This window comes from Dreissena polymorpha, chromosome 8, assembly GCF_020536995.1.
Source record: "Dreissena polymorpha isolate Duluth1 chromosome 8, UMN_Dpol_1.0, whole genome shotgun sequence".
NCBI lineage: Eukaryota > Metazoa > Mollusca > Bivalvia > Myida > Dreissenidae > Dreissena > Dreissena polymorpha.
Genome location: NC_068362.1, coordinates 63,779,303 through 63,851,391, shown reverse-complemented (window position 1 = coordinate 63,851,391; position 72,089 = coordinate 63,779,303). Strand labels below are relative to the sequence as shown.

Genomic DNA, 72,089 nt, shown 5'->3' with positions numbered 1-72,089 from the left:
ATAAATTAAAACAGCATATTATACATTATTGAAAAGATTATTCCAAGCTTGATGTCATATTTCAACTTTGCATAGTGTAGTTAATTGAACATTGTATTGAACTGTATGGGCAGCTATATTTTTTAATTTATGTATGTTGTATTATACAAAATGCATTATTTCTACCACAAGTAGACCATGTAAGGCCTACTGCTACTAAATAGGCACTGGTATGAATTTGACACTGTTTTTGATGCTCATACAAAACTTAAATTATTACTTCACTTTAGTATATTAAATATTTTCAAGTTTTTGTTCAACATTTTTTGCAAAAGAGTGTCTTAATGCATTTGAAAATATACTTAAAACAAACTAAAAATGCATTTTAACATACCTTTTTCCTGGTAAAGTGTATTTGGGATGATAAAAAATACACTTGAAGAGTATTAATGCTGGAAAAATGCAGAAAAAAATACATTTGTTTCTGTTAGAAGTGTGTCTGGTCTGCATTTTTAAGTGTATTAAATGCACATCAAATGCAGATAAATACAATGCCAATACTGTTACATGTATTGTAATGGACATAAAATGCACTTGTTCTTGTAATTAAATGCTTTAGTGAATTGAAATAACCTTTTATAACATTTTAACAATTAATAATACCTTTTTATATAAATTTTCTTTTGAAATGTGACACTTAATTGATTTTTGCACCACTAGTAAGAGATATAATTTGTGCTCATAATGCTTTATCATTACACTATATAATATCATTTGTTGTATGAAAATTACCCGTAAAATTCATGTGAAAGCTCAAGAGATCAATAGCAGCGTGCTATAACCTGCTCCTTTTTACATGACTTGATGGTATTTAGTCCCCAATTCTACATGGCCAAGGGCAAATTAATGTGCAGATTTGACAAATAAGTCATAACTGGGATCCAATAGGCAGACTTTCATATTACTTGTATTTAATTTAAATCATGATCTGAATTGCTCTTTGGCAAATCTTCGTTGGTCACAGTATTCAACTGAATTTTGTTCACGTTCAATATTTATCAGACAACATCTTTCTTCAAAAGTTTAACATGATTGCTTGGTTAATTTAGAAACAAGATCAATGCATCATAACATAAAATGAAAAAATGTGTAATAGTAAAAATGGCAGCAAAAAAGCACTAGATTATCTGCCTTAAATCTCAGACGTTATGTTGATGTATTGGAATTTCTCATAAATAATGTGTTCCATAGTTGTATAATTGTATAGTCGCATGCATGAGTGTTGTCAATGGCACAATACCAATTAAAGCCTATAATTTACTAAAACAATTTGAAGTTTGATGTGTGTTTTTTTCAAGATCTGTTATATATAATATAATATATATATATATATATATTGTTGAAAAGTTAACATGCAATAAGTTTACTGTAATTAAGTGACAAATAGTTTTACTGATTTGGTTGGATGCATATATGCAGATATATCATGGTTTGTGCAGAGGACAGTAGCAAAAACAAGAGCTGTCTCCATAGGATGACATACGCCCCGATAAACGCTTTGATAGAAGTTATGAGCATTTTTCAAAACCTAAACGCCGACACTAAGTTCAAGGTCAAAGGGGTCAAAATTTGTGTGTGTATGGGAAGGCCTTGTCCATATACACATGCATACCAAATATGAATGTTACATCTGAAGCGACATAGAAGTTATGAGCATTTTTTCGAAACCTTAATGCAAAGTGTGACGGATAGACAGACGGACAGTGCGATCACTATATGCCCTCCTTTGGGAGCATAAAAATGTGTTTCACATTGTTTTGGTAAATTAGTAATGTAGTTAAAAGAACAGAATCATCAATTATAAAGTTATTGATTATAAAGTGTTGCTGGCATATTTGATGCATTCATCTAGCTGTAAGAAGGTCCCTGTTTTATCCCCACTGGCACTGAGCGAGGGTTCTCAAAATCTTTAAACAATATGAATAAGTACATATAGGGTCGAGAAAGCCTTGTTGATATGGGGGCTAAACACCTGAAATCAAAGCGCCCCAGGTTAAAGGCCGAGGCCAAATAAATAAACCAGAGGCCGCATGAGTCTGCTATACTCTGAACAAGTATTGTTTCTTCTCAGAAAACTGGCTTAAGTGTCTTACTAAGCTTTAGACTTTGAGCTTCAGTGCAATCTAAAATAAATTGGTCAAATTAATTTAAATAATTTGTATAAAATAAACATTCTGCACAAATTCAATTATTTACTTTACCTGTGTGCATGAATCATTTCAGTCTTGATGGTTAGTGAACTATGTCAAAAGCACCATAGCTATGAAACACTTGTACTTTGAATATTGCTATGTTCCACAGAAATGATGCTGATGATAATTCTACACGATGATGAATTACTAGATATATTTCTAAATTCCATTTCCACCAACAATTCGGTTATTCCACTACCAGTTCAAATGCTTCGTACACAGTTGAAAATAACAATATTCCACTCAACAACCGTGACACATGTACTCAATTTTTCAACTTTTCGCAATTAAAATTGTCTTCTACTGTTATTGTTGTTGTTGTACGTTTGAAAGTAGTTCGAAAGATGGCGACTATTAACCCAGAGATTGATTTATGAAATAAATCGTCTGCTGATCCAGAGTGCTCCCTTGCAAGGATATTTTGGATCTTCAAAAAGGAGGTTTTCACTTTTGGCGAAGGTCAATATTTCACGCTGCAGAAACAGAACAGAACTTTGAAGGTAAATTGTGAAAAACCTAAAGACTTCTAGGTAAATAAACACAGCACATGGTTGAAATTAATGAGTAATGTAGCCAAAACTAGAATTGCATTCTGTTTGAATGTACTTTGCATGCCATGCAATGGGTCAAATTTCTCATTTTTTCATTAAAAATTAGGTGGGTGGGGGAAAGGGTGTCAGACAATTTACCCCCAAGACAATTCATCCCCTGGACAATTCACTCCAGAATTTGATTTCCTTGGACAGTTCACCCCCAAGACAATTCACCCCCATATTTTTATATGAGATTGTATTGTCATTTGCTTTCATATTTTAACATAAGTTGTCATACATGCCATACGTCCGGGATTGTCCCGGAAATGAAGTACATGTCCTGCAGTCCCGGAAATCTGTCAAATGTCCCGGATTTTACAAAATCCATACATACATGTACCTTATCTGAGGCTTAACTGCACCTCGAATCTGTGTTCCCACTCAGAGCTTCAGATAAGTGTCGTATTTTCATAATTACGAATTATTTTCAAGTCCGTTACGTATTTATTTTAAAATTTTGTCGTACCATTAAGAATTACAAAATCAATATACGAATATTATTTTTACATCGGTTCGTATCGATTTTTATTGAGTTCTTTTCGCGTATTAAAGATCTTTGCGGTGCTAATATACAACGGTTATCGGGTTTGTTTAACAAAGCGCATTTTTTGCAATAAAAGCGGCGTATACAGTCTATCTGTCAAAAAACAATGGCGGCACCAAGAGAGCGTCTTAAAAAACTGCAAAGCGTCCAAACACGCTTTTAACATATTGTACGCAAAGTGAGCCGAAGTTAAATGTTTAAAACGACATTATAGAAATGATCTTATACGATGTTGTATGTTCAGTTTCCGACACAGTCGGAAAAGCTAAACAAAAACGCGACACGACGGGTCCAAATTTAAACACAAAAAAAACATTGAACGAGTGGAAGGGACAAGTCCCGTGGCTAATCGTTGAAAAGATTGAAGGGGAGACCCGTTTTAATTGTGAAATATGTAAAAATTCATCTAAGGCATGAAATCTTAGCACAGTTTGGGCATATGAAGGTATTTGAAAAATAAAATTGTATAATACTGAAAAGACACAGTTGAACTTGTATAAATAAAGTTGCTAGTATGTTTATTTTGATTTTTATACGCCCGTCTATGACGGGACGTATTATGGTATACCCCGCGTCTGTCCGTCCGTCTGTTAATGTCGTACGCTACGTCAAATATCCTTCGATGGATTTTTTTCAAATTTTAACACAATCTTAATATTGATAAACCCTGATCCCCTTTCGTTTTTGACGGAATTCTGAATTGTCGTTCCAGAGTTATGGGACTTTGTTCGTCAAAATTTCGTGATTTCATTGAATGTCCTACTGTAGCTCAAATATCCTTCGATGGATTTTTTTCAAATTTCAACACAATCTTAATATTGATAAACCCTGATCCCCTTTCGTTTTTGACGGAATTCTGAATTGTCGTTCCAGAGTTATGGGACTTTGTTCGTCAAAATTTCGTGATTTCATTGAATGTCCTACCGTAGCTCAAATATCCTTCGATGGATTTTTTTCATATTTCAACACAATCTTAATATTGATAAACCCTGATCCCCTTTCGTTTTTGACGGAATTCTGAATTGTTGTTCCAGAGTTATGGGACTTTGTTCGTCAAAATTTCGTGATTTCATTGAATGTCCTACCGTAGCTCAAATATCCTTCGATGGATTTTTTTCAAATTTCAACACAATCTTAATATTGATAAACCCTGATCCCCTTTCATTTTTGACGGAATTCTGAAATGACTACGGATCCACTATTGATTTGATATTCACAAATATTGACAACTTCCAATGTGGCACACTAGAGACATACTTCTCAGATCATAAAGCTATCTGGATTTCTCTCAGTCAATAAATCTTGAGTATACCATCTCATTTATGACAAACATTATTGACAAACATTTTTGCAGATATTACTTGTGTATTCTTCTAATTGCTCTATGGACAAACCTCAATCTAAATTGATGTTGCAAGATGATACATTATGCTCCATTGAAATAGTATCCCTGAAAAATTGAACAAGGTGAGCTTTTTTCTATTCCGATTGTACACTACCACTTACCCATCTACATTTCTCTTTTATTATTGGTCAAAATATCTATAACAGGTTTACTTCAACTCCATATCCTCTAAAGAAATGCATACATATACTCAAAAAAAGATATGGTATGAATGTCAAGGAGACGGCGCTCCATGCTCATGTACTTATAAAATAAACCATGTATTCAAATACAAATAAACTGAAGTAAAAAAATGATTCAAAGGGTTATTTATTACCTTACTACTTCATTGGCGAACGACGGGCGTATCATGCGCTCATGGCGCAGCTCCTCATTTTTGCATAAAAATAACCATTATTATTTATTTCTAGGTCATTTATAAAAAATAAGAATTATTTTCCAAAACTTAGTAGTAACGTTAAGAATAAAATTTCAGAGTTCCGAATTCTTTTTGAAAATCTGGTAGTAATTTAAGAATTTCACAAAACCTTATCTGGAGCCCTGCCCACTAATCCGCAGCGTCTGCATGGCAATACCTACCCAAATACAGGCTTTTTCCGCCCTATGCCACGGGTCCGAAATTCGGCCCCATTCCCAATGCAAATCTGGTTGTTTTTTTCCCAATTGAAAAAAAAAATTCCCAATTCCAAAAAAAAAATAAAAAAAATTGTTTTGTTTTTTTTTTTTTTTTACCCTGAAAATATATAAGTTGACCTGATCCGGTGTAGAAAATAGAAAGTATTGCAGAATTAAATTATCTGTTGCCTTGAATTTGTTTTAAAAACTGTAAAATATGTTAATGATTATTTAAGACTTTCCTTATTTTCCTCAAAATCCGGCGCTTCGCGCGATTTTTTTCACCTCAAAAAAGGCCAAGCCTGTTCCCCAAATTCAGATTTAAAAACCTGCACTTATCACACATGTTCATAATATTTTGTAAAATTTTAATAATAAGTTATCCAAATAGTCGTTATTTACCAGTTAACGGCTTCTTTTAAATATAAGAAACACTATTTACATGCGATAATTTTTCCCAATTGAGCCAGTTTTGCGATATTTTTTTTTCCCAAAATGAGGGTTTTCACGACGCAAAATTCCCAAAATTCCAGTGTGGCGATTTCCCAAAATGTAGCGGAAAAAGTCTGAAATAGGTAACTACTCTAGCCTACGTGTCAAAATCGATCAATTAACAGGGGTCCTCTTATTATATCAATAGTCTCACATTCGCAGTCAATCCGAAAAGGCGGCATTGTTTAATGTGGTTGTTAATTGGCTTGAATACTTGTATACTGATTATATGGCAGTTTGTTGGCGCACGCTTTGAATGAGCGACAACACTCGTAAGCAGTCATACCTGTACCTGCAGTAAGATCATGCAGACAAATGAGGTAATTTTCATACGCGTGTGATTTTATTGCAGTTTGTTGAATTAATTAAGCACAACTGTAAATGTTTCGTTCGATTCTCAAATGCGCATTATTCAATATGTAATCCGAAACACGCTTCCGAATTTTAATGCTTACGCGACATAAACAAATACTAGCGTCAAATGAACAGTGCTTTATCCTTTGATCAATAAAAAGCACGCGAAAATTATGCAGACAAGTAGAACGTCGCATGGAAAGTGTGGGTGTATTTTGTGTTGAATAAAAACATCAGGGGTTCCGCTGTTGATTGCCATTGGCGCCAAATGGCGCTAATTTGTTTTAAGTGGCTCCAATTTTTTTAAAGTGGCGAATTTCAAAAAAATCGGTAAAATCCTATCCGAAAATGTACTGCGAGTCGAAAAGCACGCGACCGAGCATAAGCGGCCAGCGTTTGTCAGTTGTAAATATTGATTTACGACGATGTAAGCGACCTACAGTGTATAGTGCACTGAAATCACGGAAGCGTGAAAGTGTTACAGACGGTGTTTTTACTGCTATTGTCAAGTTTTATGGGGGTTATTATCAGATTAACGATTCTTTTATGATAAAGAACACTCAATTATGTAAAACTTAGGACAAACTGGCACAAAGATCAATGATTATAACGATATATAAGGCGGCTACTCTTTAATCAATACCATGGTAAGTGTATTGTTATTTACACATTAGTTAAAGATTGTTCATATTTTTCACAGTTTATGTTGATGACTTTTATAAAGACACATATATGATTACATATTCACAAGCAATCACGGCTTTTCATGACTTTTTTAATCCTCGAAAGCGTGCTTTAGAAATTGAAACAAATGAAAGCAATGAAAATCCTTCAAAATTGCAAAAACATGATAATTCTGTAGCAAAGCGAAAATTCAATGATAGCTGGAAGTCAGAATTCCCTTTCATTTCATATGATGGGAAAACAAAGTCAATGTTTTGTGACTACTGTGTTAAAAGCCAGTTCAAAAATGCATTTACATCTGGCTGTAACGTTATGAAAAACGAGTCCTTAACTAAGCATGTAAAAACAAAGGGTATGTTTGTGTGTGGTAGCCAATTGTTTAGTTTGAAGTGCATATTCACATTGCTTCCCAGCTGTATTGTTTGTATTGAAATTTGATTATACAGTATGGAAATAATAAAAACAAAGTCTCATGGTATTATTTATTTATTCTTTTCAGAACACCAGACTGCTGCTGAGGCGATGCAGCTTGGGAAGGATATGGCGGCTGCCAGCAAATCATCAATCTCAAAGAATGAGGCAGCAGTGAAGGCAGCGCTCGCCAATGTGCTGTTCCTGGCAAAGAAGATGGTTATATGTGATTGTTTATCATGTGCAAACCAATGTTTTTATGTATAAATAAAGCTTATTAAGACTTATGAAGTTACTTATTATTATTTATGTATTTACATACTTTTAAAAGTAATAATATAGTCAATGACATTGATACTGTAAGGTTTCTTTGACGATTGTCATAATTAATAAGGTCGGAATAACTGACAGTTTCGCGCCGCGAAAACGTGGCGACAACTTTTTTGGGCGGGTGGAACCCCTGAACATGAACATCACGTCAGGCCATTAACCCGTGTTCAGTGGGGAAAAAAAACGCCTGGATTCGACGTTATTTTATCACATCTTTAAATAGTAACAAATGCGCTTTGAAGTTTTTATGCAGGCGTGGATATGCGCACGCGTTTCATGCAGATGACGTAACATGTACACAAAAGCAATTTGGCGTTCTTTTCTAACACGAAAAACACGTGGCTTGTATCTAGTAACGCATGTTTATTTTGACGTGTTATAGATGTAGTGTATTTCGGATAGGCTTTCGAACTTAGCAATTTACAATGTGAAAAAATTGCGTACCCAAAATGCATATATGTCTATATATATCGCTATATGTATACATGTCCCGGAAAATCGGAAAAGTCCCGGAAAATTGAGCTAAATGTCCCGGAATTGGTCTGAAAATTTACGGGATGTATGTAAGTTGTGAACAGATGTTTGGGGTTATAATTTTGACTTTGTAGCACAATTATGATGTGAAGATAATAAATGTAGTATGTAAATGAAAGATGACATAGTGTTTTCTATAAACTGTGTTACAACATATAAAATCAGTGATTCATTTTGATGTGCGTCCCGCGTGCCAGACGCACGTTTTTTTCTGGGGACGCATCATTCTCAAACATATGCGTACTCGGGACGCATTGTTTAAAAAGTCCGATTTTCAACATCGTCAAAGTTGTGCATGATACAGAGTTCGATTCGTGGAGATAAGCGAAACACATGTTAACACTGTTTTGAAAAGTAGAACGGAAGTAACATTACTACATTCAGATTGTAATACGCGTATTTTGATTGGTTGAAATATATCAATTATCCAATCAGTTACGGCTTTTTTAACCAGGTTTTCCGAAGGAAAAAACTGGTTATTAGATTGGCGAATGCGGGCGGGCTGGCGGGCGGGCGGAACAAGCTTGTCCGGGCCATAACTATGTCGTTCATTGTCAGATTTTAAAATCATTTGGCACATTTGTTCACCATCATTGGACGGTGTGTCGCGCGAAATAATTACGTCGATATCTCCAAGGTCAAGGTCACACTTTGAGTTCAAAGGTCAAAAATGGCCATAAATGAGCTTGTCCTGGCCATAACTATGTCATTCATTGTGAGATTTTCAAATCATTTGGCACATTTGTTCACCATCATGGGACGGTGTGTCGCACGAAAGAATCACGTCAATATCTCCAATGTCAAGGTCGCCACGACTAAAAATAGATTTAAAAAAAAAAAAACCTTACAAAGGGGGTTAATTTTGTTTGTTCATTTTAAAAGTTCAGTTTGAGTTTTCTCCCTTTATCAGATTTTTTTTTCACAATGAAAACCTGGTTTTGTGACAATTTTGTCCCTTGTATTAAAAGTTCATTGGACGTTTAATTTGTTGTCCCAGACGGTAAACAAAGAAAATGCCATCCAAAAAGGTTTTCAAAATTGATCCTCAACAATTTAAACTCGCTCAGTGTGTAGATATTTATCAATAACGCAGCCTCGATGTAAAACATGTGGTTCAATGTGAAGAATAAACGGCGAAAAACACATTTTGTGTTCGTCTGTTGTGAGCGCAGACAGTTATATTTTAAAGCGATGTTATTATAATTTTCTGGATTAATTGATCATTGTTGTTTTTTCTAAAGTGACAATTAAAAATGAGCAAGTTCTGAAATAAATAGCATCTTTTATTTGTATACGGTACATACATAATAGTGATGCAGATCGTACAGCATTCAGTCCTATGTAACGTAGAATGTAAGTACATATCACAACACACACTTCTGCTGTTCATACTGCAGGATGTGAGAAGGGTATTTATGTACAGAATAAGGTCTTGACCAAATTCAGGAACAGTTTAACTGTAGGAAACCAAGACAAACTTATGAGAGTGAAGTAGTGCAATTTTGTCAGGGATGAATTTATGGAAAAAGCTCTCCCTGTTTGAAGAAAAAACAAGGCGAGAAGGCTATACACCTTAAATACAGAATGAGTGTTGTTACACTAAATATTTATTGAAGATTTAAACCTTTTGACCAAAGAAGATATTGTCTATTGTCACACTGTTTGAAAGGGATAATTTTGACCAAAAAATTATTAACACTAGTCCTCCAATTTATTAAAACTCTAGTCAGTCCAAATTGTTAAATAAGTTAAAAGTTCTCTGTTTAAAATGATATATGTTTCACTGTTTGTTATTTAAAGTAAAACAAATAAAGATTTGACTTGCTATAAACCTATTTCTTTTTTTAGCTGTTAAATTGCATAAAAGAGCCCCTGGCTAAGGCGTATCATGTTAAGTAGATTATTTGTAACGAATTTACAAATACACAATCTGGGACCCATTGTTTTCAGTTTGGACCCATTGATTCAAAATATGCCAGTCCCAGGGACTCATTGATGTAGTTTTCAAAATGAATCACTGATAAAATTGAAACAAATTAAGTATTTTGTATTTATAATATTTGTGCATTGGATTTAAATAATATTATTAGGTTACTATTTTATTATTTAAGTACTTTGTCAAATATTGAAGTTGATTAATTAGTTTCATTTAATTCTTAGAATTTTACATTATAACAATTACTTATTTATTCATGTTAGATGGGATAATTAATTTAATAAAATATAATGGTTTGTTTGATAAGAAAACCTTAATTAAAGAAAGGAAATTTAATCTGGTTGGAAGCGTTCTATTAATGGGTATTACAATCAAGCATTCACACCCCTGACAAGGCTTTATCAAAGTGTCAAAATAGATAAACAAAGACTTCAGTTACACACATTGACAAATAATTATGTTGGGCTGGGCAATTCTAAGACCTGGTATTGTATTAAAAAATTCCATTTTTGTTCACCTGATATTTAGCCGGATTTTTTTCGAAAAAATCTCGGCTTATAGATTGATGTTGTCGGGCGGGCGGGCGGGGGGGCGGGGGGGCGGGGGGCGGGCGGGCGGCGTGCTCGAAAATGTTAAAGTTCTTATTTCATGGTATAACTTTGGTATGCTTGGACCTAGAGTCTTCAAACTTGACATGAAGGTTGGCCAGGATTAACAGATGACCACTGGTCATTTCAAGGTCATTCATTTGAAGGTCAAGGTCACTGTGACCTTCAATATAAAAAATGTTAAAGTTGTTATAACTTTGGTATGCTTGGACCTAGAGTCTTGAAACTTGACATGAAGGTTGGCCATAACTAGTTAGTAACCACTGGTCATTTCAAGGTCATTCATTTGAAGGTCAAGGTCACTGTGACCTTGAATGTAAAAATGTTAAAGTTCTTATTTCATGGTATAACTTTGGTATGCTTGGACCTAGAGTCTTCAAACTTGACATGAAGGTTGGCCAGGATTAACAGATGACCACTGGTCATTTCAAGGTCATTCATTTGAAGGTGAAGGTCACTGTGACCTTCAATATAAAAATGTTAAAGTTGTTATAACTTTGGTATGCTTGGACCTAGAGTCTTGAAACTTGACATGAAGGTTGGCCAGAACTAGTAAGTAACCACTGGACATTTCAAGGTCATTCATTTGAAGGTCAAGGTCACTGTGACCTTGAATGTAAAAATGTTAAAGTTGTTATAACTTTGGTATGCTTGGACCTAGAGTTAGAGTCTTGAAACTTGACATGAAGGTTGGCCAGAACTAGTAAGTAACCACTGGACATTTCAAGGTCATTCATTTGAAGGTCAAGGTCACTGTGACCTTGAATGTAAAAATGTTAAAGTTCTTATTTCATGTTATAACTTTGGTATGCTTGTACCTAGAGTCTTCAAACTTGAAATAAAGATTGGCCAGTACTAGAAGATGACCACTGGTCATTTCAATGTCATTCATTTGAAGGTCAAGGTCACTTGGTCAGCTGGATTTCTGTGTAGGTATGTGAAAGCAAAACAATAAATAGTATTATTTCATCTAAGTTTATTTTCTTACATTTGATAATGAAATTGATGGAAACTTCAAACAATATGTTACTAATTTGCTAATAAAAAAATTGAGATCAAACTTTCCTAATTGTCAATTTAAGTTCATATTTGTGACCTTAAATGTTATTGTTGTTCATGTATATGCATGCATTCAAAACATAACACAAGGTTTGCTCATGCCTTGAAAAGTACTTACATTTCATTTTGACCTTTGAACAATATTTCAGTAATTTAAGTATTGCATTGACAAAAACACGAAAGGTACTTTCCTGTCATTTAAATCAAAAATCCGGCTTCAATGCGGTCATCTCCGACCGCGGAACTCTTGTTTGATTATTATTTTTATTTAACTGCCTATAAACATAAGTGTTTCATTAAAAAAATAATTATTTTTATTATTATTGTAATGCCTTGGGGACGGATCCACCGCATTAAGTATAAACCAAGACCACGAAAATGTTCAAGTTTAATCTTTGTTCAATGTGGTACAGCATGGTAAAGACTGAAAAATACAAGATGGGAACAATCATGAGAAACTTTCTCTGAAAAACGTGCTAACTTAGTCAAACGAGAATAGCTTTGGTAATTTACATATGTGGAATTAAAAATACTACTCCTCAAAATGCTTTGCGACACAGTAGAATTACATAGACAATGTATAAAAGGCTACACTGCATCAAAACAAAGAAAGTGGACGCCACAAAGAAAGTGGACGCCACGTGACTTGAATGTATTTTAAGTATTAACCCAGTAAAACCTTAATTACACAAAAAATATACAGGTATATGATAAGGCAATATTAAAATGATCATTTAGAAACAATAACTTACGACGTGGTGCATCATTATAGACCGCAAAGGGAGAAAAAGTGTCTCTGAAGACGCTATGACCAAAAACGAGGGAAACGAAATCGATTAGTAGCAGAATTACGTTCAGGGGAGGTAATCCTGATATCGCAAAAAGGTTACACACCAGAGGCTAAACTCAACACACTCCCCGTCTGATATTAAAACATTAATATCACCAAAAATTTAAACATACTTAACTTTAATTTGTTAAACAAGTAAGACACAAATGGCCCTAACCTTAACCATCATCAAAAATATGGAAATCAAAATAAGCAAACAAAACAAATCAAAACAATGATACTCATATGTTTTTCATAAACAATACACTCAACCATGAAACCAAAACATAAGTATAAACATATACTAGGGCATAAATGTAGAATTTATAGAAAGTCACTGTTTTGAAATAAACATAATGTCGATAGTCATATCCCAAATATCAAAACACACGAGTCTTCACTGCTCATTTAAAATGTCACATATTTCAACACATGAATATAGTTAAATGCAGACTATAAAGCCCCACTGTCCCTCACGAGAATCACAAGGTCAACTATAGGTCGAACGCAGTCTTGAGGCTGTCCATCACCGGTGACGCGTAACTACACGGATCGTACTCTTCCCATCCTCACTCGGGAAGACTTCCAGCACTCTTCCAATTGGCCATTCGGTACGATGTTTCAGCTTTTCTTTTAACAGCACGACATCTCCCACGGAGACACTTTCACTCTCATGGGTCCACTTATGACGTTTTTGCAGAGTGGGAAGATACTCCTTTTTCCATCGGGCCCAAAATGTCTCAGATAGATGTCGCACTTGCCTCCACTGCTGCCGGTACATGTCTTTGGTATCCAAGGTCCCAGGCTCTGCTGCACAATATGTTACGGAACCTGACTTTTGTGTAAGTAGAATGGCTGGAGTGAGGATTTCAGGATTCTCCGGGTCGCTGGACACAGGTGTAATAGGGCGGGAATTCACAATCGCACATACTTCGGCCATGAATGTGACTAACACATCGTGTGTTAAATGTGGCACGTTCATGAGCATTTGCTTAAGAATTCTACTGGAAACACCAATCATGCGCTCCCAGATACCTCCGAAATGAGAGCTATGTGGTGGGTTGAAGCGCCAAATGATCTCACTATCATTCAAGAACTTGCGGAAGGCTTTTTGCTCCACACTCATTGAGTTTATCTCAAGAAGGTCTATTGCTCCTGTGAAATTGGTGCCCCGATCTGACCGGAATTCCTTGACAGGTCCACGAATAGCAATAAAGCGACGCAATGCATTCGTAAATGCTGATGATGATAATTCATCCACAACTTTAATGTGAATGGCTCTCACTGCTAAACATGTGAAAATGATGGCCCATCGTTTGCTGGATGCTTGACTAGAACGAGTTTTCCTGCTGATAACTTGCCATGGGCCAAAGGTGTCAACACCAACATAGGAAAAGGGGGGTGCAATGGTTAGACGGTCTCTAGGCAGGTCTGCCATTTTCTGGATCTCAAACGATCCACGTAGTTTACGGCATGTGATGCAATGATGAATTACTGAGGAAATAAGCCTTTTCCCTCCTACAATCCAATATCCAGCAGCACGTACAGCACCCTCAGTGAAGTGGCGTCCCTGATGACGTACCTTTCTGTGGACATGTTCAACCAGTAGGCATGCTACATGATGACTTCCGGGGAGAATGACCGGGTGCTTCTCTATATGGGGCAAATCAGCGAACTTCAGTCGCCCTCCTACTCGCATGACCTTTTGCTCATCAAGGAACGGAGATAAGTTGCCAATTGGACTGCTTGGGTGAAGTTGTCTCCCCCTCTCCAATGACGTATACTCATCTGCGTAATGTTCTTTCTGTACCTCGCTCAAGATAATCACTGCAGCTTGTCTGTGGTGAGAAACGTCCTGTGAATTGGAACACACATGCCATCCAGTACAGTCTGACTTGTTTTCACGGGAGAGGAAACTATTGGCAATGTGCTTTATGCAGGAAAGTGCTATCAAAAGACGGGTCCATGATGAAAACCTTGAGAATCTTGCAGTGCCAAGTTTAGTCTTCTCTGTAACATTTGTTGCCATAGTCGTCACCTCTGGTCTCACTTCTTTGTTTTCATCAGGGTTCACTAAGCAATATGGCACCTTATTTTCCGCACTTCCGGAGAAAAGTGGTCCCACAAGCCAGGAGCTTGACATCAGATTTTCAGCAGCAACTCCTCTAGTACCACAATCTGCTGGATTTAGATTGGTCGGCACATAGCTCCACTGGGCAGGACTTGTCGACTGTTTGATGCATTCAACTCTGTTAGCAACGTAGGTGTAAAACCGCCTGCATCTGTTGTTTATGTATCCTAGAACTACTTTGCTGTCCACAAAAAATCTGATCTTTGCAGCTATGGTTAAATGTTCTAGCACAAATTCTGCAACTTCTGTTGCCAAAACAGCTCCACAAAGCTCTAGCCTTGGGATAGAATTCCCTCTTGATGGTGCAAGTTTTGATTTACCCATTATAAAGGTTGTTTCTGGTTTACTACCTTTGTGGTGTATTAAAAGATACGCTACAGCAGCTATAGCGGCTTCCGAGGCATCGGAATACACATGAACTTCTATATCTGAGGCTTCACACAATGGTAATGCTGAGTAGGTTCTGGGGATGTTTATGTGTTTCAGCTGCAGAAGGGACTCCTTTCACCGAGTCCATTTCAAGTGCTTGTCCGGCGGAAGAGGGCTATCCCAATCTGCGTGTGACGTCATTAGGTCTCTCATACACAGCCTGCCCTCCAACACGACAGGGGCCAGGAAACCAATAGGGTCATACAGGCTATTTATGGTGGAGAGAACACCTCTTTTCGTATAAGGCTTGGCATCATTGGTACTTTCATAGGTGAATGTGTCCGTATTAAGGTCCCAAAGTAGGCCTAAACTCCTCTGGACAGGAAGTTGCTCTAACGTCAGGTCTCTGACTCCATCCGCTAATGCATTTGGTGGAAACTCCATCATCACTTTGTCACTGTTCGAGGCAATTTTGTGCATCTTGATACTTTCCATCTCAAATGCTTTTGAGGTACGGGACAACAGACTGACAGCTTGCGGCACTGTTGGTAAAGACGTTAGCCCGTCATCAACATAAAAGTCGTTGTTCACAAATGCTTTCACATCTTCTTCACAGTTTTCAACAATCTTTCTGATCCCGTATGTGGCAACAGCTGGGGATGTGCTATTCCCAAACACATGCACAGTCATCCTGTAGTCTACCAGTGGCTTCTGTGGGTCATTATCTTCAAACCACAGGAAACGGAGGTAGTCTCTATGCTCTTCTGACACACAGAAGTTGTAGAACATCTGTTCTATGTCAGCTGTAACTGCTATTCGTTCTTTCCTAAAACGGAGGAGTATACCTAACAACATATTGGTAAGATCAGGACCAGTGTTCAAAACTTGATTCAATGAGATGTTGTTGTATCTTGCGGACGAGTCAAACACACATCGGATCTTTTGCGGGGGTTTTTTGCACTCGAAACTCCAAATATAGGCAAGTACCAACATTCTTGGTGTGGGTCTAATTTAGGGGCTCTTTCTGCTTGACCATTATGCAACACCTTCCCCATGAAATCAATGAATAGATTTTGTCTTTGTTCATCATGAGCCATGGACTTCTGTAGAAGTTTCATACGTTTCAGGCTTGGTCACAGTTGTTGGGTAATCTTGGCCGATCGGGCAGAAATGGTAAAGGAGCGGTCCATTTACCACCATGGGATTTCTTGAACTGTTCATCCATCATTTTCATGAAGTACTTGTCATTCTGTGACATTGCAGGCTTCTCGTCAGCAGATGTGCGAACAAAAATGGGGTCATCACAAATCTCGCAGATTGATTGCTCTTTAACATCAAAGCGGTTTTCGCAAGGGGTGAGTATTGTTGTGCGCCCATTTGCCACAAATGTCTTGTTCACGTTTACACTTGTTGACTTATGGATTTGGCCTAGACAACATTCCCCAACGACAACCCATCCAAGTTTCAATCTTTGAGCATATGGAGTGTGAACGGGGCCAATTCGCTGCTCCAAGACGTGATGGGCGTCAATTAAATCTCTGCCAATGAGCAGCATGATCTCTGCTCTGTGATCAATGGAAGGTATCAGGTTAGCAATGTCTCCCAGATGTGGATGGTATCTTGCAACCTCTGGCGTAGGTATTTCTTCGCGGACATTAGGGACATCATTGCATTCGAGCACCCTAGGCAAATCAAACTTGTACGCACCGTCCCATGATTCAATAACACAGTCTCTTGCCACACGGCCATGGATGGTTCTAGCACCACCACATGATTTTAGATTATACTCTACGACTTCTGATTGACAGGCAAGTTTATCGAAAAACGTTGAATTTGTGAGAGTTCTGTTACTCTGATCGTCTATAATAGCATACATGTTTACACATATATTAGGACGATGGCGGTTCGACACTTTAACGAGAACTATCTTGGGGCAAGACTTTCCGCCAAAACTTTCCCCGCATATTTGCGTACACTTGTTCACAGCTGTAACCTCGTGACCTCTTTCACGTGATGGTTGTGACGCTTTCCACTCCCCGCCGTTCTGGGGTTGGGCGTGCAATTTCTTGCTTGTGTCTCTATTTAACTTGTTCACATGCATAGCGGAGGTATGATTAGTGCTGCCACAATCTGGACAAAATAGCCTTGCGGTACATGTGGAACTCTTATGTTCAGTTGTCGAGCAACACCGAAAACATAAATGGTTTTCTTTCAGAAATGTTTTTCTTTCTTCCAACGGTTTTGTCTTGAAGGCTCTACATTCATTCAAAGAATGATTTGTCTTATGAAGAGGACAAATAGGTTTGTCACCATGTCTCGGTCCTTGTACATCAGTTTTCTTAGCGTAGACTTGAGCTTTCGCATGAAAAGGCGGTATATTTGGACCATACCGATGAATATTCAAACTGGGATTGTTGCAAACCTTGCACATTTCTCTAATAAAAGAAGCCAAGAAACCAAACGGTGGAAAAGGTACTTTATGTGTCATTTTATATGTGGCTGCACGGGAAACCCACTTTTCTTGGAGGTTGTAAGGTAATTTCTAAGTGACATCACAGGCACCTAACGACGAATTAAAGTGTGAAAATAAACCTAAATATAAAGAATCGTCCTTCAAAGCTTCAATTTCAGACACAACATCGGATAAATCATACAAACGCATTGGGTCTCTGTTTATTTTTGGGATACTGTTCAGTTTATTCTTTATAGCGTCATAAATCAGTTCGGGTGCTCCATATCTGTCATCCAGTCGTTCCCATATACGCTGCAGTGCAGTGGAACTGTTCATGGCATTTGCTACACGTATGCTTGTGGCGTGTTGAGAAGAAACTGGACCTAGCCACTTAATCAGCAAATCAAGTTCTTCCATAGGAGTCACACTGAGTTCCTGAATAACCGATTTGAAACTGCTTTTCCACAACAAATAATTTTCAGGTCTTTCATCGTATTTGTAAAGTCTTGCCTGAACAAGGTCTCTTCTAAGTATGCATTGCGTAATGTTCCTTATGTCTATTCCAGGCTGTACTGGGTTCACACTTTCACGTTGTAGTGCCACTTCGGGAGTGTTCACACTAGAACTGTTCACATGGGACAAATTCACAGGCAGATTGTTCACTATGGGAGTATTCACATGTAGTGCCACTTCGGGAGTGTTCGCACTAGAACTGTTCACATGGGACGAATTCACAGGCAGATTGTTCACTATGGGAGTATTCACATGTAGTGCCACTTCGGGAGTGTTCACACTAGAACTGTTCACATGGGACGAATTCACAGGCAGATTGTTCACTATGGGAGTATTCACATGTAGTGCCACTTCGGGAGTGTTCACACTAGAACTGTTCACATGGGACGAATTCACGGGCAGATTGTTCACTATGGGAGTATTCACATGTAGTGAATTCACAATAGGTAAAGGTTGGATATTCACGGTCGGCTCATCTGATGTAATTTGTTGTATGTATTCACATACACGTTGTGCGGTACCAATCTCCTCCACATCAGGTAGTTTGCTTCTGCTGGAGTCGCTCAATTTTTCAAAAGCTTCAGCTTCCGCTTCTGCTGCAGCCGCATCCTTTTGATCTTGAAGTAGTGATATTTCTGCCTCTAGTAGCGACTTTTCTTTGATTGCCGATGCTGTTGCCAGAGCTTGTTGTTCATTTAAAATAGCTTCTTTCTTGCGTAGTTCAGCCTCACGTTGAGCGAAAGTGACTTTAACTTTTGCAGCCTCTGCTTTCGCTTGTTTTTCAGCCAAAATTGTCGATCTTGACCGCGAGGAGCTGGTGGAAAGTGTCAGAGAAGCACTGCTTCTGTTTGTAACAAAATTCTCTATAGAGTCCAGAAACTTTCTCAATTCAAGTTCATGTTTCTTTGTTTCTAATTCAAGTGAACGTAATAATGTTTCATTTTCTTGGCCGTCAGATGTACTTAATTGCTTCTTACATTTGTGTATGCTTCTCGAGTACCGTTCGCCCTGAACAATTGCACGAGTTTGAAGTAATGACAGTTCTGTTAAGAAAGCCAGTATTGTCTTTGATTAAAGAGTCTAGAATGTCCCATTCCTCCTGGGAGGATGCTAAGAGGGTGTGTATGTCTGGGTGGTTAGACATGGTTACTGTTGCCAGGAGCCGGCTGCCAGGTCCTTGATGCACGTCTTTTTACTGTAATGCCTTGGGGACGGATCCACCGCATTAAGTATAAACCAAGACCACGAAAATGTTCAAGTTTAATCTTTGTTCAATGTGGTACAGCATGGTAAAAACTGAAAAATACAAGATGGGAACAATCATGAGAAACTTTCTCTGAAAAACGTACTAACTTAGTCAAACGAGAATAGCTTTGGTAATTTACATATGTGGAATTAAAAATACTACTCCTCAAAATGCTTTGCGACACAGTAGAATTACATAGACAATGTATAAAAGGCTACACTGCATCAAAACAAAGAAAGTGGACGCCACAAAGAAAGTGGACGCCACGTGACTTGAATGTATTTTAAGTATTAACCCAGTAAAACCTTAATTACACAAAAAATATACAGGTATATGATAAGGCAATATTAAAATGATCATTTAGAAACAATAACTTACGACGTGGTGCATCATTATAGACCGCAAAGGGAGAAAAAGTGTCTCTGAAGACGCTATGACCAAAAACGAGGGAAACGAAATCGATTAGAAGCAGAATTACGTTCAGGGGAGGTAATCCTGATATCGCAAAAAGGTTACACACCAGAGGCTAAACTCAACACAATTATTATCCATTAAGTTGTTGGATTTTCTCTCATTGAAGGATTAGTGATAGAAGTTGTGTTTTGTAATGTTGTGTATTGAAACATATTTTAGTCTGCAATTATCAGTATTCATTTCAAATCCAGTAATTCACAACATTTTATGTTATAATTTTTAAAATGCTACTTATACACGAATACCTCATGATTTATTAAATCTACTTTTATACCGCTAGTATGCTCCTCTTAAAAATGTTTTGAAATGTGATGTACTTTTTACAAAAATTGTACTCAATTCAAGTCCACTTCAATCATACAGTATGTTAACTCATTCCATACTACAGCCTTATCTCTAAGCAACCCAAATCAGTAATAGCCTTCCTTATCTACCACAAGATAATCAGTACTCTCATCAGCTCTAAATGCCTGACAGATTATCTGTTTATTGATACCTTTATGGGTGTGAAAAAGGTTGTTTTTAGGTGTTGTTACTTTGTTGACTGATTATGTGACAAATATTTTATTATTATATTTCCCATTAAAAAATAAATATAGTAATTTTATGAAAATTTTGAAATATTGCATAACTTATCAAATAAAAAACATTAGATTATTTCCAAATAATGTATCCAATACCATAATTATTTATTTATACACTTTTTACAAATATAAACTGTTTTAATGAATAAAAACAATCTTAAATAAAACAAAAACACATAATTAATTATTTAATGACATAAAAACAATAATAAGATATGGTTAATAATAAGAAATTGTTAATAATAAAAACAAACATCAATAGATAAAAAGCACAGTTATGTTTCAATTGCAAGTAATTTTATGAAAAAAAGAAAGAAATTCTGAGAACATCTTAATATGCTTTTATTAGAACTTCATAAAAATAAAAAAAGAATACAAATAATTATCCTTAGAAAACAGATATTTGTAATTACTAAATCCTAAACAAACAGCAAAAGAACAAAACAAAATTGTCCAGGGAGCAGGGCTGAATTGTCTAGGGGGTGAATTGTCTCCTGGGGGTGAATTGTCTTGGGGGTAAATTGTCTCGCTTCTGGGGGAAGATCAAGGGCAATAGTTTCACAAGTGAAGCAGCCGGCCTTCTCTTTGGTTGTATTTTCAATGCATGTTGCCTTAGCGCTAATGTTATGACACTGACACAAATAGGCGTTCTTGTGTCACTTTCGCTCGATTGGTCATTGTCGGCTCAGGTACTACTTACATGTACCCCGGGTACTCTTAAGTATACTTACATGTAACCCGGGTACTCTTAAGTATACTTAATCGTACCCGGTCGATATAAGACTGTACCCAAGTATTTCCGCCCCAAATCCGATGTCGTAAAACGCGCTACCGATTATCTTAAATAAAACTTCTCTTTTTAAAAAATCTGCATCAACATGCTTTTTGAGTATGAGTTTCGATAATATAGATGCTAATTTACAGAAAATTGACATATATGTAAATATAATTAATTCCAAAAAATAGCTGACAACGACCGATTTAGCGTTAAATTTCCCGGGTACGATTAAGTATATTTACCGTACCCGGGGTACATGTAAGTATACTTAAGAGTACCCGGGGTACATGTAAGTAGTACCCGAGCCGACAATGACCAATTAAGCATCACTTTCTGTTTTGATGAAATGGATTTGACTGTTTGCGGCCTTTCGGAACTTGAAATTTGGGCAAAAATAGATCCCCTGCCCCCTTAATGAATGTTATCCACTTTTATAATCGATTTTTTTGTTGTTGGTATTGTATGTATTTACTACAACAAAAATTTTGTTGGTCAAATGTTTAAAAAAATCCATTAATTGAACAATGATAAAATTATTCACATACTTAAGTGCAATTCAGTGTCATTACAGTACTGTAGATCTCGTCTGTGTGGTTAATCAAGTGTATCTACTGTAGATTATTTTTAATTTATTGAACATTTTTTCACACCTGAGGAGGTTTATGTCTGCTGCATTTTTTAGGCTTGAAAGCCACAGGTTGTGAACAATTGTGTGCATGTGTGCATATATTTTATTTCTTAGTTCCTTCCTCACCTGAATAATTACATGACGTATCTTTATTTCTTATTCCTCTCAAATAAACTGACAGTGTGTGATGATGAATATGATTTATAATGCTTATGAACATGTGTTGACCTGGAGCTCCTGCAGTTAAGACTCAAAATGTGGGAAGAATTTTAAATATTAAGAGCTTAATTCTATGCATTAATCTCTGACTCACTGAAAAACATAAGTTGACATGGTCTTGTGCCATGTGGGTCAACCCGAGTACCTAATTTAAGCTCCATCTATATTGTATTGTCACCACCGAAACAATTTACATTGACCCTGGTCGCAGAATGGAAATTCGAATACTGGTTGCTGGTGTGACTGCACCAAATTGGCCTTTATTATCAGGCGATCAATTACTTGAAAATGAAAATCTACAGTGGAAACTTTTTCGCATTATAATTATTATTAATATTTATTATTGTTACAGTTACATGTAGGTTGTGTCAATACCATCAGTGAATTCGTAGAAACATGGGATATTACGTAACCGAATGCATTGATGGTGTGTACATCACAATTTCAGCAAGAAAGATTTTTCAGATACCAAATAGACAATTTTATGTGTTAAGTTTCTTTTTGATAAATTAATGCAGTTGTTTTTTACTAACAATATAATATCACCACTATTGAATGCCCATAATCTATGAGCTGTTAGTTTCCATTTTTAGCTCATCTATTTTTTGAAAAAAAATTATGAGCTATTGTCATCACCTTGGCGTCGGCGTCGGCGTTGGCGTTGGCGTTGGCGTTGGCGTTGGCGTCGGCGTCCGGTTAAGTTTTGCGTTTAGGTCCACTTTTCTCAGAAAGTATCAATGCTATTGCATTCAAACTTGGTACACTTACTTACTATCATGAGGGGACTAGGCAGGCAAAGTTAGATAACTCTGGCGTGCATTTTGACAGAATTATGTGCCCTTTTTATACTTAAAAAATTGACAATTTTGGTTAAGTTTTGCGTTTAGTTCCACTTTTCTCAGTAAGTATCAATGCTATTGCATTCAAACTTGGTACACTTACTTACTATCATTGAGGGGACTGGGCAGGCAAAGTTAGATAACTCTGGCATGCATTTTGACAGAATTATGTGCCCTTTTTATACTTAGAAAATTGACAATTTTGGTTAAGTTTTGTGTTTAGGTCCATTTTATTCCTTAAGCATCAAAGCTATTGCTTTCATACTTGCAACACTTACTAACTATCATAAGGGGACTGTGCAGGCAAAGTAATGTAACTCTGACTGGCATTTTGACAGAATTATGTGCCCTTTTTATACTTAGAAAATTGAAAATTTGATTAAGTTTTGTGTTTAGGTCCACTTTATTCCTACAGTATCAAAGCTATTGCTTTCATACTTGCAAGATTTATGAACTATCATAAGGGGACGGTGCAGGCAAAGTTATGTAACTCTGACTGGCATTTGGACGGAATTATGGGCCCTTTATACTTAGAAAATTGAAAATTTGGTTAAGATTTATGTTTTGGTCACTTTACCCCTAAAGTATCATAGATATTGCTTTCATACTTGGAACACTCACAAACTATCATAAGGGTACAGTAAAAGGACAAGTTGCATAACTCTGGTTGTCATTGTTACGGAATTATGGCCCTTTTTTGACTTAGTAACTTTTAATATATGGTTAAATTTTGTGTTTCGATCCACTCGAAGTATCAAGGCTATTGCTTTCAAACTTCAAATACTTACATGCTATCATGAGGTTACTGTACCTGGCAACTTGAATTTTACTTTGACCTTTGAATGACCTTGACTCTCAAGGTCAAATTATTAAATTTTGGTAAAATTGCCATAACTTCTTTATTTATGATTAGATTTGATTGATACTTTGATGAAACTACTCTTACCTGACATACCACAATAGACTTCACCCAAACCATCCCCCGTGCCCTCCCCCCCCTCCCCCCCCTCCCCCCCCCCAAATTTTTTTTTTTTTTTTTTTTTTTTTTATTAGATCATCTCACAAATGACCACCACACCCTCACACTATACCCCCACCCCACCCCCCCCACCCCCCCCCCCCCCCCCCCAAATTTTTTTTTTTATTTTTTTTTATTTTTTTTTTTTTTTTAAGATCATCTCACAAATTATCACCACACCCTCACACTATACCCCCCCCCCCCCCCGATTTTTTTATTTTTTTTTTTTTTTTCGCTTTTTTGGAAGATAATGTAATAAATGTCCACAACCCCACACTATACACCCCTCTTCACTCCACTCCTCCCTCCTTTGTGATTGAAAATGAGAGTCCCTTCACCTTTAAAAAGAAAATAGATGAGCGGTCTGCACCCGCAAGGCGGTGCTCTTGTTATTTAATGTCATTTATTAATATAAAAAAAATCCAAATAGTGCCTTATGCCCTCTTAAATACATGCATCCAGTCTTATCTTATTTTGTCACCTTAGAACCCTAGAGAGCACAGTCACCCCCGGTTTATTAGATTACAATCAGTAACACAGTAACTGATAAGCTGAAGGACACACTCCACACAAATATCTTATTATCTCCAGGTCATACTATCTTGAGATTTGAGTTTTTTTGTATTAATTTTAAATGAATACGAAATAAGTTGTTTATTTTATTGAGGAAAACAAGTATTATAATAATTGTTTTAAACAATGTGTTGGCATGGTAAATCTATCAGTTGTATTTGAGTTAATTATTGAGAATGATGGGCTAATAAATCTGCAGATTAATTTCACAAAGACAATATTATTAGTTTTAAATACATAGTTTTATTTGTTTGTAATATTACTGGCAATCTTCTTAGTTTTTTTCTACAAATCCTTACTTTTTGTTTATCCCTTTACCCCTTATATACGTATTTTGACGCATTTGTAGTCCCTTAGAAAGTTATATTTAATTCAAGAACTTTCTTACTAGATCTAAGTTTTAAAGGCTTCATTTCCAACCCTTAGATACTGGTGAGCAGCAAACAGCATAAAACCTGAACAGCCTGCGTGTTACTCAAAGGCTGTTCTGAATTTATGCTGTTTGCACATAGCCACTTCCACTTTGCTTTTGTGTGGGAAAGGGTTAAACAAGTGTTATATTTTTATGCTTCCCGAAATAAAATTTTGGCGGAGCAAAAGGGAGCATATAGTGGCCAGTTTGTCCTTCCTTCCTTCCTTCCTTACTTCTTTACGTCACACTTTTGTTACGGTTTCTCATAGCGCCTTCAATACTTTACCGATCTCTTTCATATTTGGCATGTAGGTACCTTGCATGGACCTCTACTTTTGATGACGCTTGATGTCATTTGGGGTCAAGGTCACCGAGGCTAATAATAGATTTTCTGTCACTCTTTTGTTACAGTTTTTCATAGGGCCTTCACTATTTTACGGATCTCTTTCATATTTGGCATGTAGGTACCTTGCATGGACCTCTACCTTTTGATGAGGTTTGAGGTCACTGGGTTCAAGGTCAAGGTCACCGAGGCCTAATAATAGATTTTCTGTCACGCTTTTGTTACAGTTTCTCATAGGGCCTTCACTACTTTACTGATCTCTTTCATATTTGGCATGTGGGTACCTTGCATGGACCTCTACCTTTTGATGAGGTTTGAGGTCACTGGGTTCAAGGTCAAGGTCACCGAGGCTAATAATAGATTTTCCGTCACGCTTTTGTTACAGTTTCTCATAGGGCCTTCAATACTTTACCGATCTCTTTCATATTTGGCATGTAGGTACCTTGCATGGACCTCTACTTTTTGATGAGGTTTGAGGTCACTGGGTTAAAGGTCAAGGTCACCGAGGCTAATAATATATTTTTCTGTCACACTTTTGTTACAGTTTTTCATAGCGCCTTCAATATTTTACTGATCTCTTACATATTTGGCATGTAGGTACCTTACATAGACCTCTACCTTTTGATGACGCTTGATGTCATTTGGGGTCAAGGTCACTGAGGCTAATAATAGATTTTTTTTAGGTGGTTATTAACACATAGATTGATAAAGCGCATCATCGGGGAGCATCCATCGTTTTCAACGATACTTGTTGTTAGGAGTTAACTAAGGAGTTATAATGCTAGGGTCAAAAAGTGATTGAAAAAGTACCAAACAAATAATTGTGCAAATGGGGTGTCACTGGGCCAATTGTTGTACTGCTCATTTGACACTTTACAGTAAAACTTGTTGTTCAATGTCATAAGTTGGCAGTCATTTAGTCCAGCCCAAAAAAGGGACCTTTTACACAATTCAATATTCAGACTCATAATTTAAGATTCAATGTGACAGACTTACAATTGATATAAGGGCTTCTAAATGCTCACACCTCACATCAAAGATGATAAACAGTCTCTGGAAAAACAACAATGAGATTTCAATCAGGCAACATTCATTTTAATTTGTTCCCAGCATTTCATAAGCACTTTTTATATTGATCATTAAATTGTTCATCATCATCCATAAATAAACATTTAAAATGTATTTACAATTTCTTTTGAACATTCTCTCCAAATGCTTTGTGACACTATTTCCAAAATTCTATCAGAAATTGTGTTTTTGTTTTGTCTCTTTTTAATTGACCAGTCGCCAAAGTATCGATCGCTGTGCCCACAGTTTTCGATCAGCCAATCCGATATCGATTTTTCACACACCCCTCAGCAACGCTTATCTGGCCGCCATTTTGTCCGACAAACAAAGCGTGTAGTACATATGGAATGGACGTAAATTTTAAGAGTTAACACAGATTTTATATCAAATGCATGACCATTACTGTTCGATCATTATTCAAAATTGTAGGTGCTATACATACTTTATAAAAGGTTATTATTTTATCTTTATATCTTGAACAAAGGTTATTATTTTATCTTTATTTCTTGAACATATGAACGAGTAATGAGAAAACGAACACAATAAATAGTTTAACCACAACAGTTGTGTGTTCTATAAAACGTGTTAAACTGTTTGATGCATAATATTATTAAGCAGTTTTGGCAACATAATAATTGCCACACGTGCTTATTTATCTCAGCGTAATTGTCGATGATTAATAAATGACAGTATGTTGCGTGGATCTCAGAATGAAGGAACATTAAGGCATTGTTAGGTACTGTACACAATAAAAGAAAACTATTTAATTACTTTAATGATTTCCAATTAAATAATAATTATTTATTTTCTGTGGATTATAAACAAGGGAAATCATTATAAATTGCTAACTTAAATATTGTTTTAACTAAAGATAAAACAACAAAAAGGTGATTTCAACTTGCTTAGCCAGCTTATTTAAAGCGACTTCAAGTGTAAAATGTACGACTTATAATACAACAACAATTTCTATTACAACATATATTGATACGGGGAGAAATGTGAAAATTGCAATTAACACATAAGGGCCATCTTGTTATAAATAAACAAATGCATAATATGCTAAATGTATTCAATTCGAATGTTCATTAACAGCACCGTAATACCAACATTTCATTTTTAGATAGTGAAATGTAACAGGTTCGCATTAAAAATAAATGAAATGAAATGCATATTAGACTACCTGTTAATGAAACCACGAAATTAGGCCTGTATTAAATTATGATTACAATCAAAATTTAATTTATATCTAAATAAAAAAATGGGTGTCTTTTTAAAAATTTAAACATTTTTACTAAACAAAAAAAACATCATGATATGGATGTGTCATTTGCATTTAATAAAAATATTTCAAAATTATATATGAATAGCCACCGGATTCACTGTCAGACGGTTTAATACAAGTTCAAAATCAATATGAAATAAATGCTCATTTTTACAATGGATTTTTCATGAACTCCCGATAATATGTATAAGAAACGTTTCTGATTGTCAGTCTGCCGTTAACTCATTTATTTTTATTACGCTATTTCTCTCTAAAGCATTTATAAGAGCTATCACACTGCAGTTAAGAAATAAACTGATAAGATAAGCTATTGGGAGACATCACCTACCCCAGTACACAGATTATCTCCAGAGCCAATTAAATATGCAGGTTTTGTTTTATGCTATAATTAGCACATGCTTAACAGTAACATGTATATGTTTCAATTGTAATTATGTGGAAGCTGTTCTCGGTCAGCTGCTGGAGCGTGCGCGTCGCGACCGAGGCGAGAGTCGCCCGCAGAAGATTTTCTCACCTGTACATATTTCCTTATAGAGGGGAACTTCTGCGGGTGGCTCTGCTAATCCAGCAGAGTCTGTCACCCTCGAGCCGGACGTCTTCCACACTGCTGGGATTGCTGTCTTCTCAAAGATGCAGCGGACTTGTCACCCGCTGTTTATCGTCGAGAGTTCGCCGGCCCGGACCTGCCAGAGGTCCCGTCTGAAGAGGGCCGGGGACGGCGGGACAGCAAGACCACCAGTGTGGGGGACATACGGGACGGACCTGGGTCTTGCGCTTCTGCGCCGGGGGGAACCCAAGAACATTGAGGGGGTGGCTTTAAAGAGGGACCCTGGGGCGGCGGTACCTAGTGCGCTCAACGCGCTGGGGAAACGTCTCGGGGATGAAGACGACGGCTGATGACAACAAGTGGGCCATAAAGGCGGAGCTGTGTGCTGCAGCGGTGCTGCGTTCAGACATGAATTTGTCTTTTGAGATTGTCTAACTACCAGTGCACATTAAGGTCTCATTGGCCACCGTGCACTGGTCTATTTGGATCTAAATTATTTCTTTGGCGAATACCCGGGAAGCCGGGGTAAATTTGACCTACTTTGGCTCTAAATTAATCTTTCTCCCCTGAAAGGTCACAGGGGCAGGTCGGGCTACTATAACCTCGTGAAGAGGCCAGTAGGACCTGTAAATAAACTCTGAAATACACAGTGGAAGCTGTCTAAGCCAGCTTTTCACCTTACCTGACCTTTGTAAGACAGACTGTCCAATAAAATTTCCTGCGGCTAGACACAAATAAAGACAAATCATTTATTCCATTGTCTATATATATATATATATATATATATATATATATATACATACATATATGGTATGTCAATAAAAGATTGTGTTTTCAACAATATCATGAAAAATATTATTATCCCCACGCTTTTTGAAAAAAAGGTGGAGATATTGTGGTTATCTCCGCCGTCCGTCCGTCCGTCCGTCTGTCTGTCTGTCTGTCTGTCCGTCCGTCCTGGCCACTATCTCCTCCTACACTAAAAGCACTAGAACCTTGAAACTTACACACATGGTAGCTATGAGCATATGTGCGACCCTGCACTATTTGGAATTTTGATCTGACCCCTGGGTCAAAAGTTATAGCGGTTGGGGTGGGGCCGCGTCAGAAATTATCACTCATTTTTTTAGGTTATTTTACATTTACTTCTTTATTTCTACACCGATTCACTTCAAATTGATACTGGACCTCTCTTATGACAATACGGTCAATCTCAACCATGCATGGCCCCATTCCCAACCCTGGGGCGCCCCGCCCACATAGGCCACACCCACCAAAAATTTCCATTTACTATAATTTTTTCATTTCTACACGGATTCACTTCAAATTGATACTGAACTTTTGTTATGACATTAGGGTCAATCTCAACTATGCATGGCCCCAATCCCAACCCTGGGGCGCCCGCCCACATAGGCCACACCCACCAAAAAATTCCATTTACTATAATTTTTTCATTTCTACACGGATTCACTTCAAATTAATACTGAACTTCTCTTATGACATTAGGGTCAATCTCAACTATGCATGGCCCCATAACCAACCCTGGGGCCCCGCCCACATAGACCACACCCACCCAAAATTGCCTTTACTATAATTTCTTCATTTCTACACCGATTCACTTCAAATTGATATTGAACTTCTCTTATGACAATACAGTCAATCTCAACTATGCATGGCCCCATTACCAACCCTGGGGCGCCCCGCCCACATAGACCACACCCACCCAAAATTGCCTTTTACTATAATTTCTTCATTTCTACACCGATTCACTTCAAATCTCTTATGACAATACGGTCAATCTCAACTATGCATGGCCCCATTACCAACCCTGGGGCACACCTAGGTCAAACATTCGGCGTGGGGATACGCGTCGGCCTCTGCCGCGCCATTTCTAGTTTTTGATTATTTTAACAAGAATTATTCCACCATATTGACATTGCCAAATGTGTGGGGAATGCTTGCAAAAAAATAATAATGTTATAATATATTATACATTTTGGGAAGTAATTTTAGTATTTCTTTGCATCAATAGAAAATAACACATTTGACACTGTTTGTCATTATAGGATACATAATTTGTATGGCTGACCACTTAAACATTATTAGCCCCCCCCCCCCCCCTCCCTAGCAATTGCTGTGAGGGGTAAAAAAACACCTGGACACCCAGACGGACGGACGGCGGAGATAACCACAATATCCCCACCTTTTTTTCAAAAAGCGTGGGGATAATGACCAAAGCTACAAAAGCAAAAAAGTATCATAACTTTTTTTAAAGTGGTAATTGTAAATTATTTAGTCATTTTCATTGTGATATTCCTTTGCATAAGAAAATTACAACAGATTGTCTTACCCCCTTTTGCAGGTGATTCTTTAAGCCAAAGTTTATATTTGAAGTTTAAGTCGCTACAACTATGAAGAGTCAAACAATTCAAATTCTTAATAGTTGTAGCGACTTATTATTGAACTTCAAATATAAACTATGGATTGTATCACATATGGTAGCATTCAAAGTGCCAATTGAGTTTAAAGGCTGCCCATATTTTAATTTTTATATTTCTTTAAATAATGAAAGTATGCGAGTTTTAATTTATCCTGTATTTCAGATATTTGCATTCATCCGTTTTGATTTTCCGCAAAAATCTTGCATATTTTGAGTGACCAAAGTTTTAGAAGGGTGCATTACGTCATATAAACATGTACCGGTAATAACTGATATATTTCTAAAGTGCTCATTGTACTTCATTTAGCTCCACAGTTTCATAGTGATATTCATTTGCTTAAGAAAATGTCACAATATTTATACAGCCCATTTTGCAGGTACATGTTTAAAGCCAAAAAAAGCTTTCATCTAAACTCTTCATAGTTGTACTGACTAAAACTGAAAACATATACAATGGCTTGTATCATTACTGGTATTATTTTAAAGTGCAAATTGAGTTTTATGGCTGCCCTTATTTACATTGTGATATTCATTTAAATTATGAAATTATGCAAGTTTTAACTTTTCCAGTTTTTCAGATATTTGCATTCAGCCATTTTTATTTTCTCCAAAAAAAAGCATATTTTGAGTGACTAAAGCTAAAAAAGGATGAATTGCATCAATGATGCAATGCATCCTTTTTAGCTCCACTGGCCAGAGACCAGCGGGGCTTATGTCATGATCCTGTGTCTGTCGTGCGTGCGTGCCTGCGTTAACTTTTTCTTTAAACATCTTCTCCTATACTACAAGTCCAATTCTGATAAATCTTCTCACAAATGTTCCTGGGGTAAACCTCTTTCAAATTTGTTCAAATTATGCCCCTGGGGTCAAATTTGACCCCGCCTCGGGGGTCAATAAATTGAACATATGCTTATATAAAGCCTATTTTGTGCAAAGTTTAAAAATCTTTCTGCCCAAAACAATTGGGCCTAGTGCTACCACATTTGGTATGTAGTGACATTTAATAGTTCTCTACTTTGTTTGTTCAAATTATGCCCCTTGGGTCAAAATTGACCAAATGATATTATTGAAGATATAAAATCAGATATATTTATTTTCATATGGGACGGTAAACCTGATAAAATTAAACGAACTCATTTCAATCAGTAGAATATGGAGGTATCAGACTAACGGATATAGATTCCTTCCTGAATGCAATCAAATGCAGTTGGGTTAAAAGATATTTATGTAATACCAATACGAGTAAATGGAAATTATTCTACCAGAAAATTTTTAAAACATATGGTGACTCCTTACTTTTTGAATGTAATATCGACAATACGATCCTAGATGAAATATCAACCAAAAACTTATTTCTATCCAATGTTCTATCGGCATGGTGTTAAGTTACTCATAATTTAGAAACCAAAATAAACAGTAAAATCATTCTATGGAACAATAAAGACATAACTACAAACAATAAAACGTTTTTCTATAAACATTGGTTCGAACGAAACATAAAATATGTAGATCAATTGTACGACTACAGAATAAACAACTTCTATTCGTTTGATAACTTATGCTACATATTCGGAATACCTACAAATAACTTCCTGATGTACTACACATTGATCAAAAGTATACCCATTCATATTAAAGCTGTAACCAATACAAATAACACACCATGTACTCAAAAAACATTCGTAGAAAACATAATTGCAAAACAAAACAAAACGAACAAAATATTTTACACACTTCAAATTAAAAAACCTGCCGAAATCTCTAAAGCTCAAACTAAATGGCAAAACCTTCTTGGAGGAAAAGAATATAATTGGAAACAAATATTTGTCATGCCATATAAATGAACTACTGATAGCACACTGAGAAACTTTCAATATAAATACATCCAGAGAATCATAGCTACAAATAAACAACCTATCTAACACAAATCTATGTGATATGTGTAGTGAACATATTAAACAATAGAACACCTTTTCTGGGGGTGTAAACATATTCAATCTCTATGGAATCAATTGACAACCTTTCTAGAAAAACAACAATAAAATGTTAAACTATCCCTCTTAGACATCAGTTTAGGGGTAAATACCTTCAAAATACAAGAGGTTAATAATGCTGTGAATAACATACTAAGTAATTATATTAATGAAATATTTTATATTCAGCATGAAATACAGAAAACAAAAACCTATAATGAACTGTTTCATCAATTATTTAAAACTGAAGATTCAAATTGAAAAAGAAATTGCCCTAAACAATCATACACTTCATATATTTGAACAAAAATGGAAACACATTAAACTTTCATAAACAAGTCCAGTATGCTTTCTACCCACTTTATGCAACTCATCCTTATTCATAACTATTCTGTTTTTCTTTACAACCAACAAAAAAATTACATATTAACCTTTTTTTTATCAAAAAGAAACCACAAAAACAAAAAAGTATATATTAGCATATATTGTATAACATGGTTGAACATTATTGCTGCTACATATCATTTTGTCTTATGATCATATACACATTTTATGTCCTTTATTGAATAAAAAAATAAAAAATGGTATTTATGTGCTGATTGAGTTTTATGGTTTCCCATATTTATGCCCCCCTTCGAAGAAGAGGGGGTAGATTGTTTTGTACATGTCCGTCGGTCGGTCTGTCCGTCCACCGAATGGTTGCTGGATGATAACTCAAGAACGCTTATGCCTAGGATCATGAAACTTCATAGGTACATTGATCATGACTCGCAGATGACCCCTATCGATTTTCAGGTCACTAGGTCAAAGGTCAAGGTCACGGTGACTCGAACCAGTAAAATGATTTCCGGATGATAACTTGAGAACGCTTACGCCTAGGATCATGAAACTTCATAGGTACATTGATCATGACTCGCAGATGACCCCTATTGATTTTCAGGTCACTAGGTCAAAGGTCATGGTCAATGTGACTTGACACAGTAAAATGGTTTCCGGATGATAACTCAAGAAAGCTTACGCCTAGGATCATGAAACTTCATAGGTACATTGATTATGACTCGCAGATGACCCCTATAAATTTTCAGGTCACTAGGTCAAAGGTCAAGGTCACAGTGACAAAAAAACGTATTCACAGAATGGCTGCCATTACAACTGACAGCCCATATGGGGTGGGGCATGCATGTTTTATTTTATAATGATGTTCCTTGAAACAATCAAATTATACAAGATTTACCCCATTTTTCACACTTGCTATTAGCCATTTTTACTTTCGAAAAAACCTTCCTATTTTGAGTGATTAAAGCTATACAAATGGTGCTTGAATCATCATAACTTTCTTCTCTAAAGTGCGAATTTTATTGTATTTTGCTCACATTTGCTTAGTAAAATTCCTATCTAACAGAAGAAATGTACTACATACTTTTAATCCTAATTGGCAGATGCATGAATAAGAGAAAATGGCAATCATAACTGAAAGAATGCGATAAACTTGATTTTTTTATAAATAATTATATCTCAAGATGATTGAAATTATACAAAAATGAATAAAAAATAAATTTGTTACACAGAAATGGACTCAGGCTGGCATACACGGAGGGAGACTATGGGAAATTACAGTTGACAAGTGTTTTTGCTAGTATTTCAATGGAATTAAAGCTCAAATTCCACCTGTGAATGTTAATTACAGTAAAGTAATTTTAAGTATAATATGATAATGGTTCATAAGTATTGATTTTTTAAACAATGAACAACTGAGCATATCTCAGTATCTGGATTCAATTTAAGTGCACACAGAGATGGATTTCTCCTTTTTTAACTGTCCTTAATATCCATAAAAACCACCCAAGAAATATGTCAAATTGACACCAGTTACTAATGTTGTGAAATATTTCATACAGAACTGCCAATTTTGTCATCTAGTTTATGGGCATATGGGTGTTGAAATGCGCTTTATCAGTTGATGTATCTCAAATTTATAATGGCAAACTCAGTATGGTGCCAGATAAGAGAATAGCCCTCCCCAATTAAATCAACTTTTTATAATAATTTAAACATTTATAATTTGGCTTCATTCTCATTCACAATCTTACTTTGTGTAAATTAGTATAAATAATGGTTTGTTTATTTTGTGTAGTTAAAACCATCGAAGAATGTGCTTAATTAAAAAAGTGCTTCAGTTTTATAAGTTAAGGAAAGTTTTAATAAATTTATCATTAAATATATGATTTAATTTATAAATTTAGTTTTGAAACAAGAGTCATTTAATAATTAAGATAAGAATTTAATTAATAATTTAATTTTAATCCATTGATCAAGGAATATTGAATCTAAGAATTTAATTTAAAACAGTTGCTTGTTGATCAATTTATAATATAGGAAGATAATTTAATAAGGTGTCTTAGCTCAGGTAATATTAAATACCACACAATACCTGGAAATAAGACAGCATTTTGTCTTATTACCAGTAATTGTGTGGTGTAAATGGTGGATTGGTTGTTTATTGTCTTTCGGTGTTCATTTGCTGAAATATGACAATGAATTTATAAAAATGAAGCTCATTCTATGACAAGAAAAGGAATTTTGTATAATGGAAGAGTTTTTAAGTTACAATATTCATGTAACACACATAAATCCTATTTTAAAGGTAACTGGCCGTCAACTGCAGTAGTCTGTTATATCTTATGGAGAAATTGCCATTATTACAATATGCAGTAACAAGTCAACTAAACAGCCCGAATGTTGTTGGGTTACAATGGTTAAAATGCTGATAGAAATAAACAGAATTCACATATGAAACATTATAAATTGCATGCTTATGTGCCTTCTTTATAAATTCCATGAGGCCTTATATTTTATGCCCCTGGTAGGGTGGCATATAGCAGTTGAACTGTCTGTCAGTATGTCAGTCTGTCTGTCCGAAAAAAAAATTAACGTTGGCCATAACTTTTGCAATATTGAAGATAGCAACTTGATATTTGGCATGCATGTGTATCTCATGAATCCACACATTTTGAGTGGTGCAAGTTCAAGGTCAAGGTCATCCTTCAAGGTCAAAGGTCAAATTGCGGCGCAGTAGGGGGCATTGTGTTTCTGATGAACACATCTCTTGTTTTATCTAAATTTAGAATAGCATATAATACATTTCATATTATTTGGTGTTTATCTGATATGCTCATTTGTATTTTCAGTTTGGCCATGCCCAGAAGGGAGTGACTGAGGTATGGGGTGCAGAAGAAGCACAAGCCATCTCGACATGATGAATCATCCCCAACAGCACTTGACAATGGTTTCCTGCTCGATGAGGATGAATCCATAACTGAGAACTGAGGATGATACTTCTCTCAACACTGCATTGTATGAAGACAAAGCAACTCAGTGTGGTTAGTCATCGTCAACAACAGAACAAGACTCAGCTGACGTTGGAGACTGTCAAGTTGAGATCACTGTGCCTATCAGGGTTGAGTGTTACATACTGAACGAAGTGATCCAAATCCATTTATTGTCAATACGCACGCTAGAGACCTGGACATTCGCTGTTTACATTCAGATCAAAGCATGGCAAAACATATTTAAGGATGAAAATATGTGTTAATGAAGCAGGACACACTACTGAATATCATGGTTAGGAAGTTGCCCAGAACCATTTTTTGTGGGAACAAATTTCTAGTGATTATCTTTTTGCCCTTAAGCTCACCTGAGCACATTGTGCTAATGGTGAGCTTTTTTGATCGCCTTTTGTCAGTCGTGCGGTGCGTGTTGTGTGGCGTCAACATTTGCCTTGTAAAAAATAATGAGGCCACATTAATTGTCCAAACTTCATGAAATTTGGTCAGAACATTTTTCCAAATGAAATCTTGGACAAGTTAAAAAATGGTTCCGGTTTATTGTCCGTCATCATGAAACTTGGTCAGAAGATTTGTCCCAATGATATCTTGGGCAAGTTCAAAAATGGTTCCGGTTGGTTCAAAAACATGGGCACCAGGGGGCGGGGCATTTTTCCTTATATGTCTATATATAGCTATAGAAAAACCTTTTTAACACTATAGAGTGTCCCAATGATCAGGGACTACCCTAGGCCTTAAAAATAGGGAGAAGTGACTTCTCCTTTTTTCTGAAACAGGGAGAAGTTTGGGAAATCAGGGAGACATTTGTGCGAACAATATCAAAAACAAAACATGTTCATTTCACAACTTTTATTATTTCTATCATTATACTACAATGTATGCGTATTTGTAAAAAACAATAAATTCTCATTGAAATCTACTATCTATTTAAGTAATTTAAGATATGAACCGGTAGCCCCTTTTCATCACATTTATCGTCATTATTTTACCATCATTCCTATGACTGCTTTTGTAACAAAACACAATCGTAATGCATAGAACATCTAGTAGGCCTATATCTATTACTGTTTATCCGAATACTATACACGTCCGAAATATGTACACTTAAGAATGCCTTACCTGTTTAACTTTAATAATCCAATTTTTCCTTGTTGTTATCTGGTTTAACCAAACGTGGAAGCCACACCTCATGAAAGCAGAAGGAAGGGCCCGAAGAAAACTTGCAATGATGCGAAAGCTTGCGGGAACTACATGGGGGGCAAATGAGCACATACTCAAGACAGTCTATCAAGGCACAGTGAGACCCCAACTAGAGTATAGTTCCCCCACATGGTCTTCCACAGCCAAATCCAATCGCCAGGCTCTGGATAAAATCCAGAACCAAGCTCTGCGCATCATGACAGGAGCAACCAAGTCCACACCAATTGCCTTCATGGAAAAGATAACAGGAATACAACCACTTCAAGAAAGAAGAGATGTCAAAATCCTGCTTCAGACAGAGAAGTATAAATGTCTAACGGATCACCCCATGTCAGCCAGAGTTAAAGGGTACACCAAAAATCGGATCAAGCGTAGCAGCTTTGTACACGAAGCTAAGAAGCTGGACAAGGCCTATGCAACGGATCTGACCATCCCCACCACTCCGCTTGGTCAAGAAGACATCATAGATCCATTACAAAATGACCTGTCAAATGTTGCAGTAAGATCCAGTGTTCCTCACCTACAGCCAGGTAAACAAGAGGATGAGCATATCAGAAAGAGCCTCACACTTGCCATGATCGATGACGAATACCCAAGAGAGGCATGGACTCATGTCTACACAGACGGTTCTGCCACTAGAGCAGTCATAAATGGAGGTGCTGGCATCGTCATTCTGTACCCATCCGGAAAACGAGAAACACATCATGCAGCAACCGGAACACACTGTAGCAACTACAGAGCAGAGACTTTAGCCCTCATGAAGGCAGTGTCAATGATTGAAGACTCGACCGAAGATGTCAACTCGATAGTCTTCTTTACAGATGCCATGTCTGTATTAGAAGCCCTGACCAACAACAAGGTTCCTCAGCTTGCAAATGCCTTACAAAGAATCAGCACCAACCTAAACGTGACCCTCCAGTGGATCCCAGCACACTGTGGAGTGGCCGGAAATGAAGATGCTGACCAACTGGCAAAACAAGGTGCTCAGTTAGATCAGCCACCTGTGCAAGTAAGCTACAAGGAGAACTGTTACCATCATTAAATCACTTACCCGGCCAAGACAAGAGGCAGATGCATATCATCTCCTAAGCAGGGCAGAGCAAGTGATAATGGTCAGACTCCGATCAGGGCACAACCGACTCAATGCACACATGCATAAAAAATACAGACTGGCCCCGTCACCGACCTGTCCATGTGGCACAGAAGACCAAACAGCTGAACACATCCTCCAAAGATGTAAACGTCACGACCAGGAGCGAGCTACAAAGTGGCCCCAGGACACAACCCTCCATCAGAAACTTTATGGAGACGTGGATGACCTGAGACGGACCACATCATTTATCGAAGAAACTGGTGTGATCGTGTAGAGCGAACGCCAAGAAGAAGAAGAAGATCTGGTTTAACAAACCTTATCAAATGTTTGTTAAAACCAGTTAATGCTTCATCCATTACTTAATCACCATTACTTGTAATTTGAATTGCCAGCTATGAATTGAACGCGGGTTGAATGTTACAATGTCCGCCATTTGCAATGTCGAAGGTCATAACGTAGCAATTTAATTCATACTCGGAAAATTTATATCTAATGGAGGAATTGTTTCCTCAATGTTTATGTGTAGTATTATGACTTGTTAATATAAAAAATGAATGTGATTGCAGTTTATATCAGACGGGTGTTTAATACTCGTAATTATCGGTGGATTATCAAACTGACAAAACTCGCTGGACTTAACTTAATCGTGGATCTACGTAATTAATAGACATTTGATCAATTTTGTTTTTCTTTAATTATTTTTGCCGACTTTCTTTAACCATGCCGTCTGCGAAAAAACTGCAATTATCGGATGGTCAAACAATTATCACGTTATTATTAGACAACTTGCGGCACGCGCGAAGAGGCACGAGTGTGTTGTTATAGGAACCAATATTAAGGGACTGCTTTGTCACGGTCAATTAACGATCCGTGCGGGGGGTAAATTGTGTAACCGTTAGATAAACAACAAACAATAAACTTGCTAATCGCCTACGGGCGGTAGCACGCATTGGCAATACTAATCGGGCGGCTTGATTTTCGCTTTTCCGGTCTTGTTTACTAAAAAAATCGGGCGACTTGATTTTCGCTTTTCTGGGCTCGTAGGGCGTTATCACGGGCGTTAGAGCGAAATTATCGCCCGTAGTCGCCCGTAGGGTAGTCCCTGATGATATCATGAAAAACATGGCCACCAAGGGGCAGGGCTTTTTTCCTTACATGACTGTGGTAAAAACATGTTAACACTCTCAGTCGCATTTATAGTCCAATCTCCATGATGAAAAATTCTTATGTGATTATGATTTTTCCTTAGCAACATTAATACCCTGCCCTATACGATAATGGCTCTTATGCTTACATGTTTGTTGCCTGCATAACTGCAGAATATTAGCTGTTTTCTCCCAATATGTTATTAATTTTGTAATATCAACAACTTGCTTAATACGTGTAATAAATTGCTTATTTTTTTATGCCAGGTGTATTGATATGTGTTCATGAATGATGAAGTTTTGATGAAATATCATTAAATTGTAAAAAACTATGTTCATGCATTTTTTTTATTGCACAGACTAAAATTGTTTCAGTGGAAACCTTCTAAACCGGATCCTCTCTAAACCGGAATTATCTCTAAACCGGACAAATTGTCCGGTCCCATTTTTTCCCCTATAAAACCATGCGTAAAATATCTCCTCAAGACCGGAATCCCCTCAATTCCGAATGCCGGTCATTCTTTGGATCAAAATTGGGTCATTCCATACGTAATTGTACCTCTCTAAACCGCTCAGGGCCGGTTAATTGCACCTAAGACCTAGTGTCAGAAAGTTGTAAATACATTAAAGATGCGTGAAATTAATAAAGGTGGTCGAAAAAATTGCTTACTGTAAAAATCGCAAAACAATTTAAAGATACTTGTCCTGTGATGTACATATCGATCAATGGAGGTGATAATACTGATTATAATTACTGATAACGAGCATAGAGTACTTTAGTTTTTTGTTTTTTTTTATATAGGAAGCCGTGCTAAATTGTAATAATGTTAATGCTATTTAATTTTGTGGTGTTTATCACAATTGCTAATTAAGTGTCATGTGCAATGGTGATTTGCAGAGTTATTGAAGCAGTTGCATTAAGAAATTCATTCAGATTTTCAAACTGTTAACTATGACTACAAATGTCCGAACCTCCTTCTAAGCGAATGCACGTGGATTGTCCCTACAAGACAAAATCAAATTGATCAAAGAGTCAAAGATGTTCCCTAAACCTACATTAAAGATGCTGTCAGAGAAATATGGGGTAGGAAAATCGACGATCGGGGATATCGTGCGAAAAAAGTAAATTCACATAACAAATGCATACATATAAAATAGTTTGTTTTTCAGGGTGCACTGTTTGATTTTATTGTGACTGATATTGTTGATATATGTAAATAAACTATTAAAATTTGCTGAAAGCGTTTGTTCCACATTAGGCTATGTAATTGACTTTCTGAAAGTAAAATAGTCAATGTCCCCTCTAAACCGGAATCCTCTCTAAACCGAAATTTCCGGTTGGTCCCGGGGTTGTCCGATTTAGACGGGTTCCACTGTACTACAGAGGTTTATTTAGAGACTGTATCACATACATGGTTGCATAAGCTCCTCTGTAGAAGCCGGAACACATTTCATTTAGTGTATCATTATGTACATAAGGAGACATACTTTTAAAGTTTAGATTGTGCTTTTTAACAACACATGGAATCCATATGTTCTTTTCATTAACTTTTTGCATTCTGGGCACTCATACACAACTGACTGATTAATGTCCTAAACAAATTCACTATCACAATGTTCATCCTCGTCATCCCATGACACAAAATCCACCTAAGACATGTTGACGAAACACAGAAAAGTCACTTATTAACTTGATCGATATGCTTAATATCGGAGAATGGCACAGTATACGGGTCTGAAGATTTCTATACATATACTCTAGGTGGTAATGTTATTTATTATTGGTAAAATTGTGCATTGAATTAAGCGGTAATTTAAGAGAGCAACGAACACAAACAGCAGATTAGAGCAGACCAAGAACAGATTCTCTCCATAAGAAGAAAAACTTGTTCAGAGCTTTATTCAAATTATACTACAGGTAAATGGCATTTGGATTATTCAAATTTGAACAATGCAATTAAAATAAGAAACAAAAATCGAATTAAAACAACCTATTATTAGTTGTTTGTCGTAAGATTCCTATCGCTCCTTTATCTCATTGCAAAGGCCATTCATATACCGGTAATCATTGTTTTTTTTTCAAACTGGAGCCAGATAAAATCGCTTAATAAAACAATGCGGCATGTGATTTATTTTAATTGGCACATTACCGTTGAGTTTATACCGCATACATTCTCATTTTAATAATACATAACATATTTGTTTCAAATCACAAAAACTGGAATGCGAAAGCGTGTTTTAGAAATGTTGATTAGCGTGTTTACTTCCGTTGCAACCGTCAAACAGTTGCGCGTTTAAATCTCGCCAAAACCACTGGATGTGCGAGAGTTTGCCGATATTTGGCGAGCTGCCTATCTCTGTTATCTAGGTGTCTGATAAAACTAATAACTGCTGTGTTGTTTTTTCATCCTTTCCATTTGTCTTTTTTATATGTCTGTCAAATACAGGGCATATTAAGGGATTACCTATGTCATGCCTGGGGTCGGGCAGCTTCCAGTACTTTGTCCGGAGTATAAGTCTTTAACTATAACACCTATTCACATGAAACTTCATATATGGATAGATCTCACTGATGAGAAGATCAGTGCACAAGAACTATAGCTTTAGCCCCTGCATTACTTTATTTATCTCACTTTTTTATTGTCCGGGTCATAACGTAATTACAATAAGGCCCATTGACATCAAACTTTGAACAAAGGTAGGTGGTGGTGTGTAGAAGTGCAGCGTTCAACAATCATAAGTCGAGAACTCTGGCTTTCATATTTTACAATTCTATGCCTTTGTTGGTTTCACCTTTTTTCTTGGTTTCCCGTTTTCCTGAAACTACTAGTTCATGATTGAAAATTAAGTTTTTATTACATTTAGAAAGGAAATCATGCTGCTTATATGGGTTATATCGAATATTTCAGCTGTGTGTGGTATTTTGTATTTTATACACAATAATGAAAAGTGATCTAAGTCCTTGATGTAATATGTCTGTTTAGAGGGAAAAAGACAGCACAGGAACAAACGTCTGGGATATCATATCCTTTTCAGAAAACAAAACAGTTAATAACTGAAACTGCAAATATAACTCAAATGAATTTAAACATCATCGATTCTATTGGAGAAGTGGTGTTGTGTCCCATAATTGAAACTAGCCAGTACTGTATGTTTCAAGAAGACTCCCGCATGTCTCTGCTAATAACGCTACCAGTGAACGGTGTTGTTAAAGATAAAAAACAAACACCTACAATAACAAAACAATGAACCTAACACACTGCCCTATTCAGGCATTTTGTGTAAAAAAAACTTGTGGAATGTAACCGGTACACTAAGGTACGACATTGCACCGAAAATGTTTGCAAGCTAAATTTCTAGGAAAAAAACCTCCAAAACTGTTACACGGGAATAAACAACAAAAGAAATACAATTCCGAATGACAATAAGTATGCTTTCAATGTTATTGTCTTTCTGGATTGTATTTATCATCACAGTAATGGATAAAGCAACGTTTGGATTATCAAAAGGTAAATGTAATATATTTTTGAGGTAAGTCACTTAATTATTTATGCATTGAGTCTTTAAAATTATGGAACGTTTTAAATTCATCTTTCCAGAAATATCAATATGTGGGTCTAATCTCTTACAAAAGACATTTTATTCAACGTAACGTACTGAGTTAAGAAAAATCAATAATTATAAATTGATTTTGACAACTTAAAAAGATTATTTAATAAAGTTTGATGACTTACTCTTTACAATGGAATATATTGCAATGGTATAAACTGTTTATTGAAGTCTGATCCCCCCTCCCTTCTCCGATCAAAATCCCATGGAAGTTCTTTATAAATTGGAGTTAGACAGGGGGCCCCCGTCAAAATCCATTGGGGTTTATTTTAAATGGGAGTTTGACGGGGTGTCCCGTGAAAACCCCGTTGGAGTTTAATGGATATGGGAGATTGACGGGATCTCCCGTCAAAACCCCACGGGGTAAGAAAATCTACAAACACTTTATTTTCTTATTAAAGTACATATTTCTTACAATTATAACTTAAACATGTGTATTTGTAAACATTGAAACAGAAAACAAAACATAGGCATTTTTTGTAAAATATAGGTAAAATTCTCCCGTCTGGAAAAAACATCCGTTGGAGAATTGCAATTCTTAACGGGGGAGACAATACTCCGTTGGGATTCCACGGGGGATGACAACTTTATCATCAAATAACTCTTCTTTCCAAAAACATTTTAACTCTTTTTTTTCAATTATATGTATGTACTCATTGCCTCCTACAAATATGCAAAATTTCATAACAATTGATCAATAAATAAAAAAAATAAGTTTGCATATAATCTGGATTTGCAAACTTAATTTGGATACTGTTTGCTCTTGTTTACAGGTTGGGGTCATGTTGGTAAAAAAGTATGCAAAATATTAAAGCAATATGTCAAGGGACAATGAAAATATTTAAGGTGGTACGCAAACTTTTACATTTACACGCTAACGTTAACGCTAACGGGATCGGGAACGCCGACGCCGAGGTGAGTAGGATAGCTCCACTATATATATTTTATATATATAATAGTCGAGCTAAAATGTATTAATTGTTGTCACCATAGTGTTGACGAAAGGATTAAATTTGCTGGTTTTACACTAATCTCTTGCTTGACATGACTGCTTATCAAAAGATTAAACTGTTGTCCACCCACTTACATAATACATTTTTCCTTAAATATACAATTACGTGTTTTTAACAAAACATACTTTGCATAAGATAATCTTTTTTTATTACTGGAAAAATCTGTTAAAAAGCTAAACACATATAAGGCAAAACAATCAGTTTGTAAGTCTTCTTTTACTACCAATCTCATAAGTAGAAGATGTGTCAGCGCGTATAGGTTATGGGTTGAAAACTGTACAAAGGTGCTCAGTTCGGTGTTAATTTAAAAGTATTAACATGGTCATATCATACCTGATAATAATGAGCACATATTTTGGTGTTCGCACTTTGTCATGTCACCCATTCTGTATTTTTGTCTGAAATAAATTAACTAAGAGTTACAGTTTTAGACAAGAATTTAAATATTTTCGACTGGATAATGAACACAACCATGTATATGGTAATAAACAACTAGAAAATTGGACAAGAAAAGAAACATAAGTATTACACTAATTGACATCATCAAATAGAATTAATCACATTGCTGACACATTAATTGTGTAGTCACTATGAATGAAATTGTTTTTGCTTACATGCTATTGTATGATTGAACACAGTTTTGCAAAGGAAATTTGATTATACAATCCTATTCCGATCACAGTTTCAGAGTTTGTCTGCTGCTGGTCAACTGTTAGACAATTACCTTAAAGTACATAAAGTGTGTTAGAATACTGTAAGGGGAATATATGCAATAAACTTGTCAACAAAATTCTATTACTTTCATTATAGAAAAGTTCAACAACAAATGGTAAATTGCGAATTGTTAAGATTTTGAAAACTTTCGGGTAAAACACACAAACTAGACAAAACTATCGTCTAGAGTATTAATTGAGACACCCACAAGGCCACAACGGCTCACACACACACCATGATTGAACAATAATGATTCATTTTACAAAAAAAAAGCTATTTGTTGGAGCAAAACAACTCAAGACGTAAAGAAAAAACTCACATTTAAAAAAGCAAGAAGTTTGTCAGAAAATAACAATGTCGATCTCTGCCCTATTGTATCAATGTTAAATAAGCTGAGGTTAATTGAAACCATATAAAAACCAAAACAAAATACGGCAAATTATTGTGCACTAACTTAATTACCTTTGTTTAGGTTATTCTTCACAACAAAACTAGTGTTTCATCACAAGAAGTGGGTTGACAAAGTACGCGAAACGGTGGTAACAAGTTTGAGTCATTTTTCTCGGAAACGACGTCAGCACCATATGGGTCAAAATCTCATTCCCAGCCATATATGTAAATGGTAATTTCATGGAATATACATCAACAACAAATATTGTTTGTCTTAAGCATATCAAATACATCAAAATTATTGTATAACAAGAGGGCCAAGATTGCCCTAGTTCGCTCACCTGAGAGGAGTCGTTTCATTCAATCTTTACCAAATGTCAAACTTTACCGAGATATTGTCCAGATAAACATCATGGTCAAGTTTCATCATCATTGAACCAAAATTCTGGCGTATGGAGTGTTTTTGTTTTTGTAAGATATGACCCGGTTACCTATATTTTGAGTTGACCCCCTTACCAAACATTAAAATTTGCTTACAAAAATAAATCTTATGACCAAGTTTCATAAAATCCGAAACACAATTGTGACCTCTAGAGTGTTTACAAGGATTTTGAATAATATAATGAAAATTTGAAAAATCTAAGGGCAATAATTATGGCATTAATTATGTGATTTTGTTCATTATCAAACTTGACGGAGATCTTTCAGCATCTTTGATAAGGAATGCTTGAGAAATATGAATGCTAGAGTGTTTACAAACCAAATGTGGACGGACAGACGGCGGACAAAGACCACTAAAAAGTGTTTCACCGATCTGAGCCATTTTCCAACTTGTCCGAGAAATCAATAAAACCAATGTATCGTCTAAGTTTCAACTATGATAAGGCAATGATTTTTTTCCGATCGGGACCATTTGCAAACTCATTTGAGATATATATAAAACCAATCTTTTCACCAAGTTTCATGATGATCGGGCAAATAATGTGACTTCTAGAGTGTTAACAAGTTTTTTTTACTATATAAATATAAGTAAACTGCCCACCCCCCGGCAGCCATGTTATTCAACTGACTGGAACCATTTTCAAACTCAACTCTCGTATCAAGGAAACAAATGTTCTGACCAAATTTTATGAAAATTGGGCCAAAAATGTGACTTCTAGAGTGTTCACATGTTTTCACTATATACGTATAGGGTAAAATGCCCCGCCCACCTGGCGGTCATGTTTTTTTCACCGATCTGGGCCATTTTCAAACTCGTCCGAGATATCAATAAAACTTATGTTTGGACCAACTTTCATGATGATTAGGCAAACCTTGTGACTTTTAGAGTGTTTACAGGTTTAGCCAAATAAGGAAAACTGCCTCGCCCACTGTCGGCGATGTTTTATAACGGACGGAAACCCCTTTTGAACTCAACCAACATATTATTAAGGCAAACATTTTGACCAAATTAAATGAAAATTGGGCCAAAAATGTGACTTCTAGAGTGTTTACATGTTTTCACTTTATACATATAGAGAAAAATGCCCCGCCCACTGGCGGCCAGGTTTTTTAACAAATCTGACCATTTTCGAACTCGTCCGAGATATTAATAAGAGGAATGTTTTGACCATTTTTCATGCTGATTGGGAAAAACTTGTGACTTCTAGAGTGTTTACAAGGTTTGTCTATAGCCAAATAAGGAATACTGCCCCGCCCACTGGCGGCCATGTTTTTCAACGGACCGGAACCACTTTTGAACTAAACAAACATATCATTAAGGCAAACATTTTGACAAAGTTACATAAAGATTGGGCATGAAATGTGACTTCTACAGTGTTTACAAGATTTTTTTCTTTTTTACCTAGTGACCTAGTTTTTTACCTAGCATGACCTAATTTCGAACTCGATCGACATATCATTGTGACAAATCTTCTGACCAAGTTTCATGAAGATCGGACAATAAATGTGGCCTCTAGAGTGTTTACGAACAAATGTGAACGACGGACGGACGACGGATGGACGACGGACAAAGACCGGTCACAAAAGCTCACCGGAGCAATAAGGTGAGCTAAAAGCAATGATAAGTGCCCAGCAAATCAGGGTTTTCTTTCACATACAACATACAGTTAAAACATGAAACAAACACATTTGTTTTTGAAACACTTTTCTCTGTACTTGACTATATGCCAACAATTGTTTCCAAGAAAACTTCATTCACCATAAATGGCCCGCATTAATCAGCTGATCCAGTTTTTTTATAATCTTTCTGACAACACATTCACACAAGTTATCTGCTAGTATGAATTGATTTTGATAAATTAACAAGATTTGCAAATTATGACTGGCTAGAAATATACAATATGCTTTATCTTTGGCCGTTCAGAAATAATGAGAATAATCAAATTTGATCAGATGGTAATGTTAACAATTTAACAAATTATATAGCTCTTACCGTAGTTGATCAAATACCACATTAATACACCTGCCATGATGTACGCCATGATGAAAATCAGGAAGACGAGTGCAAATCCAGCTATAGAAATGTCTGTGTCTGTCCATTTTTCTTCACCTTTGGCCTTGTCATGGCCTAAAAAAATACAAGTAACTTACATACTTTTCATAGCATGTTTACTGTTTTTCATGCATTAAGCAACATATAACTGATAAGTTACGGTTGAAAAGGAGTACCACCCTTCCCGAAAAAGTGTGTAAAATGCGCATTTAATGCGAATTAAAAGCGCATTTAATGCGTATAAAACGCAGCGGTATTCGCACCGTATTAATTCACTTTACCAAGTGCATTAATTCACTTTACCATGTGCGTTAATTCACCATTTTACCAAGTGCATTTTTCTGTTAAAAAAAGTGTGTTTTTCTGCATTTTTCTCAAATAATACCTTTTTTGAGTGTATAAATGCGCTTTTGTGTATTTTTAAGTGTATTTTCAAGTGGAAATAATACGCTAAAGTACATTTTTGGGGGTAAAGTGTACTAAAGTGCACTAATATGCTTCAGTTTATTTGTTCACCAATAAGTGCATTTCAAGTGTATTTAAGTGCATTTTAACTGCGTTAATTTACTCAGGAAAACATGATGAAAAATGCACTCAAGCGTAGTATTCTAGTGCATTTATACACTCAAGTGTAAATTTTATACTAAAAATACGCTCTAGTGTATTTTTGAGAGTTTTTATGCACTTAAAATACACTTAACTGTATTTTATAAAAATGTGCACTATTTAAAAAAAACGCTCTAGTGTATTTTTAAGCGTATTAGTGCACTTACAATTCACTCTAGTGTATTTTTAAGCGTATTAGTGCACTTAAAATTTACTCTAGTGTTTTTTTAAAAATGCGCTCAAGCGTTTTTTATGATGCACATAAGGAGGGCTACTCTCTTATCTAATAATCTCTGTCTGTGCAAGCCGTACTTATGTACAACAAAATATTTATTGAATAATACACAGCACAATAAGCATATTATTTTTAATTGTGAAATTTTCATTATAACATACCGAATGGTGTTAGCAAATAATAATAATGTTATACATATTAGTTTAATTGCCTTTTAAAATATATAATAATAGTCAATGTTGTAGACATTAATTGTATTGGGGTCCAATATCAGTATAAGAACGTTCAAATACTTATTTTTATGTTGAGGAGTTATAATTGGTGCTGGCAAGCCCACATAATATTTTTGTCACTTTCAATATTTTTAATTAGTTACCCACAGCCTTATTTAGTTGTACTTGACCTTTTAAAAGTTTTTTTTACTATATAAATATAAGTAAACTGCCCACCCCCCGACAGCCATGTTATTCAACTGACCGGAACCATTTTCGAACTCAACTCTCATATCAAGGAACAAATGTTCTAACCAAAATTCATGAAAATTGGGCCAAAAATGTAACTTCTAGAGTGTTCACATATTTTCACTATAATACATATAGAGAAAAATGCCCGACCAACTTGCGTCCATGTTTTTTCACCGATCTGGACCATTTTCGATCTTGTCCAAGATATCAATAAAACCAATGTTATGACCAACTTTCAAGATAATCGGGCAAAAATTTTGACTTCTAGAGTATTTACAAGGTTTCTCTATAGCCAAATACGGAAAACTGCCCCCCCCCCCCTGGCAGCCATGTTATTCAACTGACCGAAACCATTTTCGAACTTAACTCTCATATCAAGCAAACAAATGTTCTAACCAAATTTCATGAAAATTGGGCCAAACATGTGACTTCTACAGTGTTCACATATTTTCACTATATGCATATAGAGAAAAATGCCCCGCCCACTGGCGGCCATGTTTTTCCACCAATCTGGATTATTTTCAAACTCGTCCGAGATATCAATAAAACCAATGATTTGACCAACTTGCATGATGATTGGGCAAAAATTGTGACTTCTAGAGTGTTTACAAGGTTTCTCTATAGCCAAATAAAGAAAACTGCCCCCCGGCAGCCATGTTATTCAACAGACCGGAACCATTTTCGAACTCAACTCTCATATCAAGGAAAGAAATGTTCTGACCAAATTCCATGAAAATTGGGCCAAAAATGTGACTTTTAGAGTGTTCACATGTTTACACCATATATAGAGAGAGAAAAATGCCCCGCCCACTGGCGGCCATGTTTTTTCACCGATCTGGACCATTTTCGAACTCGTCCAAGAAATTAATAAAACCAATGTTTTGACCAACTTTCGTGATGATTGGGCAAAAATTGTGACTTCTAGAATGTTTGCAAGGTTTCTCTATAGCCAAATAAGGAAAACTGCCCCACCTGGCAGCCATGATATTCAACTGACCGGAACCATTTACGAACTTAACTCTCATATCAAGGAAACAAATGTTCTGACCAAATTTCATGAAAATTGGGCCAAAAATGTGACTTCTAGAGTGTACACATATTTTCACTATATACATAAAGAGAAAAATGCCTCGCCCACTGGCGGCCATATTTTTTTAACGATCTGGATCATTTTCGAACTCGTCCGAGATATCAATAAAACCAAAGTTTTGACCAACTTTCATGATGATTGGGCAAAAATTGTGACTTCTAGAGTGTTTACAAGGTTCCTCAATAGCCAAATAAGGAAAACTGCCCCGCCCACTGGCTGCCATGTTCTTCAACGGACTGGAACCACTTTTGAACTCTACCAACATATCATTAAGACAAACATTTTGACAAAGTTACATGAAGATTGGGCATGAAATGTGACTTTTCAGTGTTTACAAGTTTTTTCTTTATTTTTGACCTAGTGACCTCGTTTTTGACCCGAAACGACCCAGTTTGGAACTCGACGGAGATTTCATTGGGACAAAGCTTCTGCCCAAGTTTCATGAAGATCGGACAATAAATGTGGCCTCTAGAGTGTTTACGAACAAATGTGGACGGACGGACAGACACACAGACGACGGACAAAGACCGTTCACAAAAGCTCACCTGAGCAATCAGGTGAGCTAAAAAAGAATTCAGTACAATCCTCCTTATAAACAGTAGATCCCTGTCCTTTAACTTCAGTTATTTCCTACAGTGTCCTTTTTTAAAGAAATGATTACAAAAAATACACACTATTAGTTATTCATTTATTTTTACGAAGATGCACATAACAATACTCTTGTACAGAAATAATTGGTTTTGCAAATAAGAAGATATACTTATATGCACAAAAATGCACTTCATTATAAAACACGCTTTTTGCATAAAAAGATACACTTTGTCTTAACACTAGAAAGCAACTGTTTGGAAAAAATGCACTTGTACTGAAAGCGTATTTTTTAGCAAATAAGAAAATACACTTAAATGCACAAAAATGCATTTCTTGCATAAAAAGATACTCATTGTCTACAAAAGATACACTTGTTTTGAAAAAAGTGCGTTTCTTAAATGATAAAGTACAGAAAAATACGCTTAAAGAAAATGAAAATACAGAAAAAACACATTCACGCGCACTTATTCATGAAAAAAATGCAGAATAAATACACTTTTCGTTAAAAATGCAGAAAAGTACAATTTTTGAAGCGCATTTTGGGAAAGGCATGAGTCCTTTAATTAATCGGTTTTGATTTCAAGTTGTGTAGGTTTTCTTTTAATTCAAATTAAAATTTACTTATTTTTGTTACAGATTTATCACATTATATGAATGTGTGCGCATTTTTTCTATTTAAAAACATATGAAAAACATTTAAATGCATTATATTTATCTCATTTAACATTGCTGGCCAAAATTTGTGATAAAGAGTTTTGCTAAGTTTTGTATTATTATTGAATAGTAATACCATGTAAATGGTTATTTCATGGAATAAACATCAACAACGAATATTGTTTGTCTAAAGCATATAAAATACATTGAAATTATTGTTTAAAAAACCGCTGATAAGTGCCCAGCAAATCAGGCTTTATTTCACACACATGTCATAAAACGAAACAAACACATTTATTTTGAAACACTTTTAAACACTGTAAATGACTAGATGCCACAAATTGTGTCAAAGAAAACTATATTCACCATAAATGACCCGCAGTGATAGCTGATTCGTTTTAAAATATCCAACAAAACACACACGTCAACAGTAATCTGCTAGTATGAATGGATTTAATAAATTAACAAGATTTTCCTAATATGACAAGCAGTATAAAAAATTCCTTATCTTTGGTTGTTAAGAAATATTCCTAATTATGAGAATAATCAAATTGAATCAGATGGACATATTAAAAATGTACCAAATATACGATGTCTGAATATGATCATTGTCTTTGATCTTTATATTGATCATAAAATGGCCCTGGAATTCTGCCTACATGATACAATTCTCAAATTCTCTAAGTGTGACATAACAAGGGCCATATTTCTAACTATTCTTGCTGTGAATTAATGGTCTTGGTTGGTATATTACCTTGCATGATGACCCCAAAGATAAAAGTAAAGTTTAAACTCAGTACATATAGCATACATAGGCAAAAACGAAGGTATGAAGAACAGACATGCCGAAAAACAGGCTAGTCGTACAGCTCTAATCATTTGATGAATTATAATGCAAACATTTTTGCAATAACAAAGCTTTGTGGGTTTTTTTTCAGGTGTATAAAATATGCAATTGAAAAATTCTTTTAGCAGACATGACACTCTGATATGAGATGAGGAATGGCTGCTATGTTTTGTTTAGTAATTTGTTAAAAGTAAAACGAAAACATTTTAGCTACAACTACACACTATCTACTGGTATGATAGAAAAATACAAACTGTTTTTAAAGGGACCTTTTCACATATTTTAGCATGACTTGTTTCCTATATTTAAACAATAAAAACACTATATATTGAAATCATCAGAATGACAGTTGTGTTTATAAAGATAAATATCCTCTTGGTATACATTGGCAATTCTTGCTAACTTTGTCCTCTGGACAAACACATGTGTAAGAAGAGGAGCATATTGCACCCTGAGTGGCACATTGGTTCTTACCATCTTCGCAACCACCGTCACCGTCAGCAAGCTCTGAAACACACACAATAACACATGCGAAATTGTTATACCCAGCAGCTAAAAAGGGGTTTAGCATACACACTTCACAATGCAAAAGTGACAGACAAACAAGTGCATTTCTAAACAACGATTTGTTTGTGTCTAATTGGGAAAAGTACGGGTACAAGCCCACTAGACCAGCTTCACAATACAACCGTTGTTGCTATTATTAGATATAACGAGATACGTCGAATTTCAGAACGAAGCTGAACAGGTAACATTCTTTGGCAGAAAATATCGATGATTTTATACAAGTTCATTGATGTTGATTTGATTTTCATAAATTAACAAGATTTGCCAATTATGATTGGACAAGCAGTATAAAAGATGCCGTATCTTTGGCTGTTAAGAAATATTCCTAATACTGAGAATAATCAAATTGAATCAGATGTACATGTCAACAATTTACGAAATATTCGATGCTTGAAAATGATCATTTTCTTTGATCTTTATATTGATCTTAAAATGGTCCTGGAATTCTGCCTATCTGGTACAATTCTCATATTTTCTAAGTGGGACTTACAAAGGGCTATATTTCTGCAAATTCTTTCTGTGGCTATTGATCTTGGTTGGTATATTACCTTGAATGATGATCCCAAAAATAAAAGTAAAGTTTACACTCGGTACATATAGCAGACACGAAGGTATGAAGAACGGACATGCCGAAAAACAGGCTAGAAGTATAGCTCTTATCATTTGTTGAATTGTCATGGAAACATTATTGAAATAACAAAGCTTTGTTGTTTGTGGTTTGTTTCAGGTGTAGAAAATATGCAATTGTTATTTCTTTAGCATATATGCTTATCTGATATGAGATGAGCAATAGCTGATATGTATGTTCTGTTTAGTTAATTTGCTAAAAGTAAAATGAAAATAGCTTAACTACATCTGCACACTATCTACTGGTATGATACAAAACACAAACTGCTTTTGTCACATATTTTGGCATGACTGGTTTCCTCTATTTAAACAATGAAAACACTATATATTGAAACCATCAAAATGGCAGTTGTATTTATAAAGATAAATATCTTTGACACACTTGGTATACATTGGCCATTCTTGCTAAATTGGCCCTCTTGACAAACACACGTGTAAGAAGAAGAGCAGACTGCACCCTGAGTGGCACATTGGATCTTAGCATCTTCGCAACCACCGTCACCGTCAGCAAGCTCTGTAACACACACAATTACAAATGTAAGATTGTCATACCCAGCAGTTAAAGAGGGGTTAAGCATACAAACGTCACAATGCAGAATTGACAGACAAACAAGTGCAGTTCTAAACACCGATTTGTTTGTGCTTAATTGGGAAAAGTACCGGTACAAGCCCAATAGAACAGTTTCACAATACTACCGTTGTTGCTATTATTCGATATAACGTGATACGTCGAATTTAAGAACGAGGCTGAACGGGTAACATTCTTTGGCAGAGAATATCGATGATTTAAAACAACTTGATTGTTGTTTGTTTACATTCGGGATTTTCATGAGCACTTACACACTTGTTACAATAACATCAGACATATGCATACAGACATGTGTTTAGTAAATAAATTTATAAGTAATTCTAATATCAACATTAACAATTTTAACACCTAAGTAACATTAAAACGATATACTATTTAGAACCATTAGTGTACATTGATACATTGTATTTCATCTTTATAAACTTACGAGTTACCAATGAACATCAGAGTAAAGGTGGTCTGAAGACTAAACATCGATAAATAAACAAAACAAAGATATTCATCAGCCGTATAATACAATACATAGCATTATATAACTATAATTCTCAAAGGGATTGGTGTGTTTATGTGTGATATTTTTCATGAAAGATCGAACGTTTTAGAGGTGTGTTCAATAACCATAAGACAAAGCACTATAAAGGTCGAAGTACATGACATTATTTAAATGTTATGTTAATTTTTTTCACAGTGTATTTACAATTTTCCTTTGACGTGAATGACAATATTGAAATTCTATAGACAAGTGTAAAAACGGACGTTGTGCAAACTGATCTGTCTTTGCATGCATATTAATAACTCGTTATACGTTATTATACGTTACACATATATATAATAAATATCTAATGTTTGTATTTTACGGAAACATTATTGAACCCTGATGTGGTCAACAAAAACGAAGAGGACATGTCTGCATGTGAGTATCATAAATGTTGTTTAATGACCAGACATCTGCTGCCTGTGGCTTATGAAAACTTGTTGTAATTTAATATTTGACGGCACAGTATCTGATCACAACGAGATAATGTGTTTGTGCTAAACACAGGGGCAATAAAACCAAAGATCTTTCAATAAACACGACTATGTATTGATCTTTGATTAAACACAGCAAAAAAAACTCGAACGCAGAGCATCAAAATGTGTGCAAACAATTGAATGAAAGATGTACTTAAATCAAGACCATTAATTTAATGCATTAACAATTGAAATGGGAAGTATATATAACTGCTAATTCTGAAAATCTCATCTTATGTTGACAGTATCATCACCTCACAGAATGTTCAAAAGAGTGAATGGTTTAAATCAGATGCGGCGTTGCGTAGAACTATTAGAAATGGATACACATTCAGCCTAATTCTGGAATTCTGCGAGTCACATGACTTTGCCCTCTTATCAATTCTGGTTGATTGTGAAAAGGTTCGATTGGGAAAAATGTGCGCAAAAAACTGATATTGGGAAAATTCGCGTCGTGAAGTCTTCATTAAGGGAAATTGATGTACATGTACTTGGTTTTTGCTCCCAAATACTTCAAAATTGATGACAAAGTGTAGTCAAGTTGTCAATATTATATTTACTTAGGTTCAAGCCATAGAGCTTCATAGGGAAACAAAATGCTTCATATTATTTTATTAAATAATTTATTTTTGGGAAGCCTTCAATTGTCAATGTTTTGACAGCAATTGAGAATTTTGTAGTTTTTTCTTATTGGGAAAGTGCTGTTTTCCCGTACTAAATAATGAAGGAAAAGATCGCTGCTTAATTATCCCACTTTATTTGGGAATACACAGGGAAATACTGCGCACAATCGCTTGTCAGAGCTATATGCCGTTTTTAGTGACCCCCTCGGTGTCTAATATAGACCGCGCAATTGCGTGATTCTTGCTTTTTTTAACGGTTGCGTTATATAAAATTATAAAATTTATAAAATTATAAGAATGTTGTTTTTAAAGGATAGGTGGGTTGATAAAAAATAAATGATTTGTTAAGAAATTCAGGGAATGCGACTTGTGGATATTTACGGCAGAAAATAGGAGACAATTTCGTTCGTTATGTCGAAGAAGAGCTCTTTCAAGATGAAATGGGGATACATCTGCTGACCAGGTTTCATGAAGATAAGAAACAAATGTAGCCTCAAGACTGTTTCACTATAGCCATATAAGGAAAAATGCACCGCCTCCTGGCGGCCATGTTTTTAACCAACCACAACCATTTTCAAACTCGTCTCAAGATATCATTCGGACAAATCCTCTGACCATGTTTCATAAAAATCGGTCAATAAACTTGGCCTATAGTGTGTTAACACGACAAATGTTGGCCTTGGGTGATGGACAAAAGGTGAATACATAAGTTCACCTTTGATCGGGTTGTGCTTAGGCGAGCTAAAAATAAAAGATTCGTAAAGAAAATAAGGGAATGCGACATGTGAATGTATATGGCAGGCAATATATATATATATATATATATATATATATATATATATATATATATATATATTGTATGGTATTTATTCTGACCTTGCGGTCAAGGATAACCCCTGAAAGTGCAAGCACTTATTTCCTATGGGGTCCTTTGGTTTTACTGAAGAGACAGCAAGCAGAAGAGACAGTATTGGGATACAAGGAATCCGGGTGCGAATAGATACCTTGGTTTTTGTTCGTGCTCAGTGTATAGCACCGATTCACGCGAGAATTACCTGGGTTTCATAACAGTACATCTCTAGTTGGGTGGGAAACACTTAAAGCATTTCTGAAATTTCCAGTGCCCCGGCCGGGAATTGAACCGAAGACCTCTGGAATGGTAGACCAGAGTGTTACCACTCGACCACCGCACCACCCCATATATATATATATATATATATATATATAAATATATATATATATATATATATATATATATATATATATATATATATATATATATATATATATATATATATACATATATATATATATGTATGTCTTTTTTATTATTTTAATTGAAACCGAAATATTTTTTAGTCAAGTAAGTACAATACTATGGTAAGCGCTCTTATTTTTTAACATTAGTTACCTATAATATTTCACTGACCTAACAGTATGTAATAATGTTTAAAGGGACCTAGCTGTCACATTTTGGTAAGTTTTCCTTGAATTTATGATACATTCAAGAGCAAAATAATACTAAACTATCAAAACGCTCTAAATATTGAATATTTGCATCTTTTGACGATTTAAAATCCTGACAAATATCAAGCGTTACAAACACGTCACGATTGGATAATTTGGAGAGTTATGTTGTTATAGTTATATTTTGTGACATTACAAGGTATGCTTATATGAAGCATAGAATACTCCTCTTTGAATATGAGCAGGGGTGGCTAAGTGGTTTAAACGCTAGTCTTTTACTCAAGGGTCCGCTGTTCAAGCCCAGTTGATGATTGTTTTCTTTTTTTAATTAAATTCTAGTTCTATAATATAGCTATTTAAGTAACACACTTTAACATTAGAACTGAAATGTATTCCGTAAAAATTGTATTGGGTAATTGCCCCCTTTTTCTTAAAATCCCCCTATTTTTCAAAGTGTTCTTAAAATCCCCCTATTTTTCAAAGTGGGGGTAATTTACCCCCTACTTTTGCGTTTATAGAATAGACACTGCCCCCTATGATGATCCCAAATATTTCAGGCAATTTTTAACTCAGTTCATATAGTAAAAATGAAGCTATGAAGAAAAGACAAGCCTACAAATATGCTAGTGGTGTAGCCAGGGGCGAAAAAAATCTGTTAAAAGACACTTGCCTGAGAGCTACCACCTGACAAAATCCGGTCGCCCTTTCTTGCTTTTTAGTCACCATTTAATTCACGTCTTTCCCAATCAAACCTATCATGCAGGGCTTCTTTTCTTTTTTTTCATTCGTTAAGCGGTGCCTCGGACTTATATTTCACGATTTTGCAATATGACAAGGAAATCAACAAATAAAAATCTGACCATATATTTTACCAAAACACTGTGAACAACAAACAATTTGGACTCAAAACTGTCAATAAGGTCCTTTTTACAATTGAAAAATATTTTGTATTACATTGTTTATATTCCAAATTTGTAAATTGTGTTTACCTAAAAACCCCTATGCGCATGAGTAAATGACGGACATTCCCAATGAGTCTGGAGATGTCGCCCATCAACCTCATACTAAACTATTGGTTAGCAAATGGAGTTGGCCATTACATGTGACGTACCGACATAGTGTTCTTAGCGACATTATTTCAAGTTGGTGGATAATATAGAACAAAAATTACACCTTTCTGTGAAAATGACATATAACAATCCAACTAAAAATAAATATTGTGTAATTAAAAGGGATTCTTAAAATGCATGTGTCCATCAATGATTGATAAATGGTTTAAGAAACAACCCATATTTATTAAAAATGTACACAGTGAATGTGTGTAATTAAAACAACATTTTTTTTAATTTGAGTTCAGTCTTCTTGCAAAAAAGCCTTAACAAGATTATTGTTGGAAAAAGTGACACAAACAAAAATGGTTTGATTTGGATGTTGGTGGATCTGTGTATATTCAGGTTAATATGTATATTTTGCTAGGTTATGTATGTCACCCTATAATACAAAGTATTCACATTTTATGCTTTTTCTATACTTAAGGATTTAACTTTTGCAATTTTAAGACGTTCCAGCTCCTTGTTACACAAGTTTAAGAAGTTTGCAACTCAATATTTGAAAGTTTCTTAAACGTTTGCCACTCATTTTCTAACATCAAGGGAAATAAGACCGCTTCATATAAACATGAAAAACGCCCTGACATGACATTTTATAAAATACATTCATAATATTAATCTGTTTTGATCTGCTTTTGGGAAATAAATGCAGTCAATGTAAATATTCTCCTCTTCATCCCACACGATTGACTGATGACTTTAAAAAGTTAATTATTGTATCAAACATCATACAGTATAATCATATGGCTTTGAGACAAGCAACTGTTTCAAAATAAACGCAATGACAGAAAATGTTGTCGCTCAATGGTTAAGTATTTTGAATATAATATATCTGCCATGAGCAAAATTTCAGCAGCCAATTCCGGTCGAATATAACATCCTTGACGGCTCAAATTATTTGCTGAATAGTTAAGATAAATCATTGTGAGAGCATAGAGCTTAGGCTTTATGGTTTGTATTACATGTAGAAAATCGAAGACATAAATGTCATCAAAATCCTTAACATACAAATCATAAGTAGTAGCTGTTATGATGATTTATGAAGCTGATTAAAGTTACAACTTCTAATCTACAAAAACATAAATGAATTAATTATAGTTTTCTGTATTTATATAATGAAATCCCTATATAGTGATGGCATAGAAATGACGGATGTATTAATAAAGAACAATATTATTGACTCACTTGTTGTACACTGGCCATTCTTGATAAATGCAAAGTCAGCACAAACCAGCTTAGGACAAGGACAACAAACTGTGCCTTGAGTGGCATTGTCACCATCAGCATCGTCTGCAAAACACACAAAAACCAGAGTGAAAATGTCAATGACTAAAGAGTGACTAAAACGATAGACAATTCAGAAACTAATAGCATGGCAATGTCATATGTGCATCTTGAAACACCTCTTTGTGGTGCTACTTTGTACAGTAGTTTACATTTTAATCGTATGCATATTTATTATTCAGGCTGTGAAAAACAGACCTAAATCTCTGTCAGTATTTATAGCAAGATGCATGCACAAATTACATCATTTACATATGATCTCTTCGCCCTGATGTTATGTACAATATCTCATCACCTGCGATGTAAGAACCTCTTGTGTTTCCATGTACGAAAGGCTCCGCATGTAAATCAATGCCCAACTCTATATAATAGTATTCATAAGCTTTATCTTTCATTATACCCAGTGTAATTTTGTTTAACCATAGCAGGATATAATACGAAAGAATGTTCTGACCAAGTTCCATAATTCAAGGCAAATGTTTACAACACACTATGAACAACATACACATTACTAAAAGCTTAGGAAAGATTTAAAGCAAAATAGCACAGTGCTGCTCCATGCTGGTTTTTGATTGCCCCCTGCTGTTCTCCTGGACCGCTGTCGAACACGCTTGAAAATCCTAAGAACCATTGCAAGACTCATAGATTTCATGGATTTAATAAATTATTGGAAAATATCACAGAACAAGTCTCATTTTCCACAGCATACAACTGTACCGGATTTTAATCCTACAACTTTCCGTTAAACTTAACATGGGGTTGTTTAGCTTAGATGTGCTAAAAATTTGTTGATTTGGGTGTTTTGCTGTTGTTGTCTTTTAAAGTATTTCAGTCATTTCACAGTGGTAATTAAACCAACTCTGTAACTCACAATTTTCATGAGTAACTTGATTTAACAGTTGTAAGTGCACATAGTAGTGCAAGCAACTGAAAACTTAATTCAAAGAAAGAATATCTGTAGAAATAAGAGGTAAGGAAGCTGCATAAATATTTAACAAGAAGGCCATGGTAGCCCTGGTCGCTGGCCTGAGTAGTATTTACGTTAAGCAAGGGTTGCTAACGTTGTTTTACTAAAGAAAGGGTTTTTTGGTGGGGCAAATATATACATATAGAGAATACTAGGTTAGCGTTGAATACAGAGAAGTTTATGTTGCGAGGCTTAGAACGCCGGGAGCGCGAGCCTTGGCGAGCGCTTTCGGTGTTCATACCGAGCAACATAAACTTCTCTGTATTGATCGCTTATCCTAGTATTCTATTTACCCCATTTGATTTTTTTCACATAAAAAGATCTTATAACCTTAACAATAATTTTGCTTAAAAGCGCTTAAAATCTAACGAATGTAACCATGCGTAGTGATATAAATGTATGTGTTCTGGTACGCAAAATAGTCTTTAAAAAATTCACACACAAACTGTAAAACAAGTAAAAATATCATCATATGCCTCGATTCAATTTTACGCAGTATGCGAATTGTAACACATTACGACCGCGAAAAGAAGATTTTACTTCTATCATTCATTTTAATTTCGAAAGAAAATGATCAAAATCCGATATGGCGGCGATTGATTCTGACAAAATGATGTCGATGTCAACATACATGTACACCATCGACGACCTTGACAATTTCGACGAGTAAACAGACTTTATTTGACTTAATATACAGGGCAATACGTTTTCCGACTTCGGACGCCGAATTTAAGGACGAGTAGAACGTGTTTTTTATATAATGTTATGGGTATGCCGTGTGTGATCCGATGCATCAACGGCGCCCATGTTAAAATTATTTCCCCGAGAACAGTGAACGACCAAAGTACAAACAAAAACCAAAACACGTTCGAACTAGTATCTTACCTTTAATTATCCCTTAAAATCCATCTAATAATCCATTTAACTCAATAATTGACGCATCTAGGGTCTTTAATAATTATTTTAGCATAATTAAATAAACACCCTCATTCCATCCTATCACTATATTCAAATGAGTTTACGAACTCAATAAACTTTCTTCTTCGTCACACGCTACGTCATGTACTCTATGTAAATAACTGCTGTTCAAATGAACCGGAACAGTTTATCAAATAATAGCCGTTGGTAAACTCGGTTGCATTTGCAGATTTCTGCATGCAAACATAATTATGTTTAAACTTGCACAATGTTTTATTTGTCTATGGTAAATGCCCTTATTGTGCAAGTAAATTAGTTAATATATAAATACACAAGAATGGAAAACATTCCATTACACAACAGATAAATGAGTAGATAATACCCGTGTACAAAATGGGACGTTCCGAATTCCAGTGTGGTGCTATTTTAACCATCTTATAGCTACTTTATACAGCTCTATGCCTAACGTAAATTTAAATCGGAAAGCAAATATTGCAGATTATTTATGAATTGTGCGATATGTATATGGCTTGTTGTACATTCTCAAATGCTAAAAGTATATGCATGGATTATAAACAATGCACATTAAACTCTACACGAAATAAGGAAGATGTGATAAATTGGCAATCCAAATATGTCGATAATCCCCAGTACATGTGAAATAAGTCGCGTTTGTAATAAATCGTCAAAAAAGAATTGGGAAAAATGACGCAATAAGTATGTCAATTTATGACGCCATCAATCAGCTGATTCATTATAGGGATGACGAAAAATATCATATGACTAGATTTAAAGGTTGAAGGTTGTATAATTTTGAAGCTTAAGTTTTCTCGACTTTATTAGTTATGAAAAATCATTCAATGGTAAAGTAAAAAGTAGCCGTGCACGCGACAGGTATATCCCACAAGGTTGAATACAGGCTAGTATATTCCATAAGGTGTTGTACCGTCAATGTCGCGTTGAAAATGGGATAAATATGCATTATCAGTAGTTGTGAGTTTTTGTTTGTGTTTGGGTTTTTGTATTTTAAAATAGACATGTATTACCCGTTGCGACAAAGCTATATTTAGGATAACAGTAATATGAGGACAGTAATTAATAATGGACAACAGCAAAAGCAATGGAAGTATATTTTTCACCAAATTGTGTCCAACTTTGAGATCATGAGATAAGCATCTCAGCATCTTTAGATGTTATAGGGAATGACTAGTTACAACTTGTGTTTGCAAGAACAGCTTTAGATACTGAAAACCACTGTATTATTTCAATTGATAAAGTGTTTATGAAATAGTTTTTGCATAATTAAATACAACATGATGAAATGTTATCAATTATTAAAGTCGGTTATAAAGAAGTAAATGAGCATGAGAATATCTACTATAAATTCAACATTGATCTTCCTTTAAGATACAAAACATCACTTGATCATTCTTATAGTTACAAATGTATGCAGATACAAAGGAAAACACACACAAGACATTGGGCATATCATTGGATTTATCATATCAATACAACGGTCAAACTATTTGAAATTTAAATGCACAAATCATATATAGCATTAATACATTATTTTTTCCAAAACCAACTGCCGAATACACTTTTTTTTGACCAAACCGATTGTTGTGCTTCTTAAAAGATGTGATAAATTGTAGTTATTTTATTACCAAATTGTTCACATTTTTGACATAGTGTTTTTAAACGACTGGAATACTTTTCAGACTCACCTTGCATTGATATTTCCAATTGAAACAACATTAAAACCTGTTAAAACCACAAATCTTTCGCAATCACACACAAACTACTGACTGACTGCAAACTGTAGCCCTAAACAGTTTCAAGTTGTAATCTGTCTTATTAATGGTGTCCATACGACATCAAGACAAAAGTATTTGTTGTGAGTGCCCAATAAATTGGGGCATATTTCCAAAGTTTCATTAAGATTGAACATTAAATGTGACTTCAAGAGTGTTAACAATCTTTTCCTTGACCAAGATGCCTAGTTTTTGACCTCACGTGACACAGTTTCGAACTCGATAAAGATATCATTAATATAAATCTTTTGACCAAGTTTCGACATGATCGGACAATAAATGTGGCCTCTAGAGTGTTAAATAAAGAGTCATTTATGCAATTGAAATGTTTCAGCATAAGTAATAAATTAATATCAATGGTTTTACAATGATTTGTTCGTACCAGTCGTAAAATGATTCTAAAAGATATATCTAGCATATTGTTTTGAATGCTAGCAAAATATTAAAAGTATTTCTTTTCTCAGTACCCTTTGGTCAATTAAGGTAGTCAACTGTTTAAATTCAGTTATGTAGCTTAAATGCCTGTGTATGATCTTATCTTTTTCAAAGGTTGATAAATCTAGAATAAATTATAAAATGTCATAGTATGACAAACTATTCCTATGTTTATAAACGTGTTATTTCAATATATTCAAATGAACAACACATGCAGTGCACACATTGCTTTGGCGATATGTATGTGCATTTTGTACACTTGTTTGCTCTTCTTATATGAACAACATTATGATAATTTTTGTTTTTAATGCGTCCCACTCAAAACCTACGTACACATAGTTTTTTTTTATCTAAAACATTCAAAATGTTCTTAACTATTGACAAATGGTAATGTCTTTGTGTGAATGCAGTAAATCCCCTAAATACTCAAAACACTTATAAATATATTATTTATCCCTATCCCAATGAAAACAGTTGATAATAAAAAAATCATAAAAATAATTTTGAAACATCTTCGTTGCTATCCAATTCATTGAATAAAACAGTTTTTATCATGGGAAAATGGAAACAAAATACTAACGTTTTATAGAGAAACTTTAATCCTGCAGAACATTTAAGGTATGTTCATTTGAATACAGTTTTATATTCAGTGGTTTAATGTCTTACACAGAAAAAATGGCTTTCTTTATGTATGGCGACAACACATTGATAAAATGTTCGTCGCTCCTAAAAATCTTAAAACGAAATAAAAATATTTTTATTTTGCGACCGCTGTAACAATTCTACTGCGCACCTATTTATTTAATTGTTTAGTTTGATATAGCTAACGTATTTTATGACATAATTATACAGATAAAACGCTTTGCGTTATTAGATTGGTTTATGGTAAAAAAAAATCCTGCGTTCGTCTGCCTAGTAATGTCGGCCAAATGCACCAATGGAAATGTTAATTTTCCCGGGCAATGAGTCATTGCATCGCATATGATTTAAGTAATTTATTTATCTTAGCCGCATTTACATCAGGATGTGAAATGTCGCCGGTTTACGTACGTTTGGTATAAATTTGCAATAAACTTGTTGGTGTTGGTATTGATTAAGTTAAAATATCAAACATTAACATGCACCTGAGTGTCAATGTTGAACTGGACAAAAAAAAAGGTCGAATATAATATAGATTGAAGACGCTTACTATCTACTAGTTCAAACTGTTGATTGCTAAGTCTAAGGTATGCATTTTGCCACAAAACATGACGTTAACATAAGTGCGAAAGTGAAACTTTCGGGACCTAAACAACTTTACTGCGTTTTGGATTTCATTGACTTTTTTATATTAAAATACAAAAGTGTTACATCGCATTTCTTATTTTTCTTTCATTAGGAAATTATGTTTATTTTACTGTTCAAAACTTAAACTTCTCATTTCTAGTTTTAAAAGTGCTAAACTAACAAAAGTAATTGATTGAGTTTTGTATAATACCATAACCTATGATATTTAGAACTAATGCAAATGCAAGATAGTTCACATCATTGTGTTTTTGTCGCCCGAAATTACATCCTCTTCCAAGCTGTGTCCGAATTGCAAACAGTAAAACAATGCTGCTTCCCAATGGCAAAAGCTTACATATTTTCCCCAAAATTCTGGCCAAAATTAAAATAAAATTAAGCCAAACATTTTAAATCATCTCAATTAGTTTATTGAGTTGATCATACTGCAATTGAATACCCTAGCACTTTATAATATACATTTTTGGAAGCAGTAAAACATGCACTTATTAACTATAGGTATACTGTTTATATCGGGTTATCATAATAACAATGTTTATTTTTGTCCAAATGTCTTGGCTTATCGCACTTTTCCCCCAATCAAAAAGGCACAGGCTTTAAAATATAACATATATTACATAGAAGAAAAGTCACTGCTAGTGATTGATGTTTATTGTATAATGTATTGTTTTATGTTATTTAACCCTCATTGAAAGAAAGCTAAGTTTCTAATATAACTTTGATAATGAAAATTAAATGACAATTAAAGTGTACCATGTAATATTGTAAATGTAAGTATTCACTACCTGGACTTAGTGGGCTGAGTTAGCATAATACTAGTAACTATTCGAGATTTGTTAATATTTTAATAGACATTTTGATAAGAGCTTAAACACAGTTATAATTTCTTAATGATTTTGTACTGGTATGTCGCAGATATCGTGCATTTATTTGGCGAAATATATTAATTTACATTGACAATATATGTATTTTATATTATTCGGTTTGTCACGTAATCGTTCATAGTTCATTGACGACACACAGTTATAACAATGTTCATTACTCTAAAATTACTGTTGTGTAGCCTACTATTCGATATCTCGTCATGCGCGTATTGCCATGATGACGAGATTTGCATTAAATACCATTTTCCCGTGTCACGCATGAGACAAGTCCGTCCCTCTCTATTTATGTTAATTTTTCTGCATAATGTGAGATAAAGTATTCAACAACACCATATATCAGTTTCTAATCCAGTTTAATGTCTGACATAACTAATATTTTCAGTTTTACAAATACGTTGTGATTGCTACATGATTGTGTCTTTTTCCATCTGTTCACATCTAGATCACAATGCTAACTGATTATTTTCCTCCAACATTTGCCCCGTGAAACTCAGTTATGAATTCCATTGGTCAGTGTTCTATAGTGCTTATTGCTGGTTGGCTAGATTACTAAAGATACTGAATCAATGAAGCCCTGGGAACGGGATAAACAGACCACCCAAATATTTACAAGCTTTATCAAACCTTTTGATGAGAGATTTTACTGTATAAGCACTTTTGCTTGACCAATACAAACATACCCGGCCTTGTGTCAACTATACTATTCTTTAATCTCTCCCTCAGATAAGCTTATTTGTACATATCTGCACTTTGTGACTGTCATGTTTACTGGCCCTTTTGATAAAATTTTCAATATTTCTTACATGAAGTAAACCCACATATTCCACCTACAATTTCTAACCATAATGTGACAGGTTTTCGCTCGCCTGTGATTAAAAAAATAGAATAACAATTAATTTATTTTAATTCCGCTCGCTCGCTCCTTTTTTGAGGTGCTAAAATCCGTAGAACAAATTTTCAATTTGTTGAGGCCTAAGCACTTAACAAGATTTGTTTGTGAATCTGATATGGTGACGTCGTATAGAATACTGGTTTTTCATAAGCTAAGAAAAAGCTCAATGCATATTTTTCCATATTAAATCGACTACTTTTCCGATAAGGTCTACGTTTCTGATTAGGTCAGTTATTCTGAGTGACGAAATAGATTCGAAGATCATTTTTTTCTAAAAAAACATACTGGCAAGCTGGAACGCTCAAGTGTTGAGTGAAGATTATTATGTTACTGGAATGACAATTTATTAATAAGATTAAAACATGTCAAACTGAACTTAGCGTGACTATCTTATCCATCTTAGACTGATTTTTTGACAGGCCCCCATCCCTGCATTCTTTTCAAGATGAAGGAGTAAATGGTTTACAATGTACAATAGTTCATTTGTTCCGAAATACAAACTATTCTGTGCATGTGCTCATGAAAAACATACACTCACGTTTTTGTCCAGTTAAAATTACGAGTGAATGTGACTGTATCAGCGCAGATGTAAAAATACTGTAATAATCATTATTCCTTTATTTTGTGTTGTTTACTTTATTACCCTTCTGTGATATTCAAGTATCATCAATTTGTGCAATGAAACAATCATTCAGAATCTATCAAATATGTTAAAATATTATAACCAATGCCGATATCAATTTCTTTTAGAGCAGTACATTCGTTCTCACACCATTTTAGAGTCTAAAAGACAATCTGATTTCAACCGTGTACGTTCTCGTAGGACGTTACTCAAGTCCATGAAGAATCAATAGGCCTCGTCACGACACGATAGGATAGCAATTGTGAAGTATTTTACGAATTAATCGATGATAATCATGTTAAGAGCCTAGCAAGACACTGAGTGAAATGATCTTAAGAAACCATTTGAACAATATTTGTCATGGTGTTTTACAATTTAAAGATTGTAAAACTTATTAATAATGTATTGTATGCTATGGTCTTTCTGTCATTGGTTGGTCCTTGACCAGCAGTCAAAACTGAGTGTTAGCTCTGCAAAGTTTAACTGACGTACTGTTTAGTTTGTAGATAGCCAATTCATATAAAACATTCCAACGCCTGCTTACTTTGAAATAGGCATTTGCTATCCATGCGATCAAGCAATAAGAAACATAATCAAATGTAAACTCTTTAAAAAAATCTAATAAGTGTACATTTTTCATAGAAAACAACATCGCGCTTATGTTAGAAATATACTTACGTTTATAAATTTCATTTTGTTCTGTCAACCATCTTTTATCGATATTTGTTGGTACATCGATGCCTAATCGATTACTTTTATTATGTTTGTCCACGAATAAATACTTTCCCGCTGTTTTATCACTCATTTCTTCAATCACAAGGTATGTTCTTTTCAGCTCTCCCCAAATAACATAGTCCTTTGAATGCTCATCGTTTGTTGGCACGCACACATTTGTGAAGTTAAGATTTTCCCTGCACGTAGCGATCAATTTCGTTGTCGAGTTAGATTGGACAAAATATACATCTAAATCAAATGTTGTGTTGATCCAATGGACTTTTATCAGATAAGGGCCACCATTTTGAAACCAGCTGGATACTTTTGTATCCATGCTGTGGGTCCATCCGATTGCCTGCACTGAAATTGAAAAAATGTATTACAGCAGGACTTGTCTTTAACAAACTAAATATAATGCATAACAAAGTGCACTATTACCTTTTTTATCCCTTTGTCCAGTTGCACTTGTGCCATACCATGTCACTAACTAAATGTACTGCATGTATGTAAATTTGAGTAATTTTACAACGTTTATATAGTAGCATAGACAAATACAAGAGTGTCCTTAAATGGTTGGGCTTAATTTTTCTAATTATAACAATTAAATAAGCAAATGGTATTACTATTACTATAACAAATGCTTCAGCTGATTGACTGCAGTAAATGTAAGTATTTAACTATTTAAATATATTATCACATAATTGGGACAAATGTTCTGGTCAACTTTACAAATTAGACAAAGAAGGCTTTGGGTTGGTAGCCTTTTTTAAATAACACAATTAGAGTCTGGTAAATATACTTTCATGTCATACCAGAAAAAAACTGCATCACCTTGACAGAAATGTGTTTTATCGTATATGTATAAACTCTCCCGAGAATATAATAATGATACATATATAAAAACAAACCTGCTAAACCAATTGCATTATTATAGGGTAAACATGCAATGTTTTGCTCGCTCATAAAGTTTTAAAAGTGTCATACAAGAAAAACTGCGAGTTATGTTTTGAACTGACTGGAACCAATATCAAACTCAACATTGATGTCAATAGAAGAATATACTTTTTTTAAATTGGGCAAGTATCATTGATAATTGGACCAAATCTGAATTCCACAGTGTTATTAATGTATTTCAAGTTAGCATACTGACCTAGGTTTTTACCCCACATAACCATATATAGGACTCGGCAGAGGTATCATGTACACAATATAGTATGATAGTGGCTAACTATGGTTATATTAAAATGTTCACAATGTCAAATGATACATTTGGTTGCCATGTCGTTGTGATAAAACTATTAATAATTTCACTAATTGAGTTATACAAGGATGTTTATATACGTTTAACAAAACATACATGTAGACAGATTTGGTATTGTTTGTTACAACCAGTTGTGTGTATAAAACTTGAAATACAAGTTAACTTAATGACACATATTTACTTTCAAGGCACATTATTATGACCCAAGTTACAGAATTGAAAACATATCAAATGCAGAACCATGTAGATATCAGAGCTTCAGATAACATGCGTAAAGGCGTAAAAACAATTACATTTGTTAAGTAACGATTTAGATTAAAAATCTTTACGTAAAGTTACGCATTGAAAAACGAAAACACGTATTCGAAATTTTCGAAAGTGCATAAAAATTCCAGTAGCAAATTAAATTTATGCGGTTAAAATCTAATCCCGGTTCTGACTCGTCTAGGCGCTTATAAAAACTACAACTTTTAGTCAACGTCACTCGAGCGTTTGCTGTGAGGAAAAGAGCCACACCTAAGAACGATCGAAAGGCCAAACAGTCTCAATTGTGTTCTCCTATTATTGCAGGCGAGTCATAAGTGTTCATTGTACCTTTTTAATTACACGTATCGTAATTTTAATACACAATTAATATACTAAATACCTATTAAAAATGCATTAAAATTAAATGGTAAATGTAGATTTTGTATATGACTTTAACGGAGACCAATTGGCCATTATGACCTAAGCTGAAGTGTCAGTGACGGTTTTACAAAAAAATCAAAATTGCCGACCGAAGAACTGATCGAAGCGTGGAAGTGAAAAAGGCCATTTCTTATAAGTTCTTGAGAAAATGCCTGTGAATCTAAAGAGGTTAAAAACATTAAGGTTCAGTGTCCGATGGAACAGCTGACACATGGAAACATTTATATTATATTGTTCAGAAGTAATTTTACAAATAAGGAGTAATATAAGAATTAATTTAACAAATAAGAAGAAACATAAGAATTAATTTTATAAATAAGGGTTTAATAAGAATTAATTTTTAAAATAGGGAATAAAATAAGAATTTCACTAAAGTGTTTGTTGGAGCTCTGAGTATATGTATAAATTAAACTTTAGATAATTATGGACAAACCTACTGAAACATTAAAGTCAGCCACTAGGGTTGTCTCACCTGCACGAGAAGCTGTCTATGCAAAATTGAATAGAAAACAGTTAATTACGTAAAGATCGAACGGAGGGATTACATTCATGTCCTGACATAATATATAAATAGGATAAAAGGTCAAATCAGATGTAAATGAAGCAGTTCTTGTTATTATCCCCCGCCAAAGGCGGAGGGATATAGAATTGGCTTTGTCAGCCGTTTGCCAAAAAACTTCGTAGTGCTATATCCCAGAAACTATATAAGATATCAACATGAAACTTCATAGGTGTATTTATACCAATGTGGAGAAGCACCATGCTTAAGAACCACAACCCTTCACTTTCTTAAATTAGCGTTATTTCCCTGTGTTATATTTGTATGACTATACTTTTACTATAGCCATTTAAGGATAAATTCCCCGCTCCTGGGCAGCCACTTTTTACACCAGACCGGAACCATTTTCGAACACATCCAAGATATCATAAGAAAAAATGTTCTCACCAAGTTTCATGAAGATTGGACTATTAATATGGCTTTTAGAGTGTTAAAAAATTTCACCAAACCATATAATGAAAAATGCCCCGTCCATGGTAGCCATGATTTTCAACAGATTGTGAACATGTTCAAAATCAGCTGTGCTCTCATAAAAACAAATGCTCTGACCAAGTTTCATGAAGAATGGACTTTACATGTGACTTATATAGTGTTAACAAGGTTTTTCTATAACCATTTAATTTAAACTGCCTACCACCTGGCGGTCATGTTTATTAACGAACCGAAACCATTTTAGAACTTAGCCGATATATCATTATAACAAATGTTCTGGCCGAGCTTCATGAAGATTGCACTAAAAATAATACTTCTAGAGTGTTAACAAGGTTTTACTATAGCTATATAAGGAAAACTGCCAAACCACAAGGCGTCCATGTTTTTCAATTGACCGGAACCATTTTCGAACTCAGTTGAGATATTATTTAGACAAATGTTCTGACAAAGTTTAATTAAGATTGAACAATAAATGTGACTTCTATAGTGTTAACAATCTTTTTTTTTGACCTAGTTACCTAGTTTTTGACCTCAAGTAACCCAGTTTCAAACTAGACAAAATATATCATTGGGACAATTCTTCTGACCAAATTTCATGAAGATCAGAAATAAATGTGGCCTCTAGAGAGTAAACAAAGAAAAATATTTAAGAAGGGACGGACAATGGACGACGGACAAAAGGTTATCCCAAAAGCTTACCATGAGCACGTTGCGCTAAGGTGACTAATAATTCAGAGCCATTTATGCATGTTTAATTTTTCAGCATCAGTAATACATTAAAATCATTGGTTTTACAATGATTTGTTCGTACCAGTCGTAAAATGATTCTAAAACATATATAGCATATTGTATTGACTGCTAGCACAATATAAAATGTTGTTTTTTTCTAAGTTTTCTTTGGTCAAATTAGGTAGTCAACTGTTTAAATTCAGTTATATAGCTTAAATGCCTGTGTATTATCTTTTATAAAGGCTGATAAATCTAAATAAAATATAAAATGTCATAGTTTGAATTTATTCCATTGTTTATATTTTTTTATTTCAATCTGTTAAAAGGAACAACACATACAATGTATCACACATTTCTTTGATGATATGTATGTGCATTTTGTACACTTGTTTGTTCTTTTTTATGAAACACATTAAACTATTTTTTGTTTTTAATAAGTCCCACTCACAAACTACGTACGCCTCTTTTTAGCTAAAACATTGAGCATGTTCTATACAGTTGACAAATTGTCATGCCTTTGAGTAAATGCAGTAAATCCCCTCAATACATATAACACTTATAAATATATTATTTATCCCGATCCCAATAAAACATTTGATAATTAAAATCACAAA

At 35.1% G+C, this 72,089-nt stretch overlaps 2 protein-coding genes across 2 annotated transcripts; one reads left to right on the top strand and one right to left on the bottom strand.

The window, feature by feature from the left end:
- Positions 1-13,151: 13,151 nt before the first annotated feature.
- LOC127840587 (uncharacterized) lies at positions 13,152-15,080 on the bottom strand. The gene has a single exon (XM_052368997.1). It carries the CDS (start codon positions 15,078-15,080, stop codon positions 13,152-13,154), a length of 1,929 nt encoding a protein of 642 aa, XP_052224957.1.
- Positions 15,081-37,047: 21,967 nt separating this feature from the next.
- On the top strand, positions 37,048-38,100 carry LOC127840586 (ribonuclease H1-like). Its single transcript, XM_052368995.1, has one exon. The coding sequence runs from the start codon at positions 37,048-37,050 to the stop codon at positions 38,098-38,100; it is 1,053 nt and encodes a 350-aa protein (XP_052224955.1).
- Positions 38,101-72,089: the final 33,989 nt, after the last annotated feature.

What these genes read in the sequence shown, in the direction of transcription:
- LOC127840587 (XM_052368997.1), bottom strand. Translation starts at nt 15,080, where the DNA reads ATGGGTAAATCAAAACTTGCACCATCAAGAGGGAATTCTATCCCAAGG.
- LOC127840586 (XM_052368995.1), top strand. Translation starts at nt 37,048, where the DNA reads ATGAAAGCAGAAGGAAGGGCCCGAAGAAAACTTGCAATGATGCGAAAG.